The sequence below is a fragment of the Rhododendron vialii genome, chromosome 6a (genome assembly GCF_030253575.1).
Source record: "Rhododendron vialii isolate Sample 1 chromosome 6a, ASM3025357v1".
Lineage (NCBI taxonomy): Eukaryota > Viridiplantae > Streptophyta > Magnoliopsida > Ericales > Ericaceae > Rhododendron > Rhododendron vialii.
The window spans coordinates 31,357,664-31,429,752 of NC_080562.1; the positions used below are offsets into that span (position 1 = coordinate 31,357,664).

The window sequence follows — 72,089 nt, forward strand, 5'->3', positions numbered from 1 at the left end:
CAAAAACCAACAATCGACATAAGTTTGATGTAAAATAAAAAAATAAAAAAAAATTGAACAATGATAAAAGAATGTAAATTCCCGACTTATTTTGAAAAACTAGGCCTAAAACTTTTTCTTCGGAATCAGGAAGTATCGTTCCTCATAACCCAATTACATTTTTCCTGCAAAGACCTTTTTATACTACTGTAGTACTGTCATTACACGGGACAGGGTTCTTGAAGCGTTCTTACGAATTTAATTTAAATTCGAAAGTTTTGTCCTTATTTGAATTTTTTTTTGTATTTGTTAATTTTGCTTTAAATTTTTGTAGGTTATTGATTCGTTTCGATGAAATGAATCGGAAAATTATTCTTATTTTTTACTTTTATCTAAATATTTTAAGCAACAATCACTTTTTAGGTCAAAATGTGATATTTTTTTTCTTTCTAAAAAGTGGTAATTTTTCAAAATATTTTGGTAAAAATAAAAAAACATTACTTTTTTAATTTCTCTCGTCGAGATGAATCAATAACCCATAAAAATTTGAAGCAAAATTAACAAATACGAAAAAAATTTAAATAAAGACAACTTTTAAGTTTAAGTTAAGTTCATAAGAACATAAGGACGCAGGGGAAGCTACTCTTCCCATTGCTACAAACCCAAATAACATACGGACGGGATAAAAAAAAACAATACACGAGCTGTGTTCTGGAAAAATTATTCATCGTTCATGCAAGATATCTCCTCAACCACAAAATTCTGCGGGATCCGTGAATAAGTGTGTGGACTCCAGTGTAAATGTGTGGTAGGTAGGAAGAGAGTTTGGGCTCCGTCACTTGGTGGGCACACTGAATAATCCCTCCGTGTTCAGCGATCTCCACTTGGGAAAATTTTTCAGTGTTAGGTGGCTACCACGTGGTATTCGGTTGACGCATCCGAGCCATCTATTGCGTTTTTGGACAGCTCGGATTTGGAGAGAGAAAGTATTGGGGTGAGAGAAGAGAGAGAGTTTTAATCCGAGCTGTCTGAAAGTGCATTGGACGGTCCGGATGTACCAAACGAGTACCATGTGGAATATACCCACCCGGCACCGAAAAATTATCGCCTACTTAAGTTCTCTTTAGATCCGCAAGTCTTTCCTTAGATCTGGTTCTCAGTGGAGCAAATTTTTGGTTCAGAGTTGTTGATATCTCATGTCGGATCAAGGGATTTCAGTAAAGTTTCCTTTCCTGTTGCAGAACAATGTTCTTCGTCGAATGGCTCAAACTTTTGGTTTTATTAGCGTGCCTAATGGAACCATGGCTATTGTTGATCGTTCGACAAGCTTTACTGGGATCCTCGGGCCCGACCTTCGTTATGCTCCTCTGTGTCTCGGATACAAAGTAACGACAAAAATATCCCTCGATATGTAGTTGCTGGAATGTCGCATGTGCGCGGACAAAAGATGGTGCCATGATTTTTGTGGAGGGATTTGTTCAATACCAGATAATGGCAAAAGAATTCGACTTAGCTCAATGCCTGAAAACACTTCGAGAGTTATTCATAACAACTATCCGTGCAAAGGTGCAGGAGATGGACTACGCATCTGTATGTAAGGATAGAAGGGCATAGGAGAACACGTGGAAGAATTTCTTCGTGAGGTTACAGCTGTGAAGAGAATCGTCATCGTGAACGTTGAGAAATGTGATTACAAAAAGGAACTTGGTGAAAAATGTCTGGGTGGATATGAGAATTTCAAGCCAAGATGGACTCCGGCCATTGAAGCTTTTAAAGCGAGCGGGGAGAAGAGGGGCAAAGCTTTTAGACTAAGCAAGGAAGCAAACTAGGATGGCTATTACATGAAGAACAAAGGGGAGTCAAAGAAGATTCAGCCGATGGACATTTTTAGTATGTCATAGGAATTCCAACTATGTCAAGAATTTTTTTTCCTATATATACATAATAGAAAGGGTTTGGGTTTCATAAAACTGCCCGATTTTGCCGATTGAAGTCAATCAGGTTTTCCATGAAGAAGATTTTATTCAGCATGTTCTATTCGATACAGGTAAGAGAAGAACCCAAATGAAAATCAAGGAAGATTCAGCCGACGGATGAATGGATAAGATTACCGGCTGTAGTTGATTAATGAGCTTAATGAATGGATAAGATTACTGGCTTAGAGACAAGGATTTACCTTCCAGTAGGTGTTGCTAAATGTTACCATACTTAACCCATTGTTTGTTTGTATGGGTGTTAAACATATTCTCATCATAGGCCGATACCTTGAGCTACAGAAAAACAATCTCAACACTTTTGTTGTGCAATATGACCAGAGATGTTGGTTCATTTATAGACCCACTAATTGTAGAACACTAGAAATGAAATAAGACTCCGATCCAAGATCGGAGTACTGCCTTACACTCATAGGGTGATATATCGCAATTACTCTACCGTGCCATCTCGAATGAGTTCTTCCACCCCATTCCTCAGTCTCTTTGCAGCTACTTCGCATTCTTCTTCTCTCAACATTCCAAATGTGATCCTGACATACCCACTCGTGCCGCATGCCGACCCCGGAAGCAGCAGCAGGCCATGTCTCCTAGCAAACCAGCAAACGACTTCAATGTCATCCAGGCAGGTTTCGGGCAGTTTTGCCCATAAGTAAATTGCACCTTCCCCGCCTTTAACCGCTTCCTCCCCTAGAGGCGACAGAGCATCTCTGAGGAGTTCTTTGTTTCTTTCAAGGCTTTTGACTTTTGATTGAACCCACTCGCGCCCGGATTCTAAGCAGTAGAGAGCCACATGCTGTGAAATCATGGACGTGCAGATAGCGACATTGTCTTGAACCTTCAGAAGCTGTGTGAGAAGACCATCTGCCTCCAATGAATAAGCTATCTGCCTCCCCAAGAAAATTTTATTAGAGACCAAATTTTTGGCTGCCAACAATTGTTTTGCAATAAAATAAAACTATTTAAGCATAAAATCCTGTCACATAAATTTCAGATATGAATTTTCAATGTAACTGAAGGAGATAATCTCAAACAAACTCAAACTGATTATTTAGAAAAAGGAAATAAAACCAAAAAATAAGGACTTGCAATCTGTAATGACAACTTTAGCATGCTAACCAACTCCGAAGAAGAATGAGAAGCAGGAGCTTTTCCAGAATTAGATGATACTTTCTGTTCCATGTGAGAAACAAACAATCTTGTGAATGATTTAGCTAAAACTTACGGTATCAAGAAATATGGGATTGCTTGTTGCCAACTTGCCAAGAGCAATAAGTGAACCACTCTCGAGAAGTGGCGATGTTTTTCCTAAAGTTAATGGATTCAACAGGTCTACTCACATATCCAACTCGCCATCCCATCATTCCGTATGCTTTCGAGAAAGAAAAAAGATTAACAACATGACTCCCCTCCACGCATGAATGCTCACAACCATCGTATACAAAGTACCTACAAGCACACAAATCTCATGATCACAGGTCGCAATAATGTAGTTCAAGGATAAATGTACAACTTTCAAGACAATCTCTAAATGCAGTAGAAATTTTTTGCATGTAATTTCGTCTAAATTTGCACTGGCTTGTATGTTAATGTGGACCCAAGACAAGAACTTTCACTAAGTTCATCATCTGATGTTGATGAACGGTTGGAGACCTGAGCATGAGACGTTGATATTTCTCTGCGTACTTATGATCAATGTCCGCTTAAGGAGAAAAGTGCGTGCTTTGTGCCAAGAGTGGTTTTCTTCGGTAATTGTACCAAGAGTGGTTGATAAGTTATATGAGAAAACATTTAGGTTGTGTTGACTCCCATGAAATATCCCCTTTCCATTTTTTTTTGATGAATTCCTTCTGTCCACATGTACTTGTTTTTCCTAGTTTACAGAATTGAACAGCCAAAGTGGATGCAAAGTAGAATGTACTGTGAGCCCTGCATATTATAACCTCTTTATTATTATTATCTGCACATAGCCCTATATTGTTTGCAGATATTGCTTGAAGTTTGAACTTCCCCCGTGATGAAAAAATCTAGTTGATACTGTTAGAGGTTTAAGGATAAGCAGAACTTAAGCCTCAATGTGGGTTCAATTTTGTCAATACAAGATGCCGGGGCACAAGTGATGTGTGCGTTAGTCGATTCACTTATAATACACACAAATAGTGGCAATTGCCAAAGATGTGAAAGTGGAAAAGAGGGGAGAGGGAATTTTTTTCCCTTCATGGCAGTCCTCTATGCAGTTAAATGGGAAATTTGAGAAAACTAAAATGTGAGCAACTGATGTTCACACCAAAAGATGTGTTCCCTTTATAATTGTAAAAGATAAGGTAGGTCATTATCAAGAAATGGCAACGGAATGAACAGAAGATATAGGTGGAGGCTGTGTGAGAAGACATAATAGCCTTAGGGTGTGTTTGGTTGGATGGAGTGAACTTCGGAATATAATTATTATTCCAATGGAATATCTATTCCTGTGTTTGGTTCACAAATAAATGATGGAATGACTATTCCAAGGAGAATAACTATTCCCCCAAATGAGAGAATAGGGATTCCATTAAAAAAAGAGAGGAATTGTTATTCCATTCCTATTCTTATTTTGTCGGGAAGAAGACTCTGCCTCATCTCTCTCTCTCGCTTCTCACTCCTCCAACAAAAAAGATGATCTCAGCTTTCCTCTCTCGTCTGATCGATCGATCTTCAGTGAGTATTCTTCTCTCTCTCTCTCTCTCTCTCAAGTTGCTATTTGATTTTCTAGAGTTTGGTAGTTGACTTGATCCATAGTTTGATAATGGATTTGAACTTCTTTGAATCAAACGATTTGTATCTGTGTTTAGCGATTCAACCAACTGATTCGTATCTTGTGTTTCATTTGCATATATGGCTTCGTGAATATGATTTTCTAGGGTTTAGGATTTGATGATTGCTCCATAGTTTGATAGAAAGGTAAATTGGATATTTTGTGTTGTTGATTCCTTGTAAATTTTGTGTTTCAGCTTGGATTTCTTTGGTGATATTCTAATAGCCAGTTTGGGAACTGACACTATGGTATAGGATAGCATAGTGTATGAGAAGCATGCCTGGTTGCAGGATTGGTTTAGTAGGGATGGGATTCTTCCAATCCTAGGACAAAATTTGGCTTGAAATTAATTCCAACCCCCATTTTTAGAATGGGCATTGGGGTATGTGCTTGTACAAGAGTATAATTGAAATGATGATATTTCTCATTTGCCATGTACCCGCCCCGCCCCCCTCCATTGTGTTTGTGCTAGATTTGTGCATACAAGCAGCTAAACCAGTACGATGTGTATGGTTTATTTTAGAACTATTGTACTATGTGTGATGCTGAACAATTCGTATCGTTAGCCAGTTGCTAGTGGTCAGCATTGATTGATAGGTTTTAACCTGTTTTCATGCACAACGGTCAATAGATTTTTTTCCTCATCTGTCATTAATTGATTATGTTGCTTTATATTTTGATAGGTTTTAACCTGTTTTCATGCACTGATTGATATAGGTTTTAACTGCATGAGTGCATGTTGTAGGCTGGTTGCATGTATTAGGCTCTGAATCCAGTGTGCTTGAACCCGTAAATGAAAGATTGTGGTTCAGTTTCTGTACTTGTAGTCAGGTATTGGTTTAGATCACCATTTGCTAACTGTGAAATTGATTTTAGTCTTGTAACTATTTGAGGAAGGCTTTCACAGACTATTGATATTGTAGACTGCAAGAGAGAAATGAGGTGAAATCCCAAAGATAACAAAGTGCCTTATAATCTAGTTCTTGAACTGGACAGATTTGGTAACACATTTACACATTCCTACTCTCTAAATTGATGCCCTTTCTGCAGGAGCAGTTCTATTCTTTATGCCATTGGTTTCTAAATTGATGCCCTTTCTGCAGTGGCAGATTGCATTTGTGTTTTACAAGAACAATAGAAGGCTTGCCGTGCTTTTAATTTGCTGTTTGTTAGTTGCAACTTCATCCGGTTGCTAGTTCTGGTTCCATGCATTCAGATTTTAGCTAGTAGGTTTGTACCGGACTCGCCAATTCGACTAGGAGCTGTTAATACAGGAGTTGGGGTCATCCTATACATTAGTTATGTACGTGCGCAGCATCACAAATATTGTAGTTGTGCCTCTTGACATTATGTTTGCTGTTTCTTAGTTGCAATTTTATTCGTATGCTAGTTTCACAAGTTTGTCCCTTACATTCATATTCTTAGGAAGTAAAAAACCAGTAGTTCAACCCATCCCTACTGGATTTTTGCGTAGCACTGAAGAGTTTCTATCTTATTTCATGTTGATTCAGAGCCATCAGGATGCAGCTAATTGGAGGAATAGGAGTTTCCCACACTTTGACATGCTGAAGATTGAAGAAGCAACTAATAAGTTCAGTCAAGCTCTTGGTGTCGATCTTGATATTGCTCGAAAGAGGGACCAAATAAATGACAGGCTTCGGAAGCTTTCAAAGATATCTGTGCTTCAACGCCATAAAGCCTTGCTTGCTATAGCTCATGATCAGGCGATGACTGCTTGTTTCTTTACCTTGAAAGACGAGGAGAAAAAAGTTTTTGTGAAGACTTTGCTTATGGGAGATTTGGAGTGAACTACTTGGTGTATTTATTTTAATTTGATTTTTTTTTCAAGAAGATACATTGGATTTTAAAATTGAAGTGTTGGGAATTCTCATATTTTAGCACCTTCTAGTAGATTTGAATTAGTAACACCTTCTATGTGATATTTTATTGTTGGGAGATGTGCATAATTTAGCTTAATTTATCAATTTTCATTCCATTGAGATGTGATTCTAGCATACCAAACACAGGAATTGGAAAGTGAATGATCAATCCCGTCCCAATTCCTATCCATAACCAAACATGAGAATGGGAATCCTCATTCCAGTTCCAATTCCTCCAATTCTATTCCATTCTTAATTCCATTCCAATTTGCATTCCATTCAATCCAACCAAACGCATCCTTAGTCTTGTAGATGATGCAGCAGCAGAGATCAATAGAAAGGAAGTTTCCATATTTCCAGTTAAAGTTATGGGTGCAGGTTTTGCAGTATCTTGAATTCAATAATTCATCAATGGCCATATTTAAGGGACTGATGATAATGTACTCACTCGTATGCATTATCTACAAGAAGCCAAGAGCCAGCCCTTCTGCAGATTTCTGAAATTCTCTAATTAAAACAAGCACAGACTAGTTACAGTAATGTAAGGCAATAAATAAGAGAAAGTTATGAAGGTTGAGAGAGGGAGAGGGAGAGGGAGAGGGAGAGGGAGAGAGAGAGAGAGAGAGACCTTGAGCAGAGGCTCTGGAATGCAGATCCCTGATGGATTTCCTGGATTTACAATAGAAACAAGCTTTGGCACTGGTTTAGTGTCTGAAAGAGTGTTCTCTAACCATTCTACAAGAAAATTCCAACCCAATTCGTTTGGTTAGGCTACATCATTTTTTCAAGAGAAAATAAGGAAAAACCAGAAGAGCATACAAGTGCATGTGCACTACGAAGTGATCCTACCTTACAAAGTAACCCTAACCTGAAAAGACAATAAATGTTCTCTGTGCCAAAAAGCTTTTTAGTATCCTATCCACTTCTTTTAGTTCTGAGAGAACAGAGGAGGAGGAAGATCGTGAATCTCATGTGTTTATAATATTGTCAATGGAAGACCAATGTTCTTCTTACGGTCAGAGATTTTACTTTCATTTTGTATCTCCCCCAGTCTCTTAGCAATCTAAAGACAGGAAAACTCCAAGAAATTCTAAACTCATGAGCGGGTAAAGTGCAATAGGGAGAGGGGCGTAGAGGACGGACAGGGTGCTTAACAAAAGGCTTGACAATAAGTAATATCAGCTCATCTCATCAAACCTGCATCAGGGAGAAGTGTCATGGGATCACTGGGACCCACCAGTATGTTATTGATGCCTGTCATCTTGAAGGACATATATGCATTGAAGAAGTATGGTGCAAACAGTACAACAGAGTCTGCAACGTCGCATAGTGAAAGCACAAGATTTAGAAATCCCTGTCAATTGAAAATCCAATCAAAACCTGCACGAAGTGGGAAACAGTCGCAGAGAGAGCGGGGAAGAAAAAGGGAAACTTTTGGCCAAAAGATCAATGATAGATACATAGATCTGATTCCTTCGTCATAACCTTTATTACATCATTATCAGAAGCGCTTAAAGGGATTGGAAATAAAGACAAATTCCATGTGATGAAAGTTAAGAACAGCTTATGTTACTTTTCATTTAGATACATACAGAGTCCTAGTGAATGCTCACTAACAAGTGAGGGAACACGTACCATGAAATTGCTTCTCTTAATTGTGGTTTATCCAGCCATGCATATCAGTGCAAATTGCAGACTAGGCAATGTTTAATATGCTCCTTCATAATCATATGGATTTTGAGATTAACAACGAGCACTAGGAGAAAAAGAAAAGATGAACACATATTGGAGAAATACAGGTGGTGAATACTTGGGGATTCAAGTGAGGGGAAGTCCCTAGCTAAATGACAGGTAAGTATTCAACTACCAGTCCATCCCCCCAGTTTTGGTGAGCTCAGCCGCATGATGGAAATCTATCCGGTTAATTTTGAATGCCTTCTTCTCTCAAATTCATATTCAGATACACAGAAATTCTTAAAATTATTAGGGTATGCATTAGAAATGCCACACAACAACTTCACCTTTTCTGTACTCGCTTCGTACAAACATTACTTTCTTCCAATCCCATCGCAAGTTTGAATTTCAATTATGTGAGTAAACAGATACCATCCCAAAGTCTCTACTAACCTATCGAAAAGAAATGCTCTAGCTAGATCATTATGTCACGTGCTTTTCTACCAGTTGTTGCAAAGTTCGAATGTCCTACACCAATCATATGCAACTTGCCACAATTTCATTAATCTGATGCGAAGGGAACTCAGCTTTCCTATTTGACAACTGCACAGGATGTTTGTTTCTATCTCATGATATTAAAGTTCAATAACAGATCCAAAATAACCTTGAGCTATTGGAAAAAGTGCCACATATTATAATTCAGGATTTCCTGATGTAACCACAAAGATCTACCCCAATGATCGATGCAATCTATCACAGAAACAGAAGAGCAGATTTAATCATCAGCAAAACCAATTATGGGGTACTTATCCAAGAACCAGCCAAAAAGTAATTATAGACCAACACAAAATTCTGAAGATATTCATACGTCATTGTTAAGGACTGAGAGGAAGTAGCACCTCATACCTGGTTTGAACCAGCTGTAACCATGACAGAGGATTTTGATAGCTTATTCTCCTGGCTCAGCTGTGAATTTAAAACTTGTAAGGAAGAAGAACAAGAAGAAGAAGTAAACTAATTGGAACAGATTACACATCTTGAATAGGACCCTATCAGATGTATCCCCAACACATTGGTTGGTGATCAATGTCCCTACTCCACCAAAGAGATCAAATGCCATAGCAGGGAAAATGGAAACTGTGCCAATTCGGGTTTCTCTGCGATCGGCCAAGGAAATTCTACACTTAAACTACATGTTGCCTTCGAAAGATTACCTTATGTAGTAAAGCCTCTCTGAGTTCAGGAAGACCTTCATGAGTTCCATATCGACTAGTTGAAATTTCCAATGCTACGTGTTTGACCCTATCAAGAGCTTGCTCAGGTGGTTGCCAATAAACTGCCCCCTAAATCACAATGTCACTAATAGATGAGATACACCCTCATATTTTTTTTTTCTTGTGGTAAGTAAAGTTTATTTCACCAAAAGTGCAGAGAGCTACAAAAAAAACCACAGAGGCATTCCTCTGGCCACCCAATACAAAGGAAAAAATACCACCCCTCTCAAACTACACCCTCATTACCGGCAGATAACCATTGTAAATGGTAGAAAACAAGACTTCAATGGTTCGAAAAATATTTGGAGAACTTATTACCTTGTTCGTAAGCAGAGAATCATTAGATGACTTGGATGATTATACATTATAATGTTCTAGCATAGGATGTGAAGTTACTTAAGTTCTACTTTAAAATCTTTGCAACATGCTTGGATGACAAGTAGAGTGTAGTAGTGTACAACATCCAAGCACGGAGGGTGATTTTGGTTTTATTGAGGCAAAAATTACTTGGCTACAAATCATGGACCATATTCAAGTAGTCACTACCATGAAAATGCTACCTAAATTTTCTTTATCTATGTGATATAAACCTGAGAGTCCGCATATATGTCTGAGGTTGGGCTCCGAATTAGACACAAAATTCCATTGGTTTCAAATTCCAACGGTTAAGGCCCAATACTGAACGATGGAAGTATGTGCATGCATTCAAATAAGTAGGTTGATGGGTCTATTCGAAAAATTTGGCGTTTTGTCAGAACATCACAAAACATTTGCATCCCAAATAAGACATTTACAAGATGCCACTTTTCTTTTCTGCTCTTTGTTTTGCCAGTTCTGTGGATGAATTACAAAGCTCTCATTTTGGTAGTAGGTCTGACTGTCCCATAATCCAGGGTTGAATTCGTATTGCTGACTGGATAAGTCTTATTGACCTTACATTTCAATTTTCTAGGCACCTTATATCATTAATCCCCAAAATTCTTTCAGAAAACAGAGCATCTTTCATTTATTTCAGTAATCATCTCCTTCTTGGACTATATTCATTGTAAGTAATAGTCCAATGTACCATTTGTTTCTATGTTTCTATTCAAAACCATAGTTCAGCAACTCAACATGAGTTTTATTTGCCCCCTCCATCATTAAACCTTTTGCAGAGTATTATGAATCTCACCAAAGCGAGGCATGAAGTGCTACTTAAATGTCCTAATGGAACTTATCTTTCATGCAATGTGTATGCTTACGTGTGCATTGATTCATTGAACAAGCAAAGAAAGAAAAAATAAATTAACCTAATGCATCCTATCCCAATTCCTAGCTCACCTTATCTCAGACCTAGAAAACCCTCTCTCAAGCTGGCCTATATAGAATAAAACAGTGTTCTAAAAGGCGGCCGCCTAGGCTAATTAGTCCCCACGTAGGCGCTAGGCGGTGGTCCGACGCCTAGACCAGACAGCCGACTAGTCTGGTGCCTAGTTCCCGCCTAGGTGCTAGGCGGCTGACTAGTCGGCACCTAGGCGCCCGTTTTCCACCCGACTAGCGCCTAGCGATTTTTAGAACATTGGAATAAAAAACCTATCCTTGTAATCCAACTCATCGATGTTTAAATCTTTTACTCTTGAGAGAATATTTTGACATTTTTTTTACCAACAAATAGAGTTTTTACAAGTTTAACAAGAGTAACAAGAAATTCATGGAAGTGACATAAGGATCAAACATAAAGAAAATAAAGAAACCAAACCGAGCTTTAAGTCTCAATCAATTGGGGTCAGCTACATGAATCCGTTTTCTCCATTGTGCTTTGTTGAGAGCATCATGTTCCTTGATATTCGAAAAACTTAAGCCCGTTCGAACTACTGCCTCTAAGGTCAATTTTGGTTTACCCCTCTTCTTAGTGGTATGATCTACCATCACCATTTCACTCCTCTTTTAACTACCGCATTGACTGTTTCATGATAGACATGTCCGAAGAAACCTTAAACAATTTCTCGTGTCTTTTGTCTGTGCTTTTATGCAAAGTTTTTGTTTCTAACTCTACCTCACAAAGTCTTAACACACATCCATGCCAATGTTTCCATTGCAGCCGTACTTATCACACTCATCTCACTAGCTTCTTGTTTCTTAGATGACATCAATAAAAAAATTCTCTTTGTTGCTGACCACAAAATAAAGTAAAGAAGGAAATGTGACCTGGCCCAGAGGCACTGCATCCTTAGCACTCTTACTCAACTCTGCTAACTGCAGAATCACCCAAAAATATTCAATCAAATCACGTAAACATCCACGAATGGAGAACAAAACCAACAAATTTAAGCATTTATTTTCCAACAAGAAATACAAAAAACCCGAGAAAAGATAACTCTAAGTAGCACGAAGCAGTGGCGGGAGCGGGAGAGCGAAGAGACCTAGAAGCTTCCAACTAAGGTTGGGAGCGTATATAGATTATATATAAATACTTGTATAAAAATCTTTAAATATTCAACCATTAAAGTAAGAAGAAGAGAAATGAAAATGCCAAAACTGTTTTTGTTGTGCTTAGTGCATAAAAAAATTGTACCATGTGCAATGTACAAGACTTTTATGCATTGGAGTTTTGGCACCAATAAAAACAGTTTTAGCATTATCACTCCCCAAAAAGAATACTTACTGAGAATTTTCCCGAAGTTAAAGGATCTTAAAACTTTAATTACTGGAAATTAAATATTCTTCCTCAAATTAAATATTCTTCCTCAAACTCTTTGACCGATATGATTTTCACATTTTTAGTTTTACAATGGCATAACTTCCTAAAAGTTTGCCCGTAACGGCCGGATAAGCTCCCATTTTGGAAGCGCACCCATCTGCTACCAAGAGATAACTGCATATAAAACATTGAAGCCAAAAAGTAAAAAACCCAAATCCTATATCCCGAAAATCGGATACCTTAACCATGACTGGAACATCGGTGTCTAGCGCCCTAGCTGCGAGCCTTCCGTACGAACCCATGAGACTTTTCCTTTCCTTTGTTACTCCACAAAAAAAAAACCAAGAAAAGGAGCAAAAAATCGTACCAGATCAAAAAAAAAAGAAAAGAGAGAGTAAAAAATCGTACTACTCCCATTTTCGTCCTCAACACCTCCGTACGCATATTCCTGCCTCGCGAAGCACTAGATAATTCTTCCTCCTCCACCACCACGGCACCACGACCGCCACAAACAGAAAAAAGCTCCCCCCCCCCCCCACAGCTTACTTCCACGGCGGGGGGGTTTCATCATGTGCGACGCATCCCACGAGTGGTTTTCCCACGATTTCTGTACTGAAATTGCGATCCAAACGAGCGTAATGGTCGTACTCGTACCAGTCGACTACAGTGAAAATCGGCTGCCTGGGCCTACGATCATGCCGTGGAAGCGCTGCACTGGATCGTAACTTCCGAAGACGAGTGGGTCCGTGGTTTTACTGATGTTGTTAACATGGAGGACAGTGCAAAGGCCTTAGATCGCGGTGATAATTTCCGACCCCACGCGATAACCTACCACGAAATTAGTAGGTTGGTCAGCTATTTTTAACACATTACAGGCACATGATAACATAAAAAGCTACACAGGTTGAGTTAGAGATGAACGAATTTCAATATGAACACGAGATGACACGACACGAATACGATACGAGATGAGAATTTATGAAAGGACAAAAAAATATGATACGAATCCGACACAAAATTAACGGATCAAGATCGACTATTTTTAACATAAAATACGAATATAATAATACAAAAAACTAAATAGATCTGATAAAGGTCAAAAAAATTCTGATGTGAAATGACACGACACAATGACGATGCCCACACCTACATTTAATACTAACAGATTTGGTGTAAGCTCTGAATGGGCCATGAAATGCTAGGTCGAAGCCCCAAGCCCATTCTGGCAAAGAAAGGATTGGAGACATATTACGTCGGTGGAGAACCTGACCCGACCCAACCCAACCCAATATCTGATGGCTTTCAGTGTCACAACTCACAAGCATGGTGCGAGACTCCGAGGGACACATTCTATCTACAACCCATAATTTACTCCATGCAACCTATTTATCTATACCATTAAACATGAGTGCAATTTTGTTCACTCTTTTAAAAGAGGTCTCACCCGTGCAATACACTTTTTGGTAAACATGATATCACTTTGTGGTGGGATCTACACCATTTCAACCAATAGAAAGAATGATAATGTTCATCATTTTAAGTGGAGAGTGAACAAAACTCAACATCGTGCAAAGCTGCAATATAGAAAATCATGATGTGAAAGAGTAACAATTCCCGTTCACGCTAATGAATAGGGGGTGTGAATAAGTAATTGATTGTGAGTTATAAGTTGTTTACACTAATCAATAAGTTATTAATTAATGTACAACAAGATGCGATTTTGATTGTAAAAGCATCCGCAGTAGAATAACCAAAAGTCAATAATTAAAAGTTGTCACATTATTTTTTGGTTATTCATTTAAGGGGTTGCTAAAGTTAGCAATGTAGATGTCCATAATGATACAATCAAAATTGAATAATCAAAACTTGCCACATCACCTTTTCAACTTATAAAAATCTAAAAATTGTGACACAGAAAACAATTTTTTAAAAATAGTTTTCAAACTAATAAAAACAAGTTATTAGAAAAAGAGAAAACAGTTTTTTGAAAACTTTGATTTAAAAAAGGGAAAATGACGGCCAAGGACATGTTTTGATAATTAATACCCGTCAAGGACATTTTCAGCATTAACAATTGTTCTTAGCATGTCCTTGGAGGGTAACAATTTTTGGGAAAAAGAAAAAAAAACATTTTTTTGAATAATTTTTTTTAAAAAAGAATAGTTTTTGAAAAAAAATAGTTTATTTCAAAATAGTTTTAATAAAAAATGAAAAGTCTAAACACACATATAAATAGGGTACATATTCTACATAGATTTTTTTGTGGGGCCCACCTCGGGTCCCACACAAATGATTCAAGGTGTTCATTAAATTAAAAACATTTTTCCCGCTAAAAATCAGGTCAATCCAATATTTATAGATGTTTGATCCAATCATTTAACTATTTATTATCCAAAAATCGAAGTGAAAAATTGGATGATTGGATCGAACATCTATAAGTATTGGATTGAAATGATTTTTTGCGAGAGCCTTTGAAAATATTTTACATTTAATGAATGACTTGGATCGTTTGAGGGGGGCCTGAGGTGGGCCCCACAAAAATATGTGTAAAATATGTACCTATTTATATGTGTGGGTAGCAGCGTTGAATAAAAAAATAGTTTTCACAAGGAAAAAAAACTGCTTTTAAAAGTATTTTTCTTAAAAACATGTTAAAAATAGAAGAGAGAGAAGGTTTTTGTGTAATGATGATGTATTTGATTGATGAAATGTGTAGACAACTAAATTTGGTTATTGACAAATGATTGCTAGTTTTGATTATCCAATGGTCAAAATTTGATGAGTTGCTAAGAGGTTACTAAGTTTAGTTATTCCAATGTGAGCTCTTTTGTGAGCAAATATTGTTAATCTTAGCAATTTTTTGATTTTGATTATACCATTGTGGATGCTCTAAGTGGAACAATGCTCTAAGTTGTAAATTAGTGTGAACAAGATATTAAAATGTCAAAATTTATTGAATAATGTCATAATGTGAATAACATGCTTAAATGCCAAAACTTGTTGATTACTACTTAGTGTGAACGACATACAATTTTGACACAAATTAATCATCAGTGTGAACATCTTATGTACTGTTTGACCTCACAAGAGATACTGGATCGTTTTGGCTAGATTCCTGTAAAAGTGTACAAGATAATGTTTCATGCATTTGACGGTTAATTTGCGACCTCATAAAATCTTGGGTCGTTAATAGTAACACCAGATCACATTTTCTGATAAAACTAGGGGCGTCACTAAAATGAACTAACGGCCCGTTTGGATGAAGAATTTGATTTTGGGTGGATATAGAAAAATGGTGGATTTGATGGTAGATATAGAATAAGAGGTGATATGTAAGAAGGTGAACCCACCTCTTAAGAATGGTGGATTGTTAATTCAGTGTTTGGACGGTTTTTAAGGAGGGAGATATGGAAGGTGGATACGAGGAGATAAATTGTTAAATGACTTAATTGCCCCCAAGTTATTATTTTAATGGATGAATTGGATTAATTTTATTACAACTAGAATAAATAGATATTTACCATTAGTTGTGGGATAAAATAAATTCATTTTATGTTACAAATATTTAAACTTATTATTTATTAGGAAAAAATATTATTTTCTGTCACGATCCAAAATCGAAGGGTAAAAAAAAATTGTGACATGGCCAGTGATTAAAAATCACCTCAGGCCTTGATATCACGCAACCAAATTTATATTTACTTAGAAACTCCCAGGTCCATAAAATATATTACAATCAGAGCTATCTAGCGCATACCAAATACAAACTTTGTCTCACAACTCTAAAATTGCATTATTGTGGCTCGCACATACAAATGCCACTTATTAATACTCTTTCTTTTATTTAGCCATATATATCCACTGCAATCTTTCACATGCATCGAGTAACCCTTCTTTATTCTTGATTCCCTGAAAGGGTTTCATGAAACACAAAACCAATTCAGTAAGTTACGATATACTAAGGCCACATAATAAACATGGGATTAAGTAGAATAAAAACATAGCATAATAATCCATCAGCTTGCAAAATCGTAAGAGATAGAACTATCATATTCCAGTTGCAATCACCACAAGTGAGACAAAGAGAAATATATCAATCATTATTGTAATCATCATATTATCATCTTAACCATCATATTGACCATCATCTTGGCCATCATCTAGGGCGGTAATCCGGTAGCCCGGGGAGCGACCCCAGCAAAACAATGGAATTGATATCAATCCAATGGATACCCGGTCGTATCCTTTCCACAATCCATAGGCGTCAATTCAAACATAGCTCATCAGAGCTCTTCGCCCAGATGTTACACCAATATCCATTAAACTTCCTTTTAAGAAAATCAATCCTATGTCTTTTTATAAAAATCTTTTTCTTTTCACAATTATACTTATATAATTTATTTTTATTTAACATAAGATTTTAATAAAACAATCACAAACAAGTTTTAGAAAAATAATATGTACCCAGAGTATATTCGTAACTCACCTCGACAGTGAAGCACACAATTTATCGTGCGCACAACTGCTTAATTATCGAAACCGAGGAGAGATAAAGAGTGTTGCCGAAGCGGCGTGCTCTTTCCGGGGTTGTGTTGGAAATGTGGTGTTTATTTTGGTGGTGTAGCCGTGCGTGCAAGTGTGTGCTTGTGCCTTTTGTGTGTTGTGGTGTGTGTGGAATGAGATTGGAAGGAATGGGCATGCCTATTTTTAGGTGTATGACAAGAGTCTAGAATTATCCTAGAGTATCTAGCAAATCTTATCTAATCTACCAAATCTTATCAAAACAAATCTTTCATTATCTAGTAATATCTCATAACATCTAATAAAATCTAAACAAATCTAGGAATATCCAATAATACCTAGATAAAATCTAAAAAAAAAATCCAACTATATCTCTTGAGTATCTGATCTGATTCTTTCCGGATTATTCCTTACCATTGCGAGAGCATGTACCGCATTGTTAACAAGGTAGAGTTTAATAAAAATTGTCATCTAGAGAAAGAAAATAATACCCTAATCTTTAACAAATCCTGAATCATGATCGATATACTCCTTAAATCCTAACGGTAAGCAGCCCACTAAAAGTTAGCTCGTTTTTTTTTCTAATTCTTTTTAGCGTCTTATTTATTTATAAAAGTCAGGGTGTTACATTTTCAAAAAAAAAAAAAAAACGCAAGTGAAAAGTGATTTATTAATATTATTTTAATTTGTGCACTCTTGAATCATTGGATGGATTGCTCTAATTCTTCGTGCACCATTTTCTCTAGCAAGTGGCACTAGGTGTTCCACTTTTTAAAAAAAGAAAGTTTTAGAAAGGAAGGGAATTTCAAGCTCAAAAATCATGTGTTTACGCAAATAATTTTCCTACCAATATGAATTTTGTTTGATAGATCTTATTGAGATCTTTTAAATGGTGCAAAAAAAAATTAAAAAATATATTTTTATTTTTATTATATTTGAATTACCTTTTTTTTTGAAAAATGAGGTTTAAAAAAAAATGGAACGGGGGTCTACACCGGATTATAAACCTTCCTTGATTACATCGACAGTCTCTCTTCTGGATTAAAAAGAAGGAAAAGAAAAAGAAAAAACAAAACTCTCTCTTCTATCACACAGTACATCGCCGTCTCTCTCTCTCTCTCTCTCTCTCTCTCTCTCTCTCTCTCTCTCTCTCTCTCTAACCACACAGATTCACTCCAGTCTTGATCTCCCTCCGAACCCCATATCGATCTCACTCATAGATTCCGGCGAGTCCAGATTCCAGCGAGATTTGCACATTCCGGCCATTTGTCGATGAAAATCAGGTAACTGCCCTTATGTTTTCTTGTAGAAATCAGTTGGGTCTGTGTTGTGTATTATGGTAGAAATCATTGGAGCTCCTCCATAGTTGTGATTGGCGTTAATGGATGAGAAATCGTAGGGGCAGTTCAGTAATCTACCAACCCCGCATAACCATCGACAGGGGTACCCCTGCCGTTCATAATCCGCCCGCATCAACCCGCAGGTGGATATATAATCCAAAGTCACCTCTAATCCGGCTTTCCTTTTTGCTAGCCAAAGACCGAAGAAGAGGAAGGGTGGGATTTGCAATCCGGCTGCATTGTATATCCAGGGGCTAATCTTCCATCCAAACAGCCTGTAAGAGAAAACAATGGATTGGTTTCCTCCCCTTTTCGCCAACAGATCGGCGCATGCATTGTGATCGGATCCGGTCAACTTGGCTTCGGATCAGTTTGATCCATTTAGTGCATCCGAGCCATTAAAAGTGTTTTGGACATCTCAGATTTAAAGGAAGTGTTTTTGTTTCTTTAAAAAAAAAAAAAAAAGGACCCCAAAAAAAGGAAGTGTTTTTGTTCCCAACCATTCATTATTTTCCCTTCATTGGACTTGATCTTGACTTTTACTCCAAATTATGGTACCCCTACCCAAGAAATTTGCTTAAGAAGGACCCCAAAAATCCGTACAGTATTCATTTAGCCCGTCAAATTCAAAGAATTACTTATAAAAGCACAACACACAAAAAGTACACGAAAAGTGGTCTTTAAATTTTTGTAATAATGCCTTATTTTTTAAATTCTATCGTATTAAGTCTAATTATTTTGTTTTGTAAAGTTTGACTCTTTTTTTTTTTATTACTACTATTTTGCTTAGAAAATGCTTAAAGGACAACATTTTTAAAGTTAGCCTTCAGTAAATTAATGTAAGCGCCAAAATTTGAATCTACAACCCCTTTTTACTTCAAAGTTCATACAGCCCAATAAAATTTTTGACAACTTTGTGTAATGACTAAAGTTGTCCTAATTTTATCCATCATCTTCATCTTCCTCCTCATCTCTTCTCCCTCCTTTCGCCAGCTAAAGCTCCACCGCCCCGCATCAAAACCCAAAGCAACCAGAGGTCGACGATATTAACATCCGAAGATATTAATAAATTTTTTTTTTTTTGGGTTTTCTTTGTCTCTTTGGTGACGTCAGTTTTAGCGAATAATGTTGAGATAAACTTTCAAAATTTGTCAAATGATTCTTGGTGATGTACCTGCAGCTCTAATTAAGCAAAAGTGATGGGAAAAGTGTAAAAAAGGTATGCGGGCTCATTTGGCTTTGAAAGTGGAATTTTTTTGTCTTTTAAAAAAAATTTGCATTTGTTAATTTTGTGTTTAACTTTTATGACTTATTGATTCGTTTCGGCAAAAAGAATCAGAAAAGTAATTTTTTTTTATTGAAACTCATTAATTTTTTTTTTCAAAAAGACAAGAATAAGTAAAAAAAAACTGACTTATTGACTTATTTTTGTCTTTATTCAAAAAATTATGAGTTTCAATCAAATTTTTTTACTTTTTTGATTTCTCTCATCTAGACGAATCAATACCTCACAAAAGTTTGACGCAAAACAAATAAATGCAAATTTTTTTTGAATAAGAAAAAAAAATAAATCACTCGACTTCTTAATCCGAACTTACCTGGAATGTTTTCGCGAAGGTCCCCACAGACACGGCACTCCATTCCTCACATGTTATGGCAAAAAGATAAAATGCTTTGAAAAAAGCACAAATGTCCATTGCACCCCCTTATTAAAGGAAAATTTCTGAAGCAAGGGCATTATTCATTCATTGTTGGCGAATATACAGTGCATTTGGATGTGAGGGCTTGTCCTTATATTCGTACAAGAGAATAACTTTTTTTATGTACCGAGGATTCGTAAAAAATATCTTAATCATTGATTACCGATATAGACGGGTAAGATTGTGCGAAGCCGTAAATAAGTAATTATCTTCTTCGTACGAAGTTTAGGTTATATTCTCGGGGTCTCATAAATGGAGATGCGAGATCATGAACATCAAGACAAACAATCCATCGATCTTATGACACCCATGAAGACTAGTAGGTAAACTCAACAGAGGCAAAACTGTAATAACAATGCATCAAAAAAATTGCTGACATGCATATTATCATCTCTACTTCAGCAATCAAAAGCAACATGAGCCCGGGATCGATTAAACCTCAAGTTGATCATGAAGAGACGGTTTTGCACCTCATCTGCGATTCTGCATCGATCTTCAGGGCCTCGTTAATTTGCACCCCTCTGAATAATATTTGATATACACAGATTTTAAAAAATGCTAATTAAGCTCAACCAATATATATAACTATATAAGCAGACGGAATCAAAATAGCTACATCCAAAAGATTTTGGAAGAGGACATAGATATCTAGCTACTAGGAAGAATCCATGTCGTTAAACTGATTTTGGAAGAGAACATAGACATCAACCAAAGCTAGATCAAGAAAGAGCCAAGAGGAAAACAGAGCTCACCGTCGCAGAGCGAAAAAACTCAGCAGAAAACAACAAAAGCACACCCACATGCATAGCCTAGCTCGGACACAATCAGAGCACTCGAAATGGAAACGAAAGATTAAAACTCTAGAGACAGCTGGGAGGCTTCATCCTCCATCAGCGAATAAACTTTCGGTGAAAGTACACGGAGACCTAGTGACGGATCCAGAAATATAGTCTAGTGGGGTATCTGTTAATCATAATGGCGAAAGTTCATTTTTTTAGTCAATCACAGTAAGATCGTGCAAAATTAAGACATGCATTACTAACTACAAAAGTTTATATCGTGTACTTTAAGTTAAATTAGGTAAAAATAAACACAAAAATCTCTGACAAAAATTTAAAATATGTTTTAAATGAACATCGACAAGTTTTAGAATGAACGAGTTAGTTTTGTTAATGACTTTATTTTAAAATATTTTTTCTAAATGGTTAAAAATAAAGAGAATCAAGAAAGAATAGTCTCAAATAGACAAATAACACGTAAAACAACAAATATAAATGCACCATATGATGAAATTTAGACATAAAATTAATTCTATATGTGTATTTTTGAGATATATACAAGTGTATATGTTTATACATTAGTACACTTTCAGAATTATGCTAATTTATACAAAATGTAAAAATATATATATTTTAATTTCTGTCCTTGCGGAGACCTCCTCAGCTATCACTTTTTTCCACGGAGATCTCATAATATTTAAAATCATTCATACAAACCCCCTCAACTATAACTATTAACTAATTTGTACCATTCTGAAAAGACCGTTAAGATGAAGGGGTCAGCATAAATAATTTTTGCAGATGAAGGTGTCAGTATGGGCAATTTTTTAGAGATAAAATAGTCATTTCTCCTCATTTCATTGATAGAATTACCTAATTTTTCATTCATATAGTTGAGGAGCCTGTATGGACAGTTTTAAACGTTAGGGGGTCTATGTGGAAAAAAGACATAATTGGGTCATGTACCTTCACCTTTCAAGAATTCAATGGGAAAACTAGTGGATATCAATACTTCTGTTCCTTAGAAAAATCACTAGTATTTGATATCAATTTTTACCTTCTCTTATATTACACGAATAGCTTCTTCTCAAATCTACTAAGGTCACATTCCGATAAATTAAAATAAGTAATTATTTTTGAATTAAAGGTGATATATTGCGAGAGAATGATATGTCTCGTAAGCAGAAAATAAGCACTTAAAAAATAAGAACCTTAAAAGATCGAACGGGGTTCAAATTAATCAATCACTCTAACCATAGGTTGATCATCTTTCAAAACAACGAAACAAAAATTTTCTTTTGCTCACTAATCACTAATTAAGCACCACCATGCATCTTTGTATTGATTTTTGAAAGTTTAGAGAACCCATCGCTCAAATTCCACCAAACACTCATCTCAGATTCCCATTCATTATTTGGCAATAAACAAGCAATACTTCCCAAAAATGGTGAAAGATATAGGGCATTTGCTGACCTTTTCACATCTATATATTACTCTCAGTAGTCCATATTCCTTCTTCATCCTTGCATCACAACCTGGCATACATATCCATATATATATAAGCCCCAACCCACTCACAGTCACACTACCCACAAACTCTCTCTCTCTCTCTCTCTCTCTCTCTCTCTCTCTCTCTCCAAATTGCCACAACTCCAAACACTTCCTCCAAGTACGACCATCACAAGCCCCTCAGTCGCCGGCGGACGTCCAAAAACGCATTACAATTCAATTTTGGCAGGTTGGACCTCTCTCTCTCTCTCTCTCTCCCTAGCTCTCTCTCTCTCTCTCTCTCTCTCTCTCTCTATCTCACACTCTCACCCTTTACACCCATGAGTATGTACGTAAGTAGAAATATTTGTTGATAAGGATCAAAATTCAAGAGAAATTTTTTTAAAGTGAGAAAGATTTCTATCAAATACTCTTTTCAAGTGAAATTTACTCCATAAGTCGATGTGCAGGCAGGCTTCTACTAGTATTAATGTTTCCTTTTTCATGGTCTCTTCCGGTAAATCAGGCTAGTTACACTTTGCTTTTGTTCAGGGTAAACTCAAGTTGCGATAGTTCCCTAATTTATTTTGTCGCTTTAATTCCTAGTAATTATTCATTTCTGACCTTAGCCCTAGCTAAAGACAATCTCCATCCAACACCCTCTGTCAACACCCCCCCCCCCCCCCGCCCCGGAATCTCTCACACTAACTCACCGGTTTTTCCCTCTCTATTTTAGAGTACGAGTTTGACCATTTAAATATGAAATATGCCAAAAAAAATAAAAGAATCATCTAAATTCGCTTTTCAACTTAATCAGGGCGATCTTGACATTTCGAGGGCCTAAGACAAGTTTCGAAATGGGATCCTAATTTTTCTTTTAGGTTTATGTGCTTTGTACTAATTTTCTTTTCTAGACATATATTGTTGGCTACTAAAAAAACTTGGGGTCCGGTTTTACTTGTCGCACTTCTTTGGGTCTAATAAGGGAGCCACTTGGCCTGCATGTGGAGACGTATGAATTTGGAAAGAAGGCGGATATTGCTAGCAGAAAAAGTAACAGAAGTATTTAAAATAGAGAAAAAAATACTAGTGATGAACTCACTTTATGATGCAGATAAAAAAAAAACCTCACTTGTTGATAAAAATGTTATTATAATCCTTTAGAATAGAGTATTAGGCCTCGTTCCGCTAACGCTAAGGAAAATAAGTAGTAGTGGAGTATTTATTTTTGAATTAAAAGTGATGTATTCTGAGAGAATGATTTATCTCATAAAACAAAAAATAAATACTTAAAAAACAAAAATCTTTGCAGAACGAGGCCTTAGAGGAATCGAAGTTGGAGATCTCTCTAGTTGTTTTGTTGAGACATGAGAATCCAGGGCCCATCCTTGCATGTTAGTGATTTGTTACTTTTGGATTGGAGATGACCAACTATTCAGGTCGTCATATTTGGTAATCAAAGCATTGACATTAACTCATGCTACATGAGGCTGGTCGATGTGTGGTTTTTTGGGGTTATAAAAGAGTTGGACATGATCTTAAACTGGGGAGATTTTGTGACATCCTCATTTTTATAATATACACTCTCTTTGATGTAGGACGAGCCCTCATATTTTGGGGGCCAAAGGCACAACTCGAGGTGGGGGCCCTAGAAGTACGTAGTTAGTAGTTGCAGACTTACTCTAAGGCTCTTGTAGCTCCAAGGGTGATCTCGAGTCGAGTATTCCATGTGAACTGTTTCTTGATGACTTCATTTGAGTGCAAGGAATCATGGAGTGCCCCCTTACTAGAATATTGATAGGGCACAAGCCGATGCTTGTCCTCTGCACAAAATCCTCTAAGCTCAACAATGTTAGGATGATGAATTTTAGCCATACTTCTCACGATCTCAACAAATTCATAATCTTGTAGATAGAAAGCCTTTCTGTTCAACTTCTTAACAGCGAGTAGCTACAGAATTTACGAAAACATTATCAGCTTCCATGATGGCACTGTTGATAACAATCATCATTTTGTTGTCAATAGTAATCTTAGCTTTATCACTTTGGATATTTGTGACAAACCAATGAGAATTTTGTTTTGCTCGGCGAAACAAATTATTAATCTTTGAAAGTAATTTACCTAAAATATTAGAAAATAAATATAATAGTTTGTCTCATTATATTCACTCATGTTGTTCCGTGCATGTGATTTTTTTGTGCCCGTGCTTTTTTCGTGCTGTTGCCGTGCCCGTGCCACGTTTTCCAATAAAACACACCAACCATACCTACCTAGAGTGATTGGTGACACACTTTCTAATTTTCTTTTTGTGTCATGGACGCCAAAACAAGCCACACAGCCATTTGTTTCTTGATGACTCCATCTGAGTGCAAGACATCAAGGAGTGTCTCCTTACTAGAATATTAATAGGCCACAAGCCGATGATTGTCCTCCGCACAAAATTTCTTAAGCTCAACAATGTTAGGATGATAAATTTTAGCCATGCTTCTCACGATCTCAACAAATTCATGATCTTGTAGACAGAAAGCCTTTTTGTTCAACTTCTTAACAACGAGTAGCTACAGAATCTATGATAACATTACCAGCTTCTATGATGGCACTGTTGATAACAATCATTTTTTTTGTCAGTATTAATTTTAAGCTTTATCACTTTGGATATTTGTGACAAACTAAAGAGATTTTTGTTCTGCTCGACAAAACAAATTATTAATCATTGAAAGTAATTTACCCAAAATATTAGAAAATAAATATAACAATTTGTCCAATTATATTCACTCATGTCATTTTGTGCCTGTGATGTTTTTGTGCCCGTGCTTTTTTCGTGCTGTTGCCGTGCTCATGCCACGTTTTCCAATAAAACACACCAACTATACCCACCTAGAGTGATTGGCAACACGCTTTCTAATTTTTCTTTTGTGTCATGAACGCCAAAACAAGCCACACAACCACTTGTTTCTTGATGACTCCATTTGAGTGCCAGACATCAAGGAGTGTCTCCTTACTAGAATATTGATAGGCCATAAGCCGATGATTGTCCTTTCGCACAAAATTCCCTAAGCTCAACAATGTTAGAATGATGAATTTCAAACATGCTTCTCATGATCTCAACAAATTCATGATCTTATAGACAGAAAGCCTTTCTGTTCAACTTCTTAACAACGAGTAGCTACAGATCTACGATAACATTATCGGCTTTCATGATGGCATTGTTGATAACGATCATCATTTTTTTGTCAGTAATAATCTTAAGCTTTATCACTTTGGATATTTGTGACAAACCAATATAAAGTTCTACCCATCCGTCCCTTTTTAAATGTTCCGCTTCGTAACTCCATTTTATTAATAAAACGTCATCATTACATCTTTTACATCAACTTTTATCTTCAATTTTTTTATTTACCTTCTATGGAGATATCATCATTACACTTTTATTCACTAACTTTTCAAAATTGAATTTACTTTTAGGGGCAAAATGAAAAATGTAACAACTTTTACTCACTAACTTTACAAAATGGACACTTATTAAGGGAAAGCCCAAAATGAAATACTGCACTTTAAAAAGGGGATGGAGGGAGTACTACTTATTACATACAAATACAAAATACGAGATTGTTAAGATTTTGGGGGGAAGCGATTTTGAGAAGGTGTTATTCGGTGGTTTGGGGAAATTGATTTTGGAAATTTAGTGGGTTAGGCACTTGGGCTTATGAGATAGTAGGTTAGGCTAACTCATTACCTCTAATTAGGGATTTTTTTCCATTCTATTGGACTTTAAAAGAGTTATACTCAAACTCAAACAGTGAAAATATTCAAACCCCTACCTAAGACTGCACTTCCCATGTTTCCATCTCCATCACCATTCTCCCCTGGGGCTTATTAATTAGGTTAAGGAAAAAATGAAGCGACCCCATGAAAGAAAAGATTCAAGGATACATCGAGTCTCTTGGATTTCACGTCATAGCATCTATACCCGAACTGAGCATATCCAAGAAAGACCGAAGTGGTTGCCTTGGGGACAATTTTTCTCTTAATTGCGTAGGAATATGACCCTGAAAATTGAAATTTTTTGGGATGCCCAAGGCCCAAGCCTTGGTTGGGCCGACTCTGTATCATAATGTGAATAACATGCTTAAATGCCAAAACTTGTTGATTACTAACTAGAGTGAATGAAATACAATTTTGAAACAAATTAATTATCAATGTGAACACCTTAAGTACCGTCTGACCTCACTAGAGATACTAGATCGTTTTGGCTAGATTCCCGTAAAAGTGTACACGATAATGTTTCATGCATTTTGACGTAAAACTAGGGGCGTCAATAAAATGAACTAAGAGAGAACAATGGATTGGTTTCCTCCCCTTTTAGCCAACAGATCGGCGCATGCATTAGGACTGGATCCGGTCAATTTGGCTTCGGACCAATTTGGTTCATTTAGTGTATCCGAGCCGTTAAAAGTATTTTGGATAGCTCAGATTTAAAGGGGGTGTTTTTGTTTCTTTGTTTTAAAAAAAAAACCACTCTTTTAAATTCGAGTCGTCCAAATCACTTTTCAACGGCTCAGATGCACTAAATGGACCAAATTGGTCCAAGGCAAATTGAGGGGACCTGGTATTCATTGAGCCCGTCAAATTCAAAAAATTACTTATAAAAGCACAACACACAAAAAGTACACGAAAAGTGATCTTTAAATTTTTGTAATAATGCATCATTTTTGAAATTCTATCGTATGACAACTTTGTGTAATGACTAAAGTTGCTTTGTGCCAAGAGTGGTTTGCTTTGGTAATTGTACCAAGAGTGGTTGTTAAGTTATATGAGAAAACATTTATGTTGTATTGACTCCCATGAAATATGCAATGGTTGGAGACCTAAGCACGAGACGTTGATGTTTCTCTGCAAACTTATGATCCATGTCCGCTTATTGAATCTCATGTGTTTATAATATTGTCAATGGAAGTCCAATGTTCTTCTTACATTCAGAGATTTTACTTCCATTTTAAAACACCCCCAGTCTCTTAGCAATCTAAAGACATGAGAACTCCAAGAAATTCTAAACTCATGAGCTGGTAAAGTGAGATAGGGAGAGGGGAGTAGAGGACGGACAGGGTGCTGAACAAACAGCATGACAATAAGTAATATCAGCTCATTTCATCAAAACTGCATCAGGGAAAAGTGTCGTGGGATCACTGGAACCCACCAGTATATTATTGATGCTTGTCATCTTGAAGGACATATATGCATTGAAGAAGTACGGTGCAAGCAGTACAACAGAGTCTGCAACGTCGCATAGTGAAAGCACAAGATTTAGAAATCCCTGTCAATTGAAAATCCAATCAAAACCTGCACGAAGTGGGGAACAGTCGCAGAGAGAGCAGCGAAGAAAAATAAAGATCGCATGATTTATAGATACATAGATCGGATTCCTTCGTCATAACCTTTATTACATCATTATCAGGAGCGCTTAAAGGGATTGGAAATAAAGACAAATTCCATGCGATGAAAGTTAAGAACATCTCGTCACTTTTCATTTAGATACATACAGAGTCCTAGTGAATGCTCACTAACACGTACCACGAAATTGCTTCTCATAATTGTGGTTTATCAAGCCATGCATACCAGTGCAAATTGCAGACTAGGCAATGTTTAATATGCTCATTCGATAATCATATGGAATTGGAGATTAACGAGCACTAGGAGAAAAAGAAAAGATGAACACATATTGGTGAAATACAGGTAGAGAATACTTGGGGATACAAGTGAGGGGAAGTCCCTAGCTAATTGACAGGTAAGTATTCAACTAGAAGTCCATCACCCCAGTTATGGTGAGCTCAGCCCCATGATGGATGGAAATCTACCTGGTTAATTTTGAATGCCTTCTTCACTCAAATTCATATTCAGATACACAGAAATTCTTAAATTATTAGGATATACATTAGAAATGCCACACAACTTTACCTTTTCTACTCTTCGTACGAACATTACTTTCTTCCAATCCCATTCCAAGTTTGAATATCAGCTATGTGAGTTAACAGATACCATCCCGTCGGATCCTCTCCTGATAGGATCTGGTTTTGGGGCCAAACGGCAATGGGGAGCGCGGCGAGCTGGTGGATTGGGCTTTGGGCGGTGGAATCCCGCCGACGGGTATCTCTTGGGCCGGTCGGTCTCGAGCTTAACGGCCTAGGTGTTCTTTCGTTGCTGACGATTGCGGCTGCTTCTCATCGTGCCTCAGATCTTCTCTTCTGCCCTTTGCCTTGGTATGATCAGATGGTTAGGAGCGTGCGTGCGAACCTGGTTGGGTTTGTCCCAGCCGGCGATGGTGGCAGCAGATGGCGGCGGGTGGAGGTAGGAGGTTTTGGGTGGCTGTGTTGCTTTTTAGATCTGCGGCGGCGGTTGGGTGTTGGGTGTGTTTTCTGTTGGCAGGCACGGCGGCGGAGGCGATGGGAGATGATGGGTCTGTCGGTTAGGGTTTGGTTTTGGGTATGGGTTGGGTTTTAGGTGTTGGGTTTGGCCCTTTTTGGTGTTTTGGGTTTTGTTTGGGGTGGTTTGGTTTAGTTCCTTACCAACCATTTGGCTTTTTTTAGGGTTTTTCCTCCTAGTTTGGGCTCAGCCTGTTGGGCCTAAATCAGTTTCCTCTGTGTGGTTAAGAGAAGAGAGTCTTGGGTGGTCAGACCGGTGTACCCAAGCCCCTATTATCTCTGTACTTCGTATTTTGAGTTAATAAAAGTTATTTTTGCTGATAAAAAAAAGAAGAAATGCTCTAGCTAGACTTTTCTACCAGTTGTTGCTAAGTTCAAATGTCTGACGCCAATCATATGCAACTTGCCACAATTTCATAAATCTGATGCAAAGGGAACTCAGCTTTCCTATTTGACAACTGCGCAGGATGATTGATTTTATCTCATGATATTAAAGTTCAATAACAGATCCAAAATAACCTCGAGCTATTGGAAAAAGTGCCACATATTATAATTCAGGAATTCCTAATGTAACAACAATGTTCTACCCCAATGATCAATGCAATCTATCACAGAAACAGAAGTGCAGATTTAATCATCTGCAAAAACCAATTATGGGGTACTTATCCAAGAACCATCCAAAAAGTAATTATAGACCAACACAAAATTCTGAATATATTCATACGTCATTGTCAAGGACTGAGAGGAAGTAGCACCTCATACCTGGTTTGAACCAGCTGTAAGACAGAGGATTTTGATAGCTTATATGGTGTGCAAGTTTAATGGTACCAGTAGTGCGCATGAAGAAAGAGTAATGATCCAAGACCATGAGATACCAAAGAGTGATCATTTTATGTATTTAGGCTCAATTATTAGTAGAGATAGAGAGATTGCTGATGATGTGACCCGTAAGATTCAAGTGGGGTGGCTCAAGTGGAGAAGCGCTACTGGTGTACTATGTGACAAGAGGGTACCCACAAAATTGAAGGGAAAATTTTATGGAACTGCCATAAGACCAGTGATACTTTATGGGACAGATTATTGGCTTATTAAGAAATAATATGTGAGCAAGATGAGTGAAGCAGAAATGAGAATGTTGAGGTGGATGTGTGGTAAGACTAGATGAGACAAGATTAGAAATGAAATAGTTCGTGAGATGGTAGGTGTAGCACCTATAGAGGAGAAGTTGAGAAAAAATAAGCTAAGGTGGTTTGGGCATATCTATCGTTGACCAGAAGATGCAGTAGTTAAGATAGCGGATAGGATAGCTCTAGGTAGCAATGTTACTGGGAGGGGTAGACCTAAATTGACATTAAATGCTGTAGTGCACAAAGATATGAGTATAATGGGTCTGTGTGAACAAATGGTCCTTGACAAAGCTCAATGGAGGAAACGGATTCATGTAGCCGACCCCAAGTGATTGGGACGTAAGGCTCGGTTTGGTTTGGTTATTCTCCGGGCGCAGCTGTGAATTGAAAACTTATAAGGAAAAAGAACAAGAAGAAGTAAATTAATTGGAACAGATTACACATCTTGAATAGAACCCTATCAGATGTATCCCCAACACATTGGTTGGTGATCAATATCCCTACTCCACCAAAGAGATCAAATGCCAAAGCAGGGGAAATGGAACTCTGCAAATTCTGGTTTCTCTGTGATCGGCCAAGGAAATTCTACACTAAAACTACATGTTGCCTTTGAAAGATTACCTTATGTAGTAAAGCCTCTCTGAGTTCAGGAAGACCTTCATGAGTTCCACATCGACTAGTTGAAATTTCCAATGCTATGTGTTTGACCATATCAAGAGCTTGCTCAGGTGGTTGCCAATAAATTGCCCCCTAAGTCACAATGTCACTAATAGATGAAATACACCCTCATTACTGGCAGATAACCGTTGTCAATAGAAAACACGAATTCAATGGTTCGAAAAATATTTGGAGAACTTATTACCATGTCTGTAAGCAAAGAATCATTATATGACTTGGATTATACATTATAATGTTCTAGCATAGGATGTGAAGTTATTTAAGTTCTACTTTAAAATCTCTGCAACATGTTTGAATGTCAAGTAGAGTGTAAAACATCCAAGCATGGAGAGTGATTTCGGTTCTATTGAGGCAAAAAATACTTGGCTACACAAAATTCCATTGGTTTCAAATTCCAACGGTTAAGCCCCCATACTGAATGAAGGAAGTATGTGCATCGGTGCATGCATTCAAATTAGTAGGTTAATGGATTGTCTATTTGAAAAATTCGGCTTTTCTCAGAACATCACAAAGCATTCGCATCCCGAATAAGACATTTAAAAGATGCCACTGTTCTTTTCTGCTATTTGTTTTGCCAGTTCTGTGGATGAATTACAAAGCTCTCATTTTGGTAGTTGGTCTGACTGTCCCATAATCCAGTGTTGAATTCGTATTGCTGACTGAATAAGTCTTATTGACCTTACATTTCAATTTTCTAGGCACCATACAATCCTTATATCATTAATCCCCCAAATTCTTTCAGAAAACCGCGTATCATTCATTTAGGAGTATTTCAGTAAGCATCCTTCTTGGACAATATTCATTGTAAGTAATAGTCCAATGTTCCAATTGTTTCTATTCAAAACCATAGTTCAGCAACTCAACATAAGTTTTATTTGCCCCTCCATTTAACCTTTTGTAGAGTTATGAATCTCACCAAAGCGAGGCATGAAGTGCTACTTAAATGTCCTAATGGAACTTATCTTTCATGCAATGCGTATGCTTATGTGTGCATTGATTCATTGAAAAAGAAAGAAAGAAAAAATAAATTAACCAAATGCATCCTATCCCAATTCCTAGCTCACCTTATCTCAGACCTAGAAAACCCTCTCTCAACCTGGCCTGTGTAGAATAAAAAACCTATCCTTATAATCCAACTCATCGATGTCTAAATCTTTTACTCTTGAGAGAATATGTTTTGACATTTTTTTTAACCAAGAAATGGAGTTTTTACAAGTATAACAAGAGTAGCAAGAAATTCATGGAAAACATAACGAAATTAAAGAAACTAAACCGAGCTTTTAAGTCTCGATCAATTGGGATTAGCTACATGAATCTGGTTTTTTCCATTGTGCTCTGTCAAGAGCATTGTGTTTCATGAAAGACACGTCCGGAAAAACCTTAAACAATTTCTCTTGTCTTTTGTTAGTGCTTTTCTGCAAAGTTTTTGTTTCTAAGTCTACCTCACAAAGTCTTTAACACACATCCATGTCAACGTTTCCAGTGCAGCCACTCGCTTCTTGTTTTCTTAGATGAAACCAATAAAAAAAGTTTTCTTTTTTGCTGACCAAAAAGTAAAGTAAAGAAGGAAATGTGACCTGGCCCAGAGGCACTGCATCCTTAGCACTCTTACTCAACTCTGCTAACTGCAGAATCACCCAAAAATATTCAAATCAAATCACGTAAACATCCACGAATGAAGAACAAAACCAACAAATTTAAGCATCTATTTTTCCAACAAGAAATACAAAAAACTCTAGAAGGGATAACTTAGCATGAATCAGTAGCGGAGGCACCTAGAAGCTTAGGTTGGGAGCTATTATAAATCATATATAAAAATCTTCGAATATTTAACAGCCCTATAAGCTCTCATTCTCGTTAAGAGCGAGCTCCGGTCTTGAGAGTGCATCCATCTTGGAAGTATCCTGCTACTAAGAGATAACTGCACATAAAACATTGAAGCGAAAAACCCAAATCCTATATCCCGAAAATCGGATACCTTAACCATGACTGGAACATCGGTGGCTAGTACCCTAGCTGCGAGCCTTCCATACGAACCCGTGAGACTTTTCCTTTCCTTCGTTACTCCACAAAGTAAAAAATCATGTGCGACGCATCCCACGAGTGTTTTCCCCATGATTTCTGCACTGAAATTGCGATCCAAACGGACGCAATGGTCGTACCAGTCGACTACAGTGAAAATCGGCTGCCTGCGCCCTACGACCATGCCGTGGAAGCGATGCACTGGATCGTAACATCCGAAGACGTGCGGGTCCATGATTTTGCCGATATTTTTTTTTTTGGGATTTGAAAACGCTGCAGTGCGCTGTGTAGTGCAGTTCAAAAGTGTTTTAACTATTCAAATTAAACACACTCTTTCCTAAAAAATTTATTTTTAATCTGAACCGTTAGTTGATGAAATCGACGATTGTGGACTGTCCTACAGGCGCACTACACAAGGTGCATTACAGCACCCCTGGATCCGTTTTTTTCACAGAGGACAATGCAAATTTTTTGGTTAAGTTTAGTTTAGATGGCGGAAATCTGAAATGAGAATGTGATGTCGTATGTTTATAATTTCAACATTTGGAAGAAAGACAATAAGACTGTGATGTCATACTGAAATGAGAATGTGATATTATATGTTTATAATAATTTTAACGTTTGAAAGAAAGACAATAAGAATGTGATGTCATAGTTCAGAATTCTCATGTTTGTAGTAGCGGAGTTATGATTAAAATTTTCGGGCCCTGAAAAAATTTCAAACTCAAACATCTTTCTATTCCATACTCAACAAATAAGTACAAAAACAACCATCAAAATCCTTGCATTCTATAGTCAAAGAGAAAGAAAAAAAACACATTTTTCTAGATTGATCATTCTGACAGAAGTAGTTTAACAATTTATTAAAATGAAAAACCAACATGTTTTCAATTTCAAATCTCAAAAATCATATAAAATTGACTATAAACTAAATTTCATCACAACTTTTCTTTCAATATATATAACTGAAAAGTCTGAGAGAAAATCATACTTCATTTGTTCCGAAGTCTGATTTTAATAATCTAATTTTTGAAAAAGATCGTTTTGCCGTTGCGGTAGAAACAATAAAAGTAACATGTGTTACTCGATAATTATAGTAAAGATTGAGATTTGGGAGCCGAGGATTTTTATTTTGATCAACACAAAATCGAAAATTCTAGTATGGATTGAGGCTTTTTTTTTAAATCGAAAATTAGAAATTTGTAGTAGGAGTGAGGTGGAAGACTGCAATTTTAGGGGACGAATTTTTTTGGAAGCAAATGTCGTTTCAAGTGTAAAAAGACTTTTTTGTTTACAAAAAGAAAAGTGCGGGCGGGGTGGCACCGGGCCCTTATTACCTCTGCCACTACATGTTTTGGAAGATACAATAATAGGAATAATGTGATTCCTAATAACTCATCCAACTAGAAATTACGTTCTCAAATTGAGTTTGAATCTTATCTCTCCCTTAATCCATGGCAACCTTAGTTTTATAGCTCAATCAATAGGAAAAAGAAAATGTTGACTTCAATAAATTTCCAAAATAATTATTTATTGCATAAAATTACTGAATAAATCAAAACACCAGAATTAAATTACTTCAGGTGTTATATTTTTAGGAATTTTATTCCTCTTAATCATATTTTTATTTCTACTTAAAAAAATTCTAGGAATTGGATAACATAGCCTGAATTGGATTCCTAATAATTATATTTTTATTTTTATTGAAGATTCTAGTCATTCAAACCCAACCCTATGGTAACAGGTTTTGTAAGCTCTGAATGGGCCATGAAATGCAAGGTCGAAGCCCCAAGCCCATCGTGGCTTAGACAGGATTGGAGACACATATTACGTCAGTGGGCCGTTCAGCCCCAGAACCCGACCCGACCCGACCCGACCCGACAGGGATATCTGATGACTTCAGTGTCACGACTCACAAGGGAGCAGGGGCCAATTCTGTATTTCACTAATTTTCTAAATACAAGACAACAAAATTTCCTAAACTTTTCAACATACCCATTGGCCCCATTTTATCCCCAAAATTCCCTCCACCACCACCACGATCTCCTCTTCCACCATCACGATCTCCACCACCTCCACCACCACTTCCACGATCTCCACCACTGGAGAGACCAAGAAAACCCAAAAAATGACTTTTTATTGCTTTATGTACAATTTCAAGTACACAGTTTGGAAAATGTTAGAAAATTAACCCAAAATTTGGATTTTAATACCCAAAAAAATTCTAACATCTTTGGGTTTTAATATTCGAATGGTTTATGAAATATATTGATGTTTTAAAATCGAAAAATATGTCATTTTTGGATTTTTAAATTCGAAAACCTGTAAGGGTTTTTGGGACTGTGACAAATGATCACGACAACGAATTAGTATCGAATTAGTTTTGGACTTGCTTCTTGTCGCGGTTTGGAATTGTTTTTGGGTCTCCTTATCAGAAAGAATATTGGGAGATCCGATCTGCACATTAGGATTGAATTGAATCAAGTTGGTTGCTTTGGGTTAATATTGTTTATGATAATGTAAGAACCAGGAGTGTATTTTCTATCAATGTTAATTTTTCTATGGATGTAATTACTATCATCGATCTCTGGTTGCTTTGCCTTTCAATGGGGCGGCAGCAGCGGTGGAGCTTTAGCTGGCGGAAGGGGAGAGAGGAGATGAGGAGGAAGATGAAGATGATGGATAAAATTAGGACAACTTAGTCGTTACACACTTATCAAAAAAAAAAAAACTTAGTCGTTAAACAAAGTTCTCAAAAATTTTAATGGGTTGTATGGTGTCAAAAATTTTAATGGACTGTTGTAGATACAAATTTTGGCAGTGACATTTTATTGAAGGTTAACTTAAAAAATGGTGTCCTTTATGCATTTTATGAGCAAAATAGTATAAAAAAAGAAGAAGTCAAACTTTACAAAACAAAATAATTAGACTTAATAGGATAAAATTTCAAAAATGATGCATTATTACAAAAAATTTAAAGATCACTCTTCGTGTACTTTTTGTGGGAAAGTACTAATTGTGCTTTTAAGTAATTTTTTGAATTTGACGGGCTCAATGAATATATATTTTTGATGTTATTTTATAATTACAAATATCGCTATGTATGATTTTAAGCCGCTAGGAATCACTAGCTTGCTGCGGATAAAAAAATTCACTAGCTAGCTGGATGGCACAAAATAAATGTTTGCTTATTTGGATCCTTCATTTCTTTCTTTTTCAACAACTGGTCCTACAAAATTTAATTATGATCTTATAGAATAAAATGATCAAAAAATTAAGATCTTCGCACCGGTTCAAACGGATTAAAAATTGGAGCACTTAAGTAGCTTACTATTTATTTGGAACCCTATAGAGCAGAAATTTTATTATAAGAGTCCTGAACACAAAATTTATATATGATCCTTTAGAATAAAATCATAAAAAATAAAATTTTCGCATCGGTTCAAACAGATTAAAAATTGGAATACTTAAATTTTTAACCATATTTTTGAAATATATAAACAGTCTAAAAAAAATTAATTGCTTCAAATTTTAATCCGTTTGAACCGGTGCAAAAATTTTATTTTTTTATCATTTTATTTTAAAGGATCATAATTAAATTTTGTCTTCAAGACTCTTGTAATTAAGTTTCTACTCCATAGGGTCCCAAATAAAAAAAGAAGATGCTCAAGTACTCAAATTTTCAATCTGTTTGAATTGGTGCAAAGATCTTAGTTTTTTGATTATTTTATTTTAAAAGGACACAATTAAATTTTGTTTCTATGACTCTCATGATCAAGTTTCTGTTTTATAGGGTTCCAAAGAATTATTTTTCAAGTTTCAACTTTAGTAGTAAGTAATGCACGTGGAGTGAATTGATGAGTTATGATTTCATTGCATTGCCGGACACGGGTCCGCATAGAATTTATTCTCGTCATGGATATCCACTTTCATAATACCAGTGAACCAAAAGGGTTTCTCAGTCTAGAAATTAGAGCCACAAGAGCATCTCCAACTTTGACCCATTTTAAGACTCAAATTTAAAAATGAGGCAAAAATCAAAAAAATCTCTCTCCAATCTTTGACCAAACCCTTCCCCATTTTGGATTTTATCCATTTTTTTGCCCAAATCTGAGACAACTTTTGCCTTGACTCATTTCTCCAACGGCTAGTTAGAGAGAGAGAAAGAGGGAGATGTGTAAAATTTAAATTTGATGATTGGAAATGTGTCTACCCAAAATGGATTTTTACCCAAAATTTGACTCAAATTTGAGGAAAAATATGGGTGAAGGCTGAAGATGCTCTAATGCACCCCCAATTCCAACAATGAGTGGGGTGTACGGGCAATCGGACGTGTGCGTGAACAAATACTCAACCTTAAAATAAACAAGATAAATCCTACAATTACATTCAGGCTTTTAACTTAAAAAATTATTTTGCCACTTTTTTTTTTTTTGTTAACATCACTCTCATATAAGTGTATTTTTGCACCAAAGATACATTTGCAGAGAAGTGACATTAACAAAAAAAGGAGTGACAAAATTAGCAGCCTTTAACTTTTACCAAGGAACATAAACAGATGGATAAAATGTAAGTAATTGTTCTATAATGTTAACAACCCTCTGTTCAAGTTCAATGTAATTTTTTAATAAACAACTATCTATATATTCTTGTTGTCAAAAATATAAACAGAATTACGGTTTTTTTTTTTTTTTTATCGGCAGAATCACGGATTCAATGCATTTGTTTATTGTATATATATATTTTTTGAAAAAAACAGTGATTTTATTAATATCAAGGTAAATCATCGATAAGAAATGGGCAGGAGAAAACAATTAAGGAGCCACTTCCATCCATGCATCGAAATCATTAACAAAACGTGCATTCTTAACCAAATGGTGTGCTACCCGATTACCGGTTCTTCGCACAAAATTATATTCAAACTTCATGAACCAAGCAGGTTCGTAATCATGCCTCACATCTTTTTGGTAAGTAGTTTATTGTATACTCGCATATATTAGATGGATTTTTTAAAGAATTAAAACTATAAATAAAGTTAACAGTATGAAAATGTTAAGATCCAGAAAAAAAAAATTCCCCAAAAATGTCCGGAAATAAATAAATAAATTATTAAAATTCACTTTGTTGTACCCTAATATTGCTTCTATCAATAACATTGAATATTGAAACCCTGTTGGTCCCCGGTCTCTATCCCACCTCTCACATATAGCACTAGCAAGACCAAAAGAAAAGGCCGTTTAATTAAAATGTTTCCATTTTCGTTGCAGTACTGGTAATAAGTCTGCAACAAAAGCTTAAGAAATCTTCAACGTACTAGTTTCGAATCTTTAACCACTGATTATACATGGAAATCAGTCAAATGATTCTGAACAGAGTGTAGACCCACTAACGGCAAATATGACCGTTTGTTGCTAATTAGCCATTTTAAAATATTTATGCCTTCTGCATAGCTCAACTTTCGAAAAACAATTGTTAATTAAGTTTGTTATTTTAGAGCATCCATAGTGAAATAATCAAAAGTCAATAATTAAAACTCAAAAGTTGTCACATGATATTTTGGTTATGCATTTAAGGGGTTGATAAGGTTAGGGGCCCGTTTAGATGCGGGGAAAGAATTGAGGGTATTAGTTAAGAAATGAGATAAGAAAGTATGGGGTATTAGCTAGCTAAGAATGGTGGGCCCACAATGATGTGACTTTTATGGAAGGGGATTAAATAGTAGTAGTTGGTTTGGATGATGTATTAGAGAATGAAGATTAAATAGTACATGATTTGAATAGGGGATAAATACGGAGTATAATGAAAGGTGGATGATGTAAAAAGCTGTCAAATGACCCTTTTACCCTTGTACAGTGTTAAGTTAGATTATTCATTAATATAAATATAAAATTGCAAAAGTCAATAAAATGAATTACTTTTCATAACTAAGAAATAATAATTTAATTAATTAATTTGATAAGTATAAAAAAATTAAAATTCATTTATGTAAAGTGTTTTTTTTTTAATTTCATTTTTTTTAAAGTGTGGATGGGTGGGTTTTTTTTTGGCAAATGTATGAAACACATGGGCACACATGCACATAATAAAATTCCTAAGTTCTTTTATTCTCCTTTGTTTATATATTGTCATAATGAGAGAGAGAGAGAGAGAGAGAGAGCTCCTCGCCGGACTTCACGATTGTATCAGAGAGGGAGAACAGAGGAAGACCCAGTTCGCACACGGACTTCACGATCGTCGTCGATCGGTGGCGGCTCTTTGCAGTCATCATGGTATGCCTCTCTCTCTCTCTCTCTCTCTCTCTCTCTATTTTCCATTTTCCCCGATCTATCATGGGAGGCTGCTGGGGATGGGGGAAGGGGGATAAAGAGGGGTAGAATCGTTAATTTTTGAGGGGTATTAGGGGGATTAAATATGGATACCTCAAACTCTAGCTATAGGTAAGACCCCCCGAATCCTCTTCTTGCCGGTGTTAGAGAAGAACGGGGATAAGTAATACCTAGCCAAAATGGCTTCCCAAACCAGGGCTAATGCCATGGGCCCAGGTAAAAAGAGGGGTATTGTTAACACCCTTTCCTAAGCCGGCATCCAAACAAGTCCTAGAAGTCCACAATAGTACAATCAAAATTAAATAACCAAAACGTGTCACATCATCTTTTCAACTTATAAAAATCTAAAAATTGTGACATAGAAAATAATTTTTTAAAAATAGGTTTCAAACTAATAAAAATAGGTTATTAAAAAAAAGATAAATAGTTTTTTGAGGATTTAAAAAAAATAAAAAGTATTTTTCTTAGAAACATGTTGAAAATGGGAGAGAGAGAGAGAGAGACGATTTTTGTGTAATGATGGTGTACTTGATTGAGGAAATGTGGGGACAACTAAATTTGGTTATTGACAATATTGAATAACCAAAACGTGTCACATCATCTTTTCAACTTATAAAAATCTAAAAATTGTGACATAGAAAATAATTTTTTAAAAATAGGTTATTAAAAAAAAGATGGAGTAGTTTTTTGATAGCTTTGATTGAAAAAAATAGTTTTCTGGAAAAAGTAAATTTTTTTTTTTGAACAAATGGTTTTTTTAAAAGAACATTTTTGAAAAAAGAATTTACAAAAAAACTCTTTCGGAATAAAAAATAGTTTTAATAAAAATAGTCTTCGCAAAAAAATAAAAACAGTTTTTGCAAAAAAATAAAAAAAATAAAAAGTATTTTTCTTAGAAACATGTTGAAAATGGGAGAGAGAGAGAGAGACGATTTTTGTGTAATGATGGTGTACTTGATTGAGGAAATGCGGGGACAACTAAATTTGGTTATTGACAAAAAGTTAGTTTTGATTATCCAATGGCCAAAATTTGATGAGTTGCTAAGAGGTTGGTAAGTTTGGTTATTCCAATGTGAGCTCTTTTTTGAGCAAATGTTGCTAACCTTAGTAACCTTTTGGTTTTGATTATACTACTATTCTACAAGAAAAAGTATGTTCAGTGACGAAAAAGTGGCGACAAAATTTAATTTCGTCGCTAAATGAGTATATTTGGCAATGAAAAAATAAATTTGTCACTGTTTTGATAACTTCCGCGACGAAATTATTTCGTCACCAGGGGAGGTGATAATTCCACGACAGTATTTGTTAGGGACACAATAAATTCCATGGACTGACTATTATACCCTCAGTCAAAACGAAGCAACTTAATCCTCCTCGTCAAAACAACTCACTTTTCCTCTTCGCCTTCTCTCTTTCCTCTCTCTCTTGGCTTTTACGATCAAAAGATAAAAACTGTCGCCATCAAGCAACAATCCTCAATCCTCATTTCTCTCACTCCAATTTCTCTACTCACCCTCCTGAATTTCTCCCTCCCCTCTTTAATTCCTTCACTACAAGACCCATTTCTCTTTCTTTCTCTCTCTCTCTCTCTCTCTCTCTCTCTCTCTCTCTCTCTCTCTCTCTCTCTCTCTCCTCATCCTCTCTCACTAGAATTATAACCACTACAGCCCTATCCAACCCCCTTCAATCGCATCTTAATTTCCAACGCATGTACCATTCGGAATCTTCTGGTATATTTAAAATTTATACTCAGAGTGGTAACATAATTTTATAGAAAGAAAAGGAATCTTTTTAATCACTAATAAGAAATGAAAAGAATAGAAAAATTTCCATTTTCTCTGTTCTCTGTTCTCTCTCCACCCTTGGTGTGATGTTTGCAGACCACCCCTTTTTCACTTGATAAAAAGTAGTTAAGCAATGGGTATGGATGTGTTGCTTATTTGAAGTACAATGTTGTCATACAGGCAAAGGAAGTCATCGATCAAGATCTGGTGATCTTATGCGGCAAGGAAGAGGCTGGGTTTGTTGACTCCTACATGGACGTGAGTTTCCAAAGCATGTTGAGATTGATTCAATTTAAGCATATTAATATTCAGATTTGAGGCATTCCCAATGGTTGCCTCCCTTGACCAATCCACAAAATTAATTGGAAGTAAAGAGGGGCAGAGGAGCTAGGAGAGTATAGAGGGAAGCGACACAAGTGGGTCTGTTTACGTCTGTAAATCTGTAGTGACGAGGAGGATTGAGTTGCTTCGTTTTGACTGAGGGTACAATAGTCAGTCCGGTGAAATTTGTCGTGTCCCTAACAAATGTTGTCATGGAATTATCACCTCCCATAACTATTTAGCAACGAAAAAGATATTTTCGTCACCAAAAGTACCTATTTGGCGACAAAATAAAATTTTCGTCACCAAAAGAGTAAAAAAGGAGACGAAATTATTTTTTGTTGCCAAAGATAACTATTCGGTGACGAAAAAAATATTTCGTTGCCAAATGGACCAAGTTGGCGGCGAAAAATATTTTCGTCTTCTTTTTTACGTTTTTAGCGACGAAAAATGAATTTCATCACCAAATGGATATCTTTGGTGACAAAATTTATGAATTACACTTTGTCACCAAATATATTTCGGGCATAACTCTTTGCTCAGAATTCCGATTGAGATAATTTAAATTGAATTTGAACAATAACATAAAGAGTTACAACTTTCATGTTTATCAAAATTGCTAATTTTAATGTTTAATAGTTCAAAATATATTTTAATGTTAAACATATGTGTTATATCTTAGATATTTCAAACATATGTTGAAAAGAGTGTGTGGTGTAGTTGGTTAAAGCTTGCGGGCAAAGCTTAGAGTTTGGTTCAAAACCCAGCAGGGGCAAAAAAGTGGCATTTTTTCACATTTGAGAATATCTTTTGTGATGAAAAATTTCGTCACCGATGGGTCACCTTTGACAAGGCGAAGGGAATAATTTGTGAAGAAATTTTTTGTCGTCAAAAAGCACAATAAGTGACGAAGAAAATTTCGTCACCAAGTCATTTTTTCGTGACGAAATTTTTCGTCGTTAAAAGGTACTATAGGTAACGGAAAAATAGATTTCATCACCAAATAAAAATCCTCGACAACCTTTAGTCGACAATTTTTTTTTCTCACCTATATTATTTGTGACGAAAAACATGAAATTTGTCACGATTTTCATTCATCACCCAATATTATTTTTCTTGTAATAGATGCTCTTAGAATGAGTAAGTTTGTACTTTTAGAACGAGTACATCTAGAGAAGGAAGAAAAGGGATTTTTTTAAAAAAGCTTATGTTTCATTGTTTGGTTAATTTGAGGAGAAAGACAGAGAGATTAAAACAGGAAAATACATTTTTTGTGTGTGGATAATATGAAACTTGTTTGAAGGAAGGGAGAAAAAAGGAAAATAAGTAAGAAAGAAAGTGTGAGGGAAATGGATTAAAATCTAAAAAACATACGGATTTTGAGACGTGTCACTCTATTCGCATATATCAACGAAAACAATTTGGCGACAACAATTTGTCTAAAATCTTTAACATACATAAAAACTTTTTAAGGGAAACCCGCACTGGTCAAGCATTTCCGGCCGAAAAAAGTGGACCATGGAGAAATGACGTCACTGTCCATTTTAGGCTTTAAGCCATCGAGGAAATAAAAAGCTATATACTACTATCTATTACCGCTAGGAAAGAAAAAAAAAAAACCTTAATGTTGTTACACAACAATGGAGTTTTAGGTAAAATACATTTAGTTCGAAAAGGATTTGCAGAAAATGTGACGTCAGATTTAGAAATAATGTTGAGTTAAACTTTCGATTGTGTTTGGTTAGCATTTTAGTTTAGTTTTAATTTAGTTTTCTAATCATTACCCTATTTCTTTCTCCAATCATTATCATATTTCTTCAATTATTACTTTTTCATCTCTCTTTATCTCTCTTCAATCATTACCCATCTTTTCAATCATTACTCTATTTCTCTCTCCACCCACTACCAAAACTAAACTAAACTAAACTAAAATGCCTACCAAACAAAGAATGTTTGTAGTTATATTTGTCAGATGATGTACGTGCTCTAATTAAGCAAGCAACTATGTTACACAATTTTTTTTATAGGCAATAAAAGTTTTATTAGGAAAACTTGACAAATGGTACATCAAGTGAGGAGAGAAGGAGAGAACAATCCAACCAAGAGTTAAATAAAAAAAGAAAAAAAAGATGGATCAAAGTCCACCAATATCCAGAGAGCCAAGCCCCAAAAAATAAAGTCCCATAAGACTCATGGGCCTATCCCAAATAAAAAACCAAAACAAACCTGTAACGCCCTCAATTTTGGGTACGTTAAAGAAGGCAATTTCATTGAAAATCTAAATAGAGTCTGGCTCTTTATTACATCATAACTGTCACAAGAGTACTTTTATTACACAAGGGAGGGAAACTAGGGTCCCTAACTACAACTCCACCTGCTCCTCCATCCTAGCCAGCTCCTCAGCTCCAAAAGCCTCCAAGGTGTACTGTTTATCTTGATAATCTACAAGGTCTGACACATTATACCAGCGTCGCCACCGATATAATATGTCAGGGTCACCAAAAGATAACACCGTGAGCTACAACACTCAATAGAACAATCACATACCCACTAACCCATAACTTACAAACAACAGGTCATAATAAAACATCGATTTCCACATGATACGTGTATACACAGCTACAAAAGACAATATCAATAACACATCCGCAATCGCTATATAACTATCATTGGTGTCCAAGATTTTCTGAGTTTCTCCTACGCGACTCATCGTAGACCGTGTCAATATTTTCACATACCAATCCATCTTTCAAAAATCATTTGTTTAACACACCCAACCTCGGTTCCGCCGTTCCGGGTTCCCGAGTATCTTCACAATGGTTCCGCCACACCGGGTTCCCATTGGCACACGATTGCATTGGCTCTGTACCGCGGATAACCAAGCCATACCTCACCATGGTTCCGCCGCTTCGGGTTCCCATGGGAACACACACAATTCAAAACCCTCGGTTCTGCTGCTCCGGGTTCCCGAGTATCCCACAATGGTTCCGCCGCTCCGGGTTCCCATTTGGGGTTTTCGAAATCTAAACTCTCGATTCCGCCGCTCCGGGTTCCCAAGTATCCCCACAATGATTCCGCCGCTCAGGGTTCTCATTGGGTTTTTCACAAATCTTACTTTTGCACACGCACACAACTCACATAATGCCACCCAAAACCAGTCATTATGTAGTTTCAAAATATTTTCATCCTCGGAATACATTTTTCTTGTTAACCACACCTTAGGTGTCATGTTTCTATTTTCTCGATTTTCGTGTCTCGTTCTCATGCATAGACTCCGCGGTAGGACTTTTTACATACGCAACCATAAATCATTCATTGTAATCTAACAAGATCATCCAATTCTATATTGTTACTCATGCTCAAAACCATCTTAAAGATCAAAATATGATTACTTCTATTCAAGTGTCAAATTCTATCTTTCGAAAACCGTTCTTTCTTTCTTTTGTGGGAAGTTCAATACAACATATGTTTATATATTTAAGAAAAAATCATTTATCTAACATGCTTGACTTCCATTAGCGAGATAAACTTATTGACAATCATGCATTTTAAACGATAGATAACCTTATCTACTTGAAACTAAACAATAGATAACCTTATCTACTTAAGGAAACGATAAAGATATTGATACTTTGAATCAAGAACATCCTACTTTCTAACGTACGATTCTATGCTATACGTAGAGTTATTGGACGAGGGACTCTACTTATACTTAGAGATAGGAGTAAGAATGTCCTACATGATTGTAATGTCATTTCAAGATTTTGTAAAACGAGCTTGCTAATTATTCCTAATACTTTAACTTGCCTCATCCTAAACAAAAATAACTAAAGTTATATTAGGGAGAATGAGTAGAGATTTATCTACCTTGATCCGAAACTAGTCGGGGCCGAATAAGTTAGTTGGAAGTTTTCTACGGGCGGTGAAACTCGCGAATCTGGACCAAACTTTGGATGGCAGTAACTCGGTCAATATTTGGCCGAATATGATCGTTCTTGGGTCGAAATTGAAGCTCTCGAAGTGCTCTACAACTTTCGTGAAGAAAGTTGATCCTAGAAACTACTTTAGGTAGGAGAAAAATGGTGATAAAGGAGGAGACAGTATGCTGTCTGGAAATAGAAATTCGAGATTTTTACTGAACTTCGGATGCCAATATCTTTGTCATTTCTTCACCGATTGGGGTGGTTCTTGGGTCTAACTTGAAGGTTTCGAAGTTCTCTACAACTTTCCCGAAGGGAGTTGGTTCTAAAAACTACTTTAAGCAGGAGAAAAATAAAGATTTGTGAAGGGTAGTAAGCTGTCTGGAAAATGAAAATGGCAAATGAGTGAAGGTGTGAGTTGAATGGAAGGCATGGGGTGCTATTTATAGCCAACACTTGAGCTCCTCCTCCCTCCTCTATGGCCGGCCCCCCTCTCTCTCCTTCCTCCCATGGATTTGCTCCATTGAGTTGTCATTTTCAAGTCTTAAATCAAATCCTAGCCTTCCTTCACTTGTTATTTCCATTCTAGGCCAAATCTAGGTTGATCATGAAGGGTTTTTGGCTTGTCAAGTCTATGGGGAGATTTCTTGCAAGAAAGCACAAAATCATTGTACTTTGGAAGACTAGAAATGGGTTGGAAAGTGGTTTATAGGCTTATGGGCTAAAGGTTACTTGTGTAAGTAATCAAAACTCATGCACACACTCCACCCCACTCTCTCACTCTCGGCCTCTCTCTCTCTCTCTCTCTCTCTCTCTCTCTCTCTCTCTCTCTCTCTCTCTCTCTCTCTCTCTCTCTCTCTCCATCCGGCCCTCTCTCTCCCTCTCTCTCTCTCTCTCTCTCTCTCCTTGGTACATATATATATATATATATATATATATATATATATATATATAAGTGTATGTCTAGGAAAGTAAGTCTAGAATTATTAGGTTTAAGTCTAGAACATAGGTGTGCATGCATGGCAAAGCTAACCTTGCTTCCTTTGGAAGCAAAATGATGGGATTCTATGTATGACTTGTCTTGTTATGCTTATTGGCAAGTCAAAGGTCTAATATCCAAGGGATAAAAATTTTCCTAACAATTATGGTCCAAGAGGTAAAGGAATATTGGTCATAATTAGGGTTTGAAATGACTTGTCATGGGGTATAATGATTACCCCTAAAAGTCTAAGGGTTCAATTAGGGTTCGGGGGTTCAAAAGGCTCCAAGACGGTCAAAAATGTCCAATTAGGGTTCGGGAAGTGTAACTAGGAGAAATGGTAGTTTGGTTTGTCCAACAAGTCGGTTGGAAACTAACCTTACTCGTCAAGTAGGATTTCTAGCCAAGAAATATAATTTAAAGATTTTATCTAACTCGTTAGGAAAATATACAAGTGCTTTTATAAGCATACTTGTTTTTAGAAAATGACTAGATTGCTCGGCGTGGAAGATATAATTTTATAAGTCTCAAATCTAATTATGACGGATTATAAAAATTAAAAAAAAAATTTTAGTAGCAAATCCAAGTAATTAAAATAAAATTTAAATATTTAATAAAATTTTTATTTACCAAAAATCAGGATCGTTACAAAACCGTAACCCTAAATGATCCAAACACCGTAATAGTCGCCACAGCACAACCTCCTCCACCATCCCAAGTTGCTACCTACTACGTACCATACGTACACTTACACACACAATCACCAAACTCTTTTACAGGCAATGAATTGAAATGTTTTCACAAAGGTCCCCACAGATAGGGCACTCTCCAATCCTCGCATATAATTGGACCAAATTGGTTATAACCCTTGCCCCACATGTTGTGGCGAAGAGAATTTTAATGCTTTGAAATTAAAACACAAATGTGTCCACTGCATACCCTTTTCAAAGCAAATTTCTGAAGTACGGGCATTATTCATTGTTGGCGAATATATAGTGCATTTAGATGTGAGGACTTGTCCTTGTATTTGTACCAAGTTTTAATGGCCCCGTTCCAGTACTATAAAAAGTGCACATTCTAGATCTATTCAAAATAAAAAAAAATACGTTTGTTAGTTTTACGTCAAATTTTTTTTTTTGAATTATTGATTCGTTTCGACGAGACAAATCGAAAAAATAAATTTTTTCTTTACTTTTACCCAAATATTTTGAAAAAAACTAATTTTAAGCTAAAAAAAGAAGTCAAAAGGTTGATGTAACGATCCAAATTTTCAGTCAAATTTTTTTCGAATAAAATTAAATTTATTGAAATATTTTTATTGATTAAACTGTTGGGTTAATTATTAAACTAAATCTAGACTTTGTAACCTCGAAAACCCTAACCCTAGACGAGCCTATTGTTTCTATAAACAAACGTTTCATTGCTAAAATTAAATAGGTTATTTAATTAAATTGTTCTATTAATTGTGTAAGCCTAGATTCAATCTAGTGGCCTAAAAATAAAATTAATAAAAACTCTAGTATATATAAACGTCCATATGCATGTATGTACACATGCAAACCCATGCGCGCCCTGCCTTTATTTTATATATTTTTATTCTCGGCAGAGAGATAGGACGGAGGAGGAGATTGAACTTGGGATCCACAGAGATCTCATCACGTGCACCTACACAACCCTATTTGGTAGCCTTCCAAGCCTAAGTATGAGAGAGAGAAATCTGGAGGGAGAGAGAAAGATATTTGCATGGGGAATAAGAGGAAAAATGGATAAAGAAAACTCTCAATCTCTCATCATCTCCCATGTGCATGACATTAGGTTAGCAAGGAGACAGAGAGAGAATAATGGCGGTACATGCCATTTTTTTTGTCCCAATCATAAGAGTATAAGAGAGAGAGAGAGAGCGCGCAGGTTGTGCCTATATATGTACTTCTCTTCCTTTCCCATTTTGGACACCAATCACCCCACTTCTTATCCATTTGGCAACTCCTGAAACAGAGAGAGGGAGACTGCCGAGAGGGGAAGAGAAGAAGAAAAAGTTGTTTTGTTAGGGGGTGTTTGGGAACTCTATTTTTGCATTTTCATTTTTTCATTTTGGGAATTTGGCACTCCATTATGAGAATGTATTCTTGATTTTTTGGTTTTGAGGCAAAAAGCCAGAAGCAGGTCTGAAGGTGTTTTTCATATTTTTGCATTTTCCCATTTTGTGGTCAATTACCAAAATACTCACTTTCCTTCTTTTATTTACCAATTTTGCCCCCCCCCCCTTTCACCACTTATTTCTTCCTCACCTGTTCGCACTTCACACCAGATGGCAAATACTACACCTAGAGAGAGAGAGAGAAGAGAGAGGAGAAACGAAAAAGAGAAGAAGCTCGGGCTTTCGCCGGCGGTGGGGACTGGTGGCTGATTGCTCCTCATGGCTCGGCGCTTCCCTTGACCTGATTGCCCCTTTCTTTTTCTTCTTTTATTGGGAATTAGTATAGTATTTTTAACCAATAAGGCAACTAGCAGCTGCTTGCATGTTTGGATAATTTCGTGACTAACAACGTTTGCTGGTGATTGATGATGATGATCTCTTCAATGGGAATAAGCAATCCAATCCAATCCAAATCGGTGGAAGCCGAAGCAGTCTCCTGAATTCTCTTGTTTGGGGTTCCCGTTATAGAGAAGGGAGAGAGACAAAAAAAAAATAAATAAATATCATAAAAAATTATTTTAACACAATAATAACGGCCAAAGGCAAAAATAAAATATAATTTTTACCCCTTTTAAAACAATAATAAAGTCCAAGGGCAATTTGGTAAAAAACTAATTCATAATTTATTTTCATCATTCATCTACCAAACATTACCACGGTTCCAAAACACATTTTGTACATATTTCCCAAACATTCCTTCATTTTCTAAAACACATTCTGATCATAATCCAAAAAGTCAAAAATTTAAAAATGAAAAGCCAAAAAATAGATTCTCAAACACGTCCTTAATCTTTCTCAACCATCTTTTATCCACATCACCATCAACTTAACCACTCTGATCAAATCCATTTCACACTGTCAATATTTATTTTTATAAGAGAGAAATTAGAATTTTCCGATCAATGCGAGACTAAAGGAAACATGTCTGTCACAACCTAACCTGACGCAGCTATACAAATCCGCAACTGCCTAGAAACAAGGTAGAAACCTTCTTCCTACTTATCTAAGTATAATGTGAATAAATTATTTATTATTGGAATGGAATTGAATTATTTATATAATATCGCATGCGTTAAATATACGCACGTGAGGAAATAATGCATATTTATGAGACATGAGAAATGAGATATGGTTGACGAAAAGAAACGAGAAACTGAAATGTGAAAAAGATTATTGATTGTGCGAGCATGAGAGCCCGATGAGATCAGTAAAGCTGGTCGGTAGAATCATGGCTTGGGTGTGCATGTGTGAGTATGAGAGTCTGGTGGGATCTGAAAGAATAGTCGGCGGAATCATGGCTCGAGTGTGCATGTGTGACTTAGGAGCCCAATGAGATCTGAAAGAATGGTCGGCAAAACTAGTATCGTGTGTTGCGTTGTGAATTGATTAAAGACTGAAAGCCCAATGGAATTTGAAAGAGACGATCGGCGAAATCATTACTTTTGGGTGGCACAACCTGTAATAAACTTGTGAGCCCGGTAGGTCCTGAAAGATGAAGTAACGGAAGTAGTGCTTGGAAAATATATTGAAAAGTAAAAATGATATTGGAAAAATGACGACACGAATTATAATACGTTGTGATGACAATGACATTTTGTACATTGATTTGATTATATGTGATGAAATGTTAAATTCTTGTATTTTATTATATGTTACTTTGTTAGTGTAGGGGACATAGAGGTAGAAGTTAGTTACTAAGCTTAAAAACTCACGGTTTACTTTTGTGACCCTAGAATTTAGAGATGAACAGAGACAATTTCAACAGATTGATGGAGAAGTACGGAGCTGACCAAGCCATGTTGAAGAAGACGGACCACAAAGAGTAGATTACCATAGTGCCCCTCCCCTTTTTGACTAAAATAAATGTAATTTGATTCAAGATTTGTTTGCATTGTTTGTAAGATTAAATTATGATTTTGTTTTAAATAAATATTAAACTTAGTTTAATTTTATTTAAATTAACGTTCCCAAAAATCGAAGCGTTACAGTTGAGTCCCATCTCTATTTAATAAAATGCATACTTTTTAATTTATGTAAATTTAATGTATACGAATTGGTAGCTTTGAAAAGATATTGATAGTACATTTAAATGAGACTGATATTTGATATATTTGACACAAAAAAAGAGAGGAAATTACTCAAGTTAAGTTGTTGGAGGAAAAGTTTGTATTAATTTAAAAAGGAGTGGAAGTGTATTTGAAAAATAGAGATAAAAATAGTGAATTGTGATTGAAATGTGTATAATAGATTAGTAGGAGTAATATTCTCTATACACACTTTTTGAATAAAAGGATAGTACTGATTTTGGCGCACCAAAAATTATTGCCGGCATTCAAATGTAGGGATTGAATTTGACACTCCACGTTTGGAGCGCCGGCAATAAATTTCAGTGCACCAAAATCAAAATCCTAAAATATACTCCTAATATTTTGATTTCTCCCAATTAGGAAAAATTAATGAAGACAGTTTTTTTTTTTTTATAATCAATGGAGAGAATTGGATCGGTGATTCGGTGCTCAGCACATTTCCACGAATAATAAAAAACGGGGCCAATTTCTCTACCCTTATCAACTCCTGTTCATACACTCATGTACATACACCACGTACATACGCACTTTAGAACCGTCTAGAGTCTTACAAAAATAATTTGAGCCGCTCATTTTATTCAAAATAGTTTGTTTACGATCCTTGTAAAAAATTAACTCAATTCAATATCGGTAAATATGTTTACGAAACATTCACTTTTGCTACAGAATTCAAGCCTGAATTCTAAAGCAAAGTTGGATGTTTCGTAAACGTCTTTACTAATATCGGGTCGAGTTGATTTTTTACAGGAACTGTACACAAACTATTTTGAACAAAATGAGTGGTTCGAATCATTTTTGTAGGACCCAAGATAGGTTTAAAAGTCATATGTACGTACATGGTGTATGTACATGAATATATGTACCCATAGACTTTCCGATTCTATTATACGTAAGTTTTGGAGCTTTATGTGCAAGTTCTTATCAACTCCTAATCCTGGAGGGTAAGCTAAGAGTACTTATTTGACTAAAGTCAGTTCTGGTGCCAATTTTAATATTACCTTATGCTCGTTCATTTCCTATTATCATATCTGGAATGTATCTGTTTGGGTAGCTGTTGGAAGATGTTTTTTTTTGGTAACTAGAGTGCCCCGGGTCAGCTGGCGTACACCACGGGATTAAATTTCTACGGCCTCCACCAGCCTTTGCTAACCTCGAAGGGTTTTTATGCATGACTAGCCCCAAGGTTTTTTTGCAGTGTAGAGGAGTCGAATGTGAGACCTCGGGATGACAAGCCCCTCTATTTTGACCGATAACCATCTGCACTACCCTCGGGGTTAAGATGCATGTTATATTTGGTTACTGCTGAGCTGTTGGAAGCTGTTATCTTTGGTTGTTGCTGAGACTAATACAGAAGTTATGATGCTGGGATCTCTACCCATTAGGGGCGTTGCTATGCACTCCCTCCTTTGCTTTGCTCTGCTCTATAATGGGATGAAGTTTGGATCTGGTGCTGAGACTTTATTCTTTTTCACACATGGTGGGAGGGTTTATCTTCCTTATTGGTTGTTGCGTTGAGTTGTATTTTCTCTTCTCAACTTCTTGTTAGAAGCTTGTGTGCTCAGTGCCTCAGTGTGGCTACATGGTTTGTCATGTGGTTCATTTGGGCTATTTTTTCCTTTTCTTCTCTCTTCTCCCTCCTTCGATGTACCCATTATCGAGTTCACTAATAAGCTTTTGACGTTTCAAAAAAAAGAAAAGAAAGTCTCCGCCGCAATACATACCTAGTAGTAAGAGGCTTCTTTCTTTTACCAAAAAAATAAAATAAAAGAGAAACTTATTCATAGCCGCGCAATCTTACATGTCTGTTTTGGCAATGAACAGTTGAGATACGTTTTAAAACTATTACCAGTAATAAATATTTTTTACCGTTAATAGTTTGTCTTTAATCTGAATCGTTTAAAACACTTTTGTTTGGACGGCTGAGATTGACTTCCGTAAAATTTATTCACGGGAGGCCCCTTAAAAAGTTTTTTTCTCCTTGAAATAAAAAGGTTCTTAGCCATGCCCACTTGTAGTTTTTCTTCTTTCTTTTCCTATGCTAAGGATTGGATGTCGATTTCAGCCCTTTCTATTTCCATGCTACGTACAACAAGTACGGCAAGAAAAAGGAAGGAAAAAAAAAAACCCAACACCATGTCAAAGCTGTGTGGTCCTCCCAAAATATAATTTCCGAATCTGAACACGTAAGAAAGGGTAAATTACAATTATTCCCTCAAACTATTACCCATATCGAACTTGCCCCTTAGGCCTTAGTGTTTAAATTCAAACACTTAACCCCCTTCATGTATTGTTCAATGGCAACAAACTCCTTTCGTCATCAAGGATGGAGCTAGAGGAGAGTTAGTAGGGGCGGTCGCCCCTCTTAGAATTCCATGAAATACTTACATTGAATTTTTTTTTATATCAAAATCTATAGTCTCGCTCCCCCCTCTTGAAAAATAGCTCACCCCCCTATATTTTTTTTTTTGGTTAAAACAAAAGAGAGTAAGTGTTTAGTATTTTTTAATCTATATCCATAATTCCTGGGATATGTAGTGTTCTTGCTCGTCATAACCTTAATGTTCAAAATATCTGTGGCCAAGGATACGATGGTGCTAGTGACATGCATGGAAGATGGAATGGTTTGCAGGCTTTATTTTTGAATGAGTGTTTATTTGCATATTATATTCACTGCTTTGCTCATCGGCTCCGATTAGCATTGGTAGCGGCATCTAAAGAGGTTATATCAGTCGGTCAATTCTTCTCTTATGTAACTTTTGTTGTTAATATCATTGGCTCCTCCCCTAAAAAAAGCATGATCAATTTAGAGGTATATTTTTCAAGCTAAAGAACTTGTTGAAAAGCTAGCCATTCACAATAATAACGATGAAAAGTTTGAGCACAGTTCAAAATGCGTAATTTTAGTAGATAGGATTAGACAAACGTTAATACTTTTGCAATCTAAATTGATATGAGAAACATGTTTTTTTTTTTTTGGGACTAGATATGAGAAACGTGTTTAGTTTTATATGTATATATTGGTGTTATTTTGTATTATTTTGAGTTAGTAAAAATTCACATTATTGTGTCTCTTTTGTTTTTTTGTGAAACTTTTTGACTGTGTATATTCATCCATGCTACGCAAAAATCCTGGCTCTGTCAAAACAACATTTTCTGGATGAAAGTGCCCTTAAAGTGAACTCTTCAATCCAAACAAGCCTTATATAAGTGTCATGGATATCCACTTTCATAAACCAGTGAACCAAATGGGTTTCTCACACGTCATTATTTCTTCTTCTTCTTCTTCTTCTTCTTCTTATTTTTTTTATAATAAAAAAGGGTTCTCATTCTAGAAATTTGAGCCCCTGTATAAAATTACGAGAAACCTACGGCCACCGACCACTCACCTACTGATTCTACATTGACGGGTCCGCGGGGTCCGCACGGCTAATTCGAGCAATTCAATAATTTAAAACCAAAAACCAAGTGGGCACCACGAGAATTAGCTCAATCCGGTATGTATAGGTGTTCGACCCAATCTTCCATTTTTATTCAGTTTACAGTATTTGAAACAAAGTTATCAGTACGAAAATGTTAAGATCCAGAAAAAGTTTCCCCAAAAATTTTCGGAAAAAATAAAATTAGTTATTGAAATTCACTTTGTTGTACCCTAATATTTCTTCTATCAATAACATTGAATATTGAAACCCTGTTGGTCCCCGGTCTTTATCCCACCTCTCACATATAGCACTAGCAAGACCACAAGAAAAGGCCGTTTAAAATGTTTCCATTTTCATTGCAGTAGTACTGGTAATAATAAGTCTGCAACAAAAGTTTAAGAAATCTTCAACGTACTACTTTCGAATCTTTAACCACTGATTATACATGGGAATCAGTCAAATGATGTTGAACAGAGTGTCTAACCCACTAATGGCAAATGACAGTTTGTTGCTAATTAGCCATTTTAAAATATTTATGCCTTCTGCGCGCATTGTTGAACTTTCGAAAAACAATTGGTAGCTAGTTTGAACTTTTTGAATGCACCAAGTGAGCAGCAGCCCATGACCAATAAACAATATTTCTGTACGAAAGTACCCTTAATGTGAGGTATCCAAACAAGCCTTATATAAGTGTCATGGATGAGAACATGACAACACATCAATTCACTCCACGTGCAGCTACTTACTAATGTTGAAAAATGATTATTTGAAACCTTATGGAGCATAAACTTAATTATGAGAGTCCTTAAGAAAAAATTTAATTATGATCCTATAGAATAAAATGATCAAAAAATTAAGATCTTCGCCCCGGTTCAAATGGATTGAAAATTGGAGAACTTAAGTATCTTACTCTTTATTTGGTACCCTATGGAGTAGAAACTTGATTATAAGAGTCCAAAAGACAAAATTTATATATGACCATTTAGAATTAAATGATAAAAAATAAGATTTTCACACCGGTTCAAACAGATTGAAAATGAGAATACTTAAATTTTTAACTATATTTTTGAAATATATAAACAGTCTAAAAAAATTAAATGCTTTAATTCAAATTTCAATCCGTTTAAACCAATATGGAAAATTTATTTTTTTGATCATTTTATTCTAGAGGATCATAATTAAATTTTGTCTTCAAGATTCTTGTAATCAAGTTTTTGCTCCACAGGGTCTCAAATAAAAAGAGAAGATGCTTAAGTGCTCCAATTTTCAATCCGTTTGAATCGATGCGAAAATCTAAATTTTTTTATTATTTTATTTTAAAAGGAGACAGTGAAATTTTGTTTCTATGACTCTCATGATCAAGTTTCTGTTTTATAGGGTTCCAAAGAATTATTTTCCAAGTTTCAACTTTAGGAGTAAGTAATGCACGCGGAGTGAATTGATGAGTTGTTATGATTTCATTGCATTGCCGGACACGGGTCCGTATAGAGTTTATTCTCGTCATGGATATCCACTTTCATAATACCAGTGAACCAAAAGGGTTTCTCAGTCTAGAAATTAGAGCCATAATGCACCCCCAATTCCAACAATGAGCGGGGTGTACGGGCAATCGGACGTGTGCGTGAACAAATACGTACTGTTGGAGATATTAGGCCAATAACTGATCACTTACAACTAAAGACTACATCTGAGTCTGTGTGCAAGCCTTCTCAGCAACGACTTTTGACAGAGAGTAACTCATATGGTGTGGCTGCGAGTGTAGGTGATTAGCCCCTCTATCACAACAGAATTAGTTAGAAAGTAAAGGAGGTGGTTTGTTAGTGTAAGTCGGTGCATGTGTGAGCTAGCTATATGTAAAGGATTAGCTCTATCTTTAATTGATCAACTGAATAGAATAAGAAATTCATATTTTCTATGAATACTCAATCTTAAAATAAACAAGATAAATCCTACAATTACATTCAGGCTTTTAACTTTTACTAAGGCCCCGTTCCAGAACACCTTCTTAAAAAATAAGTACTTATTTCACATTTTCAAACTCAAAAATAATATAAATGAAAAATAATTTTTTAATTTTTTTTGCACCGTATTAAAGATATCAATGAGATCTATCAAACAAGATCCATAGTGATAGAAAAATTATTTATATAAGCACATAATTTTTGAGCTTGAATTGCATTCTTAAAAAATAAGTACTTATTTCTAGTTCTGGAAAGGGGCCTAAGGAACATAAACAGATGGATAAAATGTAATTGTTCTACAATGTTAACAACCCTCTGTTCAAGTTCAATGTAATTTTTAATAAACAACCATCTCTTTTTTACTTGTTGTCAAAAATATAAACAGAATCACGGTTTTTTTTTTATCTGCAGAATCACGGATTCAATGCATTTGTTTATTGTGTATATATATTTTTTGAAAAAGGCAGTAATTTTATTAATATCAAGGTAAATCATCGATAAGAAATGGGCACGAGAAAACAATTAAGGAGCCGGCCACTTCCATCCATACATCGAAATCATTAACAAACGTGCATTCTTAGCCAAATAGTGTGCTACCCGGTTACCGGTTCTTGCACAAAACTATATTTAAACTTCATGAACCAAGCATAATCGTAATCATGCCTCACATCTTTTTGGTAAGTAGTTTATTGTATACTCGCATATATTAGATGGATTTAAAAAAAAATTAAAACTATAAATAAAGTTAACAGCATGCAAATGTTAAGATCCAAAAAAAAAAAATCACCAAAAATGTCCGGAAAAACAAAATTAATTATTAAAATTCGCTTTGATGTACCCTAATAATATTGCTTCTCTGAATAACATTGAATATTGAAACCCGGTCTGGTGGTCCCTGGTCTTTAAGTATCCCACCTCTCACATATATAGCACTAGAAAGACCACAAGAAAAGGCCGTTTAAAATGTTTCCATTTTCGTCGCAGTACTGGCAATAAGTCTGCAACAAAAGTTTAAGAAATCTTCAACGTACTACTTTCGAATCTTTAACCACTGATTATACATGGAAATCAGTCAAATGATTTTGAAGAGAGTGTAGACCCACTAATGGCAAATGACAGTTTGTTGCTAATTTAGCCATTTCAAAATATTTATGCCTTCTGCATTGTTGAACTTTCGAAAAACAATTGTTAATTAATTAGCTACTTTGAACTTTTAGAATGAGTACATCAAGGGAATTAAAGGAATTTTTTAAATTTTTTTTTATTTTTTTATGTTTCATTGTTTGGTTAATTTGAGGAGAAAGAGAGAAATTAAAATGTGAGGGAAACGGAACTTGTTTGAAGGAAGGGAGAAAAAATGGAAAATAAGTAAGAAAGAAAGTGTGAGGGAAACGGATAGGCTCCGTTTGTTTCGATGTAAAATATTTTATAATGGAAAATATTTTTTATATAAAATATTTTTTTAGAAACAAATTTCAGGTGTTTGATTGGCACTTGAAAATATTTTCAAAAATCAACAAAATAATGTAGAGAGATCTGGAGGGAGGGCTTAAACGGTGGAAAGATCTGAGAATATTGGAATGAACGTGGGTCAGGACTGACGATCAAGGAAACTAGGTAGTGAAAATTGTCGTAGAAGGCAGTGGGTTCATTTCAAAAAATAACTTACGGAAGATTTAAGGATAAGTCATTGTCATTTAATTAATGAAAATATTTTACATGTAAAATATTTTCCTCATTTTTTACACAAGCAAAATCTGAAAAATAGGAAAAATATTTTACGCCCAAACAAACGAAGTCCCTAAAAGTAAAACCTTACTAAATACGGATTTCGAAACGTGTCATTCTATTCGTATACATCAACTAAAAGTCAATTTGGCGAAAATAATTTATCTAAAGTCTTTAAACAGAAATTTTTTTAAGAGAGAACCCGAACCCAAGCATTTCGGACTGGAAAAAGTGGACCAAGGAGAAATGACGTCACAGTCCATTTTAGTCATCGAGGAAATAAAAAGCTATACAGCCTCGATTTTATACCGCTTGGCCAAAAGAAAACCCACAAAAAAAAAAAGAACTCGGTGTTGTTGCACAACAATGGAGTACTTTAGTTCGAGAAGGATTCGCAGAAAATGAGATGTCGCTGTTAGAAATAATGTTGAGATAAACTTTCACATGTTTGTACTTTGTACTTATTTGTCGGGAGATAAACTTATTCAAGAAGTCCCCGTAAACAGGTTCTTTATGTAGCTGTGCGATTTCGGCCATTTGTTTCGGTTTTGAACGGTCCGGATGTTAATGAAACGTTGACTCTTTCAAAATACTTTTGGACGATTGCAATTCACATCCGCAAACAACGATTCACGGAACTCCCCATTAATTTTTTTTCTCAGTCAGATGATTCTTGGTGATGTACCTGCTCTAATTAAGTAAACTGTGGTATTCACATACTCCGTCCGTCCCATTTTCTTTGGACTTTTTCGATATTTGTGTCGTTCTATAAGATTTTGTATTTTCTAATATGAAGTTCTAAAATTATGTAATATAAATCTTGTTTGATAGTTCTCGATTAGATCTATAATACAAAGTTTTTTAAAATTGTGAAAATATTATTCCTATAAATTGGGAGATACAAGAGCTTAAAGAACAATGCAAATATCGAAAAAGACCAAAGAAAATGGGACGGAGGGAGTAGATAATAAGTACTATTGTGTACAAATTTTTTTGTGTAGGACCCACTATGGGTCTCACACAACCAATCTGAGCCGTTCATTAATTGTAAAACACATTTACAAGGGCCTTCGCGAAAAATCAGTTCAATTTGATATCTATAGGTGCTCGATCCAATCATCTAACTTTTTATTTGGATTTTAGAATAATGAAAAGTTAGATGATTGGATCAAACATCTATAGGTATCGAATTGAGCTGATTTTTCCTTTCGAGCCCTTGAAAAATATTTTACATTTAATGAACAACTCAGATTATTTGTTTGGGACACAGAATAAACCCCATACAAAAATTTGTGCGTGATCTGTGTGCAAAAAGTCCGTGTGTTAAGCAAAAGTGATGGGGAAAGTCTACAAAAAGGTGATATGAGTAACGATATGGAATGTTTTCACGCAGCTCCTCACAGATAGGGCACTCCAGTCCTCACATGTTTTGGCGAAAATGCTTCGTAAAACACAAACGTCCACTGCATGCCCTTTTTAAAGGAAATTTCGTAAGGGCATTATTCACTGTGGACAGTGATGATGTTAAAACTGTTTTTGTTAGTGTCAAACTCTACCGCGTAAAAGTTATGCACACTACACATTGTACAAGTTTTTTGTGCACTAGAATTTTGACACCAACAAAAACAGTCTTGACATCATCATTTGTTGGTGAATATACAGTGCATTTAGATGTGAGGACTTGTCCTTATATTTGTACGTACCAAGTTTAATGGCCCCGTTCCACCAACACTTTTACACTTTTAGGCAGTCCGTAATTAAAAAAAATTCACTTTTGTTAGTTTGCGCCAATTATTTTGTGAATTATTGATTTGTTTTGACAAGACAAATCGAAAAAGTAAAAAAAAAAAAAAATAGTTTTACACAAATATTTTAGAAAATAACAACTTTTAAGCCTAAAAAGTCAAAAAGTTGAGATCCATCTCTATTTATGAGTAAAATGCATACTTTTCAATTTATGTAACTTTAACGCATACGACATTGTTTAGCATTGAAAAGATATTGATAGTACCTTTAAAATGAGACCAATATTTGATATATTTGAAAAAAAAAGAAATTACTGTAATTAGATTTTGGAAGTATTTTTGATTTGAAAAATAGAGATAAAATGTGTATAATAGATTAATAGGACTAATATTCTCTATATACACGTTTTGAATAAAAGGATAGTATTGATTTTGGCGCTCCAAAAATTATTTCGGCGCTTCAAAAGTAGGGATTGATTTTGGCACTCCACTTTTAGAGCGCCGACAATAAATTTTGGACCGCCAAAATCAAAATTGTAAAACATACTCCTAATATTTTGATGATTTCTCCAAATTAGGAAAAATGGAGGGAGTTGGATCGAAAATGCTCTAATCGTCTACTGCTGCTCCGCACATTTCCACAAATAGTCAAAAGTGGGGCCATCATCTCATAATAGTCTCCGCCGCAATACATAGCCATGAATAGTAAGGTCCCGTTTGGTTGGGTATAAAATATTTTACAACCAAAAATATAATACAAGTTTTACAATTGTTTTTCGGTGTTTGGTTGAATTGTAATTTTACTATTATGCAAAACTTCATCTGTTTCAAATTCTTGGTCCTCTTTCTTTTTTTGGAAGTCTCAAAAGATTGACTATATCTTCTAATTTATAATATTTTTTTATATCAAATATGAATTTTATTTGATAGATCTCAATGAGCTTTTTTATACAAAATTTTTAAAATTACCAAAAATATTATAGATTGCAAGATATAATTAATTAAAAAATGACACGTACTTTAAAAACAGATCAGAAAGATTTTAGGACAGATGGAGTAACTCGATCATCTAATTTGCATGGAGTAGTATTAAAATGAAAGTACTTTTTTTTTTTTTTGATCCGCAAAATGAAAGTACTTTGATGTTTGGAGGAAGTCCACAAGAGAGATGAAGGCCATGGTTGTGCCTAGGAATGCAAGTGGGTAGAGAGAGATCGAGAGAGTCTTGCTGTTGGTTAGAGAGAGAGAGAGATTCCATGTATATTGACGTGGCATGAGGGAATACGAGAATTCTTTGTCGAGCGGTTTCAATTCCAATAGAGGTGATGGTCGAATGTGCAAAGGGTGCGTAGAGTTGGAAATTGACTTACCTATTTTTCGACGATAAATTGTTTTACGGTCAAAGATGTAAAATATTTTTTTTAAAAATTCATTTTTTGAGCATTTCAAATACTAAGGACGGAAATTACGTGAATGTTCTTGACAAAAAAAAATAAACGGAGCCTAAAGGTTCTTTCTTTTACCCCCAAAAAAAGATTAATGGGAAATCCTGTAGGGTGCTTCGCCTTACAGGAGCTGTAGGGTAGTCGATTCGATCGTCCATTTTGGCACAAAAATCTTGAATTTATCCGATTTTCTGTTGATTTGGATGGCATTGATCGAATTAAAATCCGAACCATCTTACGGGGGTTGTAGATTGCCCCGCCCTACAGAATCCACTTGGATGTCGATTTCGATTTTAGCCCTTTCTATTTCTAGCTAAAGCCAGATGCTACCTACTCCTACAACTTTACAAGTATAGCAGCAAGGGGGGGGAAAAAAAAACCTAAAAAACCAACACCAGTCAAAACTGGGGTGGTCCTCCAAAACATAATTTCTGAATCTGCACACTTAAAGGAAGGAAAGGAATTTATCTTTAAAAAGTTTATGTTTCGTTGTTTGGTTAATTTGAGGAGAAAGAGAGAGAAATTAAGACAGGAAAAAATAATCTCTCTCAAAAATAATTTGCTTTTCTCAGCAAAAAATACAGTTAAGCACATCAAAATCTTCCGCGCTTCTCTCACACTTTCTTTCTTACTTATTTTCCTTTTTTCTCCCTTCCTTCGAACAAAAGTTCAAAAAAAAATGTGAGGCTGAATTTCTCCTATTGCACTAAATGACCTAAATGGATTAAAACCTCAAAAAATATGTTTTTGAAACGCGTTGCATACATCAACTAAAAGTCAATTTGGCAAAAATAATTTGCATGTCTAAAGTCTTTAAGCTAAAAAAAAAAAAAAAACATTTTAAGAGAAACCCGCATGCAAGAATTTGGGGCTGAAAAAAAAGAATTTGTAAAATGTTTTTTTACAAATGACATTTGGGGTTGTAAAATGTTTCTTTTGCCGAGAAAAAAAAAAGAATTTGGGGCTGAAAAAAGTGGACCAAGGAGAAATGACATCACGATCCATTTTAGTCATTGAGAAAATAAAAAGCTACTCCTACTAGAGAATCTCATGCATATATATACAGCCTTGCAGGAAGAGATAAAGAGAAGCAATTCCCCCATCACACTCCTAGTTTGCTCTACTGCTTCTCTCTCTAGATAGATCTCTGCATTCTTCTTCCAAAACTTACACAGTACTGACTCCACAGATCTAAATTCCACAGCCTCCGAAAACCCCAGCTCCAAGTACTATCTCGGTAAGCATTTCTTCTACTCAACTGTTCCTTCCTCGTTTTGACTAGAATGCCTTTTTTCCTCTGAGTTCAAACTTCAAGTTGAAAAAAGATTGGGTTTTGATTTGAGATCTGAGGGTTTTGAAGCTTGTACGTCACTCTATATATTGTGCTATATGTAAGCTTTGTGGTCACTCCTTGTATGCTGTATGTTGTATACTGCTAGTTAGGGTTTCTCTGTGATCTTTGCCATGGATCAAGGCTGTGGGACCTTAGTTTTTCTTGGTTTTTGCTCGGTTGAGTACTGCTCATCAACCGTGTCGATCTTTCGAGCAAATGATTGGCACTGGAATGGATGCCAACCTCGTTGGGATGCATCCCTAGCGTGGTGATGCTTGTTTTTTCTGTTTTTTGGGCTCTCTACTTTTGTTCTTCCTCTTCCTCTTATCAATAAATTTCTTCTTCGCTGTTAAAAAAAAATATATGTAAGGTTTGTGGTCATGGCCTAGGGTTGGTGCACATTTGTGTTAGAATGAAGGTTTTTGTACTAGTGTTAGATGAAGCTTATCTTCACATAAATATATTAGAAGCGTATATATATATATATATTTTTTTGTGTTAAAACCGAAATGGTACCGAGATACACAGAGTCGATCGGTACATATCGTTCTAGTAGAGAAAACGGTAAGTTAGCCGGTACGGGATTGATTTCATTGGTTATGAGTGTATGTGAAGATGTTATGAATCTCTATACCAAGGTATGAATTTTCATGCGATTCAATGGTGGAATACCATAAACATTTAAATGTGAAATACGAATGGAAGCATTTATCGACTAATTTTTTTTTTCTGTTCATCAATATTTATTTCAGAAAACAAAAAGAGGTTACGAATAAAAAAGAAAATAGTTTTTGACGTTCAAGAGGTTTTTTCCCACGACTCCCACTATAATCGGGAGTTCCTGCTACTGGACAATATTGTTCCCACAGGATTAAGCCGAACACCACAGATATAAAAAAGGAATTATAGGGAGATGCTGAGGAATTGAAAGCCCTAAGGTCCAATTCAGTTACACGGAAATGATGAAAAAACTAACTTCCTGCGATTAATTTATTGGTGTTCAGTAAAAAAGAAAGTTGTGAAACTTACAACTTCAATTTTTCCACTATAAAATAAGTTCTTGCAAAACACACCTTGCTATAGAGGAGGAATAAATTCGTTGTTAACTTCAGTTTGGGTTGCCTTTGCTTGTAGTTGGTTGTGGTTTTTTGGGTTTGGTGTTTAGGTTTGTGGGATTGTCTCTTGTGGTGTTTTCATGATTTTAGGTTTTTTGGTTTGGTTAGCTTTTTGCCATCATTTGGTATTGGTTTTTGGGTGGCTTTCTACCGGTGTGCCCTAGATCCGTTTAATCTTTGTTATCTTCCTCAAAGATTAATAAAATCTTTTTGCTGTTGCAAAAAAAAAAAAAAAATGCATACGGAAAAATGAGTATCTTTTTCCTTTAATTCACTTCACATTTCTTAAGAATAAATTTTTCACACAACATTCTCGACAATTGAACGAAATCTAATTTGGTGAAAAGAGAAATGTATACGAGGGTAATCAAAATTTTGTTCTAAAGCAATTTAAATTAAACTACATTAATTTCTTTGCACAACCGTTGTGTGTGTAGGATTTTTGGCATGCATATGGAATGTCTTGTGGTTGGTCTTGAACACCTGCATGTGTATCTTGGGGGTCAAATAATTGGACACAAAATAGGTACCAGTATTAATTTGAACGAGATAAACTGAAAATATTTTACCTTTTGCGGTAAGTGTGGATACTAGTTTCATCAATACCGGTGGCCCTGTTTTGTTTTTTTCTCTTTTGAAAGTTTTAGTATTTTAGAAAGGGTACTGATTCTCTTAGTTTTTGAAATAAAAGTTTCAACAGACCCAATTTTCAACCATGCAAAATGAAAACTTAATAATAATACAAATTTTTTTTGAAAAAACATAATTTATTTTGGAAGTTACTATATGTCAATGAGTCTTTTTAATAGGTGAATTATAAAAGTTTGATTTTGTTTCAAAAAAACCTAAAAAAATTTAAATCCTCGTATTGTGTAAATTGAACCGAATGAATTTAATGTTTTCCTTAGTAACATGTATGTATTCCTTAGTAACAAGTATGTAAACCCATGAACTACAATCCAACGAAAAGAAGGTCGGAACCCACTTAAATCATACTCGTTTCGTCTTAGGGTGTGTTCTATTAACTAAAATAATTACTTACTTATTTTATGAATTAAAAGTGATGAACTAGAGTGTGTTCCACTAACTAAAATAATAAGTACTTATTATTTACTCAAATAAAAATAAGAACCTTAGCTTAGAGCTGCTCCAATGAGTCGAGGCTCCGACCAGTTGGTGCTGCCGGTTCGATTTTGTTAAGTACTTAAAAAATAAGTGCTTACTGATGTGGTTCGGAGTAGGAGTGGCAAATTAACCCAAACTCATTAATCAACCCAAATCCATCCACTAAAAAATGATCCAATTTAACCCATTTATTAATTGGGTTAGAATAGGTCTAATCCATCTAACCTATTAATAAATTGAGGTTTAATTGAGTCTCAACTGAATCAACTTAAATGATCCAATAGGCTATAAACATGACCCACCATAGGAAAGGAGGAAAGAAACACCACAGAATCTACTCTCTCATACTGTATATCGACACCCCTCCCCCCCCCCCCCTCCAAAAATTTCACAAACTGCCCAAATTGGAAACTCCTCAATTAAACTGATCCCGCTCAAATTAATTTCGCTAAAAATATTCCCGCTGTCCCTCTATCTCATATTCAAAAAACTAATACTTCATCCGTTTCATAATGTTTGTCCGGTCTGCAAAACGAGAACGTAAAAATAATACAATTTTTTAGAAGAAAAATTTCGGGCAGACCTCAGTTCGGAGCTGGATTGTTAGTCTTTTTTTTCATCTCTTCAAAAAGTAAACGAGGGTAAACACAGAGACCTTAGTTCGGAGCTGGAGCTAGGGTTTGAATTTTGCAGAAGTATTTGTTAATTATTGGATTTAGGCCGAGTCATACTTGTCTTTTGAGATGTAGCTCTTAGAGCATCTCCAACCCTTGATATCAAATTGGGGATGTCAATTTTTTTTTGAAGGCTGATGTGATATTTTGACATTTTCAATTTGACATCAAAACCTCCTCTCCAACCCTTATGTCAAATTCTATTTATTTGACATCAAATTATCCCTCTCCAACCCTTATGTCAAAGTATAAATGGTCATTTTTTGAAATTTGGCATGGCGGAGGGAGGTTTGTCAAAATTGGCATGAGAAGGCTTGCCTTCAAATCCACGTAGGAATTGGCATCAAAGAAGACAGTTGGGTTGGATTGAATTTTGGTGTCAAATTTTACCGTTAACATGCCCACGTAAGATTTGACATTTCCCGTTGGAGATGTTCTTAGCCTATCTGGTTGTATACCCTTGGCTTACGGGGTTGTCTGGGGTTCGAGTTCCATAGAGGTCGAACCTTTTAACTTTCTAATTCCGCCACCCACTGATGTATACAATATTAAAAAATATATATAACTACTTGTTGAAAAATGTATGCATTATAATTTGTGAAAATTTATATGCATCTCTATTAATTATTTTGATGATTAATTCAATGATATTTTTATTCGGCAAATACAAAATTATCGAAAAGTCGATTCCCGAATTAAATATTTTCATGACCTTGAAATATAGCATAAAGTCTCTTGGATTCATGATTTATATTTACAAAGACTTTATTGAGCTCAATACATGCTTTAACGGTTTATTTAGATGAAATTGTGAGCCACAGGTTGACGAACCGGCTGACAAGCCGGCTGTCTGAACAGAAAGCTGTGACAACCGGACGACCACCCGGATGACCACTCTATCAAACGGCTAGTTTCAAACGGCTAGTTTCCAACGGCTAGTTTCAAACGGCTAGTTTCCAACGGCTAGTTTCAAACGGCTAGTTTCCAACGGCTAGTTTCCAACGGCTAGTTTCAAACGGCTAGTTTCCAACGGCTAGTTTCCAACGGCTAGTTCCAACGGCTAGTTTCCAACGGCTAGGAAGCATATGGATGGCTATATAAGGCATCAAGAACTCATTAATGAGTACATACACAAGCTACAACATTCCATATTATTGCAAGAGCAAATTCTCAAAAGATCAAAGCCAAAAATTCTCATTGTTCTTCCACTTTCATATTATTCTTGAGAGAAAATTTGTACAAGTCGTGAGCGATAATTTTCATACCTTCTTCACATACTTGTATTTCCTAAGTGAGTGTTTGAGTCAAACACTTGAAAGCTTAGAAGACCAAATTCGGGTTGGAATTTGGGTGTTATTGTTTTTGAGAAGTTTTCGGAGAAAATTCTTGCGGTTGTGCTAGCTCCTCGGGAAAGCTAGAGGCATTCGGTTCTTGTAAGCACCCGCAAGACTTACAAGTTGTAATCTTTTAAAGATTAGTCTAACCTTCAAGTAATTGCTTGAGGAGAAGTGGAGTAGGGCCGGACCGTGGACAAATCCGGACCGAACCACTATAAACGGGTTCTATCTCTCTATCTCTCTATTTTGATTGCATACTTATTGTTTGCATATATTGTTAGAGATAAATTTTTATTGGTAATTATTACTAGCAATCCTATTCACCCCCCCTCTAGGTTGCATAATTTGGGTAACACTACTTAATTTATCTTCAGAAATCCTATGAGGACCGACCAAAACCCACCGAAATCGTACCGACGGCCACCGTCGGGCCGTCTCCGGCCACCGGACAGCCGATCCGAGCCGTCCAAAAATTCTAAAAAAAAAAAACCGAGGGGGTCCATGCGGAAATCAATGGCATCCGATGTGTGTATGGTGGTTGGATCAAACACCCAACTTTTTTGTGTATTCGTGTATATACATATATACATGAAAAAATGGGTGCTTGATCCAACCACCATACACACATCGGATGCCGTTGATTCCCGCGAAGACCCCCTCGGTTTTCTTTTATAGAATTTTTGGACGGCTCGGATCGGCCGTCCGGTGGCCGGAGACGGCCCGGCGGTGGCCGTCAGTACGATTTCGGTGGGTTTTGATCGGTACGGCTAGCAACACTCATTTATCTTAGGGTTTCTTTTTTCTCTCTCTCAAAAAAGATTTCTGTTTGTCCTTTAGGTTTTTTGGTCTCTAAATAAGTTGCCTTAAACTGAATGTTGTTATAGATGTGCTGGATTCGGATGATTTGTTGTGGTGATGAATGACCAATAACACCATATTGGAATTTTAGTCATTTTGATGTACATGGGTAATATGGTCATTTCAGTGTACATGGGTATTCTTGTCATTTTAATGGACAAGGGTAATATGGTCATTCTAGTCTACATGCGTATTTTAGTCATTTTAAATTTAAATTTATATGTAATTTGGTTAATGGGCGGATCGGGTTTGATTTTAAATAAATGGGTCGGATTATGTATGAGTAACTGAACTCATAAATAATTGGGTTCTAAATGAGTCATGACCCATTGAAAACCCAACCCGCATACAACTTACCCAATTTGGCTAAAACCCGCCCATTTGACACCCCTAGTTCGGAGGCATGGTGCGGCTGCAATTGGAGGAGATTACAGTGCGATGGTGGCGGCGGCAGAGGCTGGAGGTGGACGGTGGTTTGGTTGTTGTCAGTATGAGGTTTTTTTTTTAGGTTCTAGGCTTGGCCAAATAGGGTAATTAACTTGGCTTGGTCCTTTAGGTCTCCTGGTTGGCTTCTTGCCAATCTCGGATTTGTGGCATATGATTGTTATTAGATTTAGGAATATATTTTTCTTAGATTTAGGGATATGATGTTGTGAAATTCTTATTCCGTTAGTCTTTGTAACAATTTCAAAACATCATAAAAAAAAGTTGCGGATAAAAAAAAAAAGTGACCTAAGAGAGTATGTTTACATTTTTATTTTCTCTCTAACAAATGAGCCAGTGGTGTATGTGTTATGTAATAGGAGTAGTGTCTAATATTCCTGATTTACTCTACTTAATTGTTCATTGTCACTATAGAAGTATTGCAACCACAATGAAGCAAGTCTTGTTTACATATTGGTATCACGAGAGAAAGGCTTGGGAACAAAATAAATAGAACCAGAGGAACTAAACCTATAAACGAAAAAACAAAAAAAATTAGGTCCAGCTGGTGACTATTAGAGTCGTTTTCGTCATGTGCATAATTGTGACAAAAAAAGGTTCAAAAAAATTATTTTCTACAGTATTCTACAGTTTTTTCCGTCTTATATGAATTTGTTTTAAACTCCAAACCATATTTTATATTTCTCTCAAATCCTCTCATTACAACAAGTAATCAACTTCGAAAATTTGGACAAAAAATTATATAAAACTTTACTCAAAACGTAAATAAATAATACACACTGTTTTTGAGAAAACTGATTTCTGCCAAAAGCCCCGTTTTTCCTGGATTTTTTTTTTTCCAAATAATACGTGTATCTATATTTTGAAGAAAAATGATTTTTCCACTCCTTTTAATTTATTTATAAAGGTGCTTCATTTTTTGTCTTTTAGTGAAGGTTTTGTATTATCAAGCAATCACGGTCCTTTTATGTCCAACCGACGCAAATTTCTGGATCAAGAAAATTGACCCAATTCTTTCAAAGATGGCAACATTGATTCGAGGCAACAAATACTCATTGGATCTTGTACCTAAGCTTTGATTCATGTTAGACTGACACATAATTGATTTGAAGCAACAAGTACGTTACGAATCTAGTACGTAAATTTTGATCTATATTAAACCGATGTTATATCAAATCCAATCTTTCAAAGTTCTTATCACTCAGTGATCAATAGTCTTTACACCTATTACCAATCACCGTAAATGTACGGTTTGTAGGCGTTTTGTAACGGCCCGAATTTTGGAAACGTTAAATAAATATTAAAAGACAATTTTCTCAAAAGATTAATTCAAATTACTGCATCAATCATTCCAAAAGCCTACGTCATACTATTAAAACCATAACAAATTAAGTTTAAAGTTTCAAATGAGTCAAATTACACACTTCCCAAATTTAAACATTTAAGCTTTCAAAATAAGTTGACCAAATCTTTGTCAGAGCACTAAATGTAAGGCAACCAAGGTTCCTTGCCTCCGTCCGTAATAGGGGTTGAAGTCGGTCTGCTCGAACGGCACTTCCGTTCCGTCTTCAGTACCTGGCGTTCGAGTTACTAGGGCAACATAGTACAGTGAGCGATGACGCTCAGCAGCCAAAACCTACCCGTAACCCATAACTTACAAGCATCAAGAAAATATAATTGAAATGCATTGACATAACATAAAAAGAGAACAATTAATCATTTTATTACTATTCGTCGACTTAAGTGAAATCTCGAATCTTATCCACAGATCCACTCCTACCCTTAACCTCTGGCACAAGACACTGGTGTAGTTCGACTCCCCTTTTCCAGATCCGGATGAAAGATACCTAAGTTATGTACTTAGATATCCCATCCGCAACCATAAGTTCGGATAAAACTTCACCGGCAATGCTCAAGCGCTGTCTAGCCCGGGTTGAACTTCACCGACAACGCTTAAGCGCCGTCTAGCTCGGGTTGTGATACAAGCACAATGCCACTATTATGTCCTATCCCAACATTCGAGAGCCGACCACCACTATGTCGTACCTAGGGTTCGTAAATCCATACTTTCGACAGATCACCACCAATCATTCATCAACAATACATCACCACAGGTTCCAAACCAGGATTGCCCGGAATCCAAAATCACATCCTCTCATATTATTCATTTTCCATTAAACCTACTTTCACGTCTAATATGTTAAATCCGCATATCGCAACCAACCCCGGGAACCTATTTGTCCAATCTATCAGCACAACAACATTTCACACAATTTAACATTTCAACTAAAAAAAAAACTAACATGCTAACAACACATAAGTATGCGATAAAATTAATCATGCGATAAAACTAATCATGCGATGAAAACAAATTAAGAGATTTCTTTTATTTTCCGAACTAAAGTCTAAGTTTACTATTAATCGTCGCAGGGTATTGTTGGTGCTAAAATAATTCATGATTGCAATAGAAGCTAGGATTTAACCGAAACTAGTAAACTTGGGGTTTATAGAATTAACTTCTAATACTTAAGGGTTCGATTCATAAGCTAATTGTAGGGGGCCGAAATATCCGAAGGATCACAGGGTTCACAAGATCTAGAAGGGGGAATGAAGGTTCACACACTGTTTGACCCGTCATCTAAGCTGTCTCAGTTCACCTGTAAATAAGTTTGGGATTTGGCCCGGTATGCCAATATTTACCCGAAGGATATACGGAACCACGAGTACCTCACCGAACGTCATAAGCTGTATCCGAACGAACGTACGCTTGCGTTCGCTCGGGGTTCTCACCAAATGCACCGATAAGAACATCCCCTTGTTCGGATAAGTTTCTCTTCGGTAAGGGCACCAAACGCTCGGATAATTTCGTGTGGCCGAAGTAGGTCCCGCCGAGTACAGGCGGTCGTGGAACCTTCCATAAATATCTACTGATAAGTAGGTTGTCTTTTCTGATATTCGAAGTGACATCTCTGAACGATGTAACCTTTCTGACATTGACCCATGTGGCTCTGTAAGACTTGGGAAAGGGTGTTCATTAAATGGCCCTGCTGCAAGGCGCCAACTGAGCAGAATGTGACACGTGGAAAGTAGAGCTAACTTGCTCAGCACACTACCCCCTCGCCTATAAATAGGGGAGCAATACCGCTGAGAAAGGGATCCCTAACTGAAAAAAGGAATAGCACTTTCTTCTCTCCATCAGCATATTTTTCTTACTAAACATTTCCTTCTCTCTCCACATACTGACTTGTTCGTCGGAGCTTCTTCCCGGAGGAACAACCCCCTCCGGTTCTGCAGGTGCATCAAGACCAGCATTAGCATTCACGGCTCCACACATCAAAGCGGCCACATCAGAAGGTTCACGAAGAAATCACGCCCCCACACTAATCTATCTTGAGGGACTAAACTGCACTATTTTAAATAAAAACTTCATTCCAGTAGCTATGGCAATTCGGCAGACGGGAGAGTTCCAGGCCGGACTCGACCGGGACTTAAAATATCATTTCTTAGTACGCTAGGGTAGATTTACAAACTAACCATAAATCAGTGACTAAACTGTATTTATACCAAAACCATTTCAATATTTTCAGTGACTGGAACAGTCGGCAAAGAAAAGAACAAAAACATGGGAGTTTCGACCGGATTTCGACCGACGACGTCGGGTTCGATTATTATCATACCAAAACTTTAAAATCATCATATAAACACGATATATACTTAAGGAGGTGAGTTCCGGACTATCTCTCGTCCAACGAAATGGGGTTCGGAGGGATTTTCAGTAGCGGGTCAAAAGGACGGTGGAGCTCGGGTGTTCACGGGTGATCTGCTGGAGGTGGGCTTAGTTGGTGGTGATGGTGGCAGGACGTGACGGTGTCCGATGGTGAGAGGTGGGTGGCGGTGGTGCTGACTGGTGGTGGTGGCCTGTTGGTAATGATGAGAATGCTCGGTGGGGATGGCTGCTCCGGCTCCTCCTCTCCTCTCACGCTGCTCCCTCCCTCCCTCTCTCTCTCTGTGGACTGGAATACAGAGGTGGGTGTTTGTGTTGGAGGTTGTATAAGAAGAGGAAGAGTGAAAAAGTGGAGTGTTGAAGTGGTGGGATGGGATAGGAGGTATGGTGGAGGAGTGGGGCTGCTGAATTTTTGGAGAGGGAGAGGGTGAGTTTCGACTGAATAAGGGGAGAAGGAGATGTGAGGTGATGGTGGAATATTGGTTTGGTAATAGTTTGGTGGGAATGACTTCGGTGTCCCCGGTTATTTTGGGGACACCGTAACTTTTGGCATAACAAAACCATTATGAGTATAACCAAAACCTATCATGAGCATAACCAAAACTATTATGAGCATAACAGAACCATAGCAAAGCATAACTTGTCTGTTATGCCTTGGTTGGCTATGGTTATGCCTTGGTTGGTTTTTTGAATATTTCTTGGTTATACCTTATTTGGGTTTGGTTATGCTTATAATGGGTTTTATTTATGCTCGTAATGATAAAATTATGCCAAAAATTACGGTGTCCCCAAAATGACCGGGGACACCATAGCATCATCCTTGTTTGGTTATGATTCTAGTTTAGGATTTAGTTAGGTTAAGGTTTTGGGTAAAATGATTCAGTGTATACACGCACACAATCGAACACGCGCACGCACAATCGATTATGAAATAAAATTTTGGTGTGACATCGTAAATAATTTCTCACACTAAATAAACTAACGAATACAAATTATATATTTTTTAATTTTGATAATTATTAATATTTATTAAAAATACCGAGTCTTTACATGTTTAGATTACTAGTCATGTCACTAAAACACAAGAAAAAGAGTGCACTTATAAAAAAGAAATACGAAAATCATTACATTGTTTTCAATTGAAAATGCATTTTATTATCTTGACAAGGTGTAAGTGGACTCTAGAACTAAGTCACATCATCCATGGGTGGATGCAAGAGA

General features: G+C 36.1%; 3 protein-coding genes across 14 annotated transcripts; 1 reads left to right on the plus strand and 2 right to left on the minus strand.

Moving 5' to 3' along the window:
• Positions 1-2,137: 2,137 nt before the first annotated feature.
• Positions 2,138-13,049, minus strand: LOC131329027 (aromatic aminotransferase ISS1-like). 7 transcript variants are annotated; one of them, XM_058362055.1, is made up of 11 exons: positions 12,664-13,034; positions 12,512-12,603; positions 11,780-11,827; positions 9,533-9,661; positions 9,225-9,284; positions 7,842-7,998; positions 7,513-7,578; positions 7,273-7,379; positions 7,093-7,151; positions 3,311-3,419; positions 2,138-2,856 (listed from the first exon to the last, which is right to left on the minus strand). In XM_058362055.1, the coding sequence occupies exons 2-11, from the start codon at positions 12,572-12,574 to the stop codon at positions 2,404-2,406; spliced, it is 1,251 nt and encodes a 416-aa protein (XP_058218038.1). In that variant the 5' UTR covers positions 12,575-12,603; positions 12,664-13,034; the 3' UTR covers positions 2,138-2,403. The 7 variants fall into 7 exon arrangements, with proteins under 7 accessions (XP_058218038.1, XP_058218041.1, XP_058218042.1 ...); XM_058362058.1 differs by lacking the exon at positions 9,533-9,661 and having other exon boundaries at positions 12,664-13,044; XM_058362059.1 differs by lacking the exon at positions 7,513-7,578 and having other exon boundaries at positions 7,273-7,313; positions 12,664-13,029.
• On the plus strand, positions 4,225-7,086 carry LOC131329029 (uncharacterized). 6 transcript variants are annotated; one of them, XR_009200596.1, is made up of 3 exons: positions 4,225-4,667; positions 4,961-5,595; positions 5,688-7,086. XR_009200596.1 is itself a non-coding variant. In XM_058362063.1 (2 exons), exons 1-2 carry the CDS (start codon positions 4,626-4,628, stop codon positions 6,570-6,572), a joined length of 339 nt encoding a protein of 112 aa, XP_058218046.1. In that variant the 5' UTR covers positions 4,235-4,625; the 3' UTR covers positions 6,573-7,086. The 6 variants fall into 6 exon arrangements, 2 of the variants coding, with proteins under 2 accessions (XP_058218046.1, XP_058218047.1); XR_009200598.1 differs by having other exon boundaries at positions 5,510-5,595; XR_009200597.1 differs by lacking the exon at positions 4,225-4,667 and having other exon boundaries at positions 4,674-5,595; positions 5,688-5,765; positions 6,276-7,086.
• A 13,939-nt stretch (positions 13,050-26,988) lies between the features above and the next one.
• LOC131329030 (aromatic aminotransferase ISS1-like) lies at positions 26,989-32,550 on the minus strand. Its single transcript, XM_058362066.1, has 4 exons — positions 32,303-32,550; positions 31,902-31,949; positions 30,268-30,396; positions 26,989-27,414 (listed from the first exon to the last, which is right to left on the minus strand). Exons 1-4 carry the CDS (start codon positions 32,528-32,530, stop codon positions 27,244-27,246), a joined length of 576 nt encoding a protein of 191 aa, XP_058218049.1. The 5' UTR covers positions 32,531-32,550; the 3' UTR covers positions 26,989-27,243.
• Positions 32,551-72,089: the final 39,539 nt, after the last annotated feature.

Coding starts and splice junctions, on each gene's coding strand:
- LOC131329029 (XM_058362063.1), top strand. CDS start 4,626: ATGATCTCAGCTTTCCTCTCTCGTCTGATCGATCGATCTTCA. Junction 4,668..6,275: donor GTCTGATCGATCGATCTTCA/GTGAGTATTCTT, acceptor ATGTTGATTCAG/AGCCATCAGGATGCAGCTAA.
- LOC131329027 (XM_058362055.1), bottom strand. CDS start 12,574: ATGGGTTCGTACGGAAGGCTCGCAGCTAGGGCGCTAGACACCGATGTT. Junction 11,828..12,511: donor ATGTTCCAGTCATGGTTAAG/GTATCCGATTTT, acceptor GTGATTCTGCAG/TTAGCAGAGTTGAGTAAGAG. Junction 7,999..9,224: donor TTACAGCTGGTTCAAACCAG/GTATGAGGTGCT, acceptor TTCAATTGACAG/GGATTTCTAAATCTTGTGCT.
- LOC131329030 (XM_058362066.1), bottom strand. CDS start 32,530: ATGGTCGTAGGGCGCAGGCAGCCGATTTTCACTGTAGTCGACTGGTAC. Junction 30,397..31,901: donor ATGCAGTGCCTCTGGGCCAG/GTCACATTTCCT, acceptor ATTGTGACTTAG/GGGGCAATTTATTGGCAACC. Junction 27,415..30,267: donor GAGAGGCTTTACTACATAAG/GTAATCTTTCAA, acceptor TTCAATTGACAG/GGATTTCTAAATCTTGTGCT.